The following is a 72,089-nucleotide window of genomic DNA, read 5'->3' as shown; positions in this document are numbered from 1 at the left end:
ATCCTGAGACCCTTTCTATAGCATGAGATGTGATATCTCAATGCTTCTAATACCAAACCTGAGACCCTTCCTATAACATAAGATGGGAATATCCAACTCCTTCCCTTTCCAATCCTGAGACCCTTCCGATAGCAGAGATCTGATATCTCAATGCTTATACCAAACCTGAGATCCTTCCTATAACATGAGATGTGATATCCAACTCCTTCCCATTCCAATCCTGAGACACTTCCTATAGCATGAGATGTGATATCTCACTGCTTATACCAAACCTGAGACCCTTCCTATAGCATGAGATGTGATATCCAACTCCTTCCCATTCCAATCCTGAGACCCTTCCTATAGCATGAGATGTGATATCTCAATGCTTCTAATATCAAACTTGAGACCCTCCCTATAGCATGAGATGTGATACCCAAGTCCTTCCCATTCCAATCCTGAGACACTTCCTATAGCATGAGATGTGATATCTCAATGCTTCTAATACCAAACCTGAGACTCTTCCTATAACATGAGATGGGATATCCAACTCCTTCCCATTCCAATCCTGAGACCCTTTCGATAGCAGAGATGTGATATCTCAATGTTTATACCAAACCTGAGGCCCTCCCTACGGCATGAGATGTCATATACAACTCCTTCCCATTCCAATCCTGAGACCCTTCCTATAGCATGAGATGTGATATCCAACTCCTTCCCATTCCAATCCTGAGACCCTTCCTATAGCATGAGATGTGATGTCTCAATGCTTCTAATACCAAACCTGAGATCCTTCCTATAACATGAGATGTGATATCCAACTCCTTCCATTCCAATCCTGAGACCCTTCCTATAGCATGAGATGTGATATCTCAATGCTTATAACAAAACCTGAGACCCTTCCTATAGCATGAGATGTGATATCCAACTCCTTCCCATTCCAATCCTGAGACCCTTCCTATAGCCTGAGATGTGATATCTCAATGCCTCTAATACCAAACCTGAGATCCTTCCTCTAACATGAAATGTGATATCCAACTCCTTCACTTTCCAAACCTGAGAGCCTATCTATAGCATGAGATGTGATATCCAAGTCCTTCCCATTCCAATCCTGAGACCCTTCCTATAGCATGAGATGTGATATCTCAATGCTTATAACAAAACCTGAGACCCTTCCTATAGCATGAGATGTGATATCCAACTCCTTCCCATTCCAATCCTGAGACCCTTCCTATAGCCTGAGATGTGATATCTCAATGCCTCTAATACCAAACCTGAGATCCTTCCTCTAACATGAAATGTGATATCCAACTCCTTCAATTTCCAAACCTGAGAGCCTATCTATAGCATGAGATGTGATATCCAAGTCCTTCCCATTCCAATCCTTAGACCCTTCCTACAGCATGCAATATGATATCTCAATGATTTTAATAAAAAACCTGAGACCCGTCCTATAACATGAGATGGGATATCCAACTCCTTCCCATTCCAATCCTGAGACACTTCCGATAGCAGAGATGTGATATCTCACTGCTTATACCAAACCTGAGACCCTTCCTATAGCATGAGATGTGATATCCAACTCCTTCCCATTCCATCCCTGAGACCCTTCCCAAATCATGAGATGTGATATCTCAATGCTTCTAATATCAAACTTGAGACCCTCCCTATAGCATGAGATGTGATATCCAAGTCCTTCCCATTCCAATCCTGAGACCCTTCCGATAGCATGAGATGTGATGTCTCAATGCTTCTAATACCAAACCTGAGATCCTTCCTATAACATGAGATGTGATATCCAACTCCTTCCCATTCCAATCCTGAGACCCTTTCTATAGCATGAGATGTGATATCTCAATGCTTATACCAAACCTGAGACCCTTCCTATAGCATGAGATGTGATATCCAAGTCCTTCCCATTCCAATCCTGAGACCCTTCCGATAGTAGAGATGTGATATCTCAATGCTTATACCAAACCTGAGATCCTTCCTATAACATGAGATGTGATATCCAACTCCTTCCCATTCCAATCCTGAGACACTTCCTATAACATGAGATGTGATATCTCACTGCTTATACCAAACCTGAGACCCTTCCTATAGCATGAGATGTGATATCCAACTCCTTCCCTTTCCAATCCTGAGACCCTTCCTATAGCATGAGATATGATATCTCAATGCTTCTAATATCAAACTTGAGATCCTCCCTATAGCATGAGATGTGATATCCAAGTCCTTCCCATTCCAATCCTGAGACCCTTCCGATAGCATGAGATGTGATGTCTCAATGCTTCTAATACCAAACCTGAGATCCTTCCTATAACATGAGATGTGATATCCAACTCCTTCCCATTCCAATCCTGAGACCCTTCCTATAGCATGAGATGTGATATCTCAATGCTTATACCAAACCTGAGACCCTTCCTATAGCATGAGATGTGATATCCAACTCCTTCCCATTCCAATCCTGAGACCCTTCCTAGAGCATGAGATGTGATATCTCAATGCCTCTAATACCAAACCTGAGATCCTTCCTCTAACATGAAATGTGATATCCAACTCCTTCCCATTCCAATCCTGAGACACTTCCTATAGCATGAGATATGATATCTAAATGCTTCTAATACCAAACTTGAGACTCTTACTATAACATGAGATGGGATATCCAACTCCTTCCCATTCCAATCCTTAGACCCTTCCTACAGCATGCAATATGATATCTCAATGATTCTAATAACAAACCTGAGACCCGTCCTATAACATGAGATGGGATATCCAACACCTTCCCATTCCAATCCTGAGACACTTCCGATAGCAGAGATGTGATATCTCAATGCTTATACCAAACCTGAGACCCTTCCTATAACATGAGATGTGATATCCAACTCCTTCCCGTTCCAAACCTGAGACCCTTCCTATAGCATATGTGATATCCAACACATTCCCATTCCAAACATGAGACCCTTCCTATAGCAGGAATGTAATATCCAACTCCTTCCCATTCCAATCCTGAGACCATTCCTATAGCATGAGATGTGCTATCTCAATGCTTCTAATACCAAACCTGAGATCCTTCCTATGACATGAGATTTGATATACAATTCCTCCCCATTCCAAACCTGAGAACCTTCCTACAGCATGCGATGGGATATCTCAATGCTTCTAATACCAAACCTGAGACCAGTCCTATAACATGAGATTGGATATCCAACTCCTTCCCCTTCCAAACCTGAGACCCTTCCTATAGCATGAGATGTGATATCCAACTTCTTCCCATTCCAATCCTGAGACCCTTCCTATAACATGAGATGTGATGTCTCAATGCTTCGAATACCAAACCTGAGATCTTTCCTATAACATGAGATGTGATATCCAACTCCTTCCCATTCCAATCCTGAGACCCTTCCTATAGCATGGGATGTGCTATCTCAATGCTTATACCAAACCTGAGACCCTTCCTAAAGCTTGAGATGTGATATCCAACTCCTTCCCATTCCAATCCTGAGACCCTTCCTATAACATGAAATGTGATATCCAACTCCTTCCCATTCCAACCTGAGACCCTTCCTATAACATGAAATGTGATATCCAACTCCTTCCCTTTCCAAACCTGAGACCCTCCCTTTAGCATGAGATGTGATATCCAACTCCTTCCCATTCCAATCCTGAGACCCTTCTGATAGCATAAGATATATCTCAATGCTTCTATACCAAACCTGAGATCCTTCCGATAGCATGAGATGTGATATCTCAATACTTCTAATACCAAACCTGAGATCCTTCCTATAACATGAGATGTGATATCCAAATCCTTATCTTCCAAACCTGAGACCCTCCCTTTAGCATGAGATGTGATATCCAACTCCTTCCCATTCCAATCCTGAGACTCTTCTGATAGCATAAGATATGATATCTCAATGCTTCTATACCAAACCTGAGATCCTTCTGATAGCATGAAATGTGATATCCAACTCTTTCCCCTTGCAAACCTGAGAGCTTTCCTATAGCATGAGATGTGATATCCAAGTACTTCCCATTCCAATCCTGAGACCCTTCCTATAACATGAGATGTGATATCCAACTCCTTCCCATTCCAACCTGAGACCCTTCCTATAGCATGAGATGGGATATCCAACTCCTTCCAAATCCAATCCCGATACCCTTCCGATAGCATGAGATGTGATATCCCAATGCTTCTACCAAACCTGAGACCCATACTATGGCATGAGATGTGATAACAAACTCCTTCCCATTCTAATCCTGAGACCCTTCCTATAGCTTGAGATGTGATATCCAACTCCATCCCATTCCAATCCTGAGACCCTTCCTATACCATGAGACTTGATATCTCAATGCTTCTAATACCAAACCTGAGACCCGTCCTATAACATGAGATGTGATATCCAAATCCTTCCCCTTCCAAACCTTAGACCCTTCCTTTATCATGAGATGTGATATCCAACTCCTTCCCATTCCAATCTTGAGACCCTTCCGATATCATGAAATGTGATACCTCAATGCTTCTAATATCAAACTTGAGACCCTCCCTATAGCAAGAGATGTGATATCCAAGTCCTTCCCATTCCAATCCTGAGACCCTTTCTATAGCATGAGATGTGATATCTCAATGCTTCTAATACCAAACCTGAGACCCTTCCTATAACATAAGATGGGAATATCCAACTCCTTCCCTTTCCAATCCTGAGACCCTTCCGATAGCAGAGATCTGATATCTCAATGCTTATACCAAACCTGAGATCCTTCCTATAACATGAGATGTGATATCCAACTCCTTCCCATTCCAATCCTGAGACACTTCCTATAGCATGAGATGTGATATCTCACTGCTTATACCAAACCTGAGACCCTTCCTATAGCATGAGATGTGATATCCAACTCCTTCCCATTCCAATCCTGAGACCCTTCCTATAGCATGAGATGTGATATCTCAATGCTTCTAATATCAAACTTGAGACCCTCCCTATAGCATGAGATGTGATACCCAAGTCCTTCCCATTCCAATCCTGAGACACTTCCTATAGCATGAGATGTGATATCTCAATGCTTCTAATACCAAACCTGAGACTCTTCCTATAACATGAGATGGGATATCCAACTCCTTCCCATTCCAATCCTGAGACCCTTTCGATAGCAGAGATGTGATATCTCAATGTTTATACCAAACCTGAGACCCTCCCTACGGCATGAGATGTCATATACAACTCCTTCCCATTCCAATCCTGAGACCCTTCCTATAGCATGAGATGTGATATCCAACTCCTTCCCATTCCAATCCTGAGACCCTTCCTATAGCATGAGATGTGATGTCTCAATGCTTCTAATACCAAACCTGAGATCCTTCCTATAACATGAGATGTGATATCCAACTCCTTCCATTCCAATCCTGAGACCCTTCCTATAGCATGAGATGTGATATCTCAATGCTTATAACAAAACCTGAGACCCTTCCTATAGCATGAGATGTGATATCCAACTCCTTCCCATTCCAATCCTGAGACCCTTCCTATAGCCTGAGATGTGATATCTCAATGCCTCTAATACCAAACCTGAGATCCTTCCTCTAACATGAAATGTGATATCCAACTCCTTCACTTTCCAAACCTGAGAGCCTATCTATAGCATGAGATGTGATATCCAAGTCCTTCCCATTCCAATCCTGAGACCCTTCCTATAGCATGAGATGTGATATCTCAATGCTTATAACAAAACCTGAGACCCTTCCTATAGCATGAGATGTGATATCCAACTCCTTCCCATTCCAATCCTGAGACCCTTCCTATAGCCTGAGATGTGATATCTCAATGCCTCTAATACCAAACCTGAGATCCTTCCTCTAACATGAAATGTGATATCCAACTCCTTCAATTTCCAAACCTGAGAGCCTATCTATAGCATGAGATGTGATATCCAAGTCCTTCCCATTCCAATCCTTAGACCCTTCCTACAGCATGCAATATGATATCTCAATGATTTTAATAAAAAACCTGAGACCCGTCCTATAACATGAGATGGGATATCCAACTCCTTCCCATTCCAATCCTGAGACACTTCCGATAGCAGAGATGTGATATCTCACTGCTTATACCAAACCTGAGACCCTTCCTATAGCATGAGATGTGATATCCAACTCCTTCCCATTCCATCCCTGAGACCCTTCCCAAATCATGAGATGTGATATCTCAATGCTTCTAATATCAAACTTGAGACCCTCCCTATAGCATGAGATGTGATATCCAAGTCCTTCCCATTCCAATCCTGAGACCCTTCCGATAGCATGAGATGTGATGTCTCAATGCTTCTAATACCAAACCTGAGATCCTTCCTATAACATGAGATGTGATATCCAACTCCTTCCCATTCCAATCCTGAGACCCTTTCTATAGCATGAGATGTGATATCTCAATGCTTATACCAAACCTGAGACCCTTCCTATAGCATGAGATGTGATATCCAAGTCCTTCCCATTCCAATCCTGAGACCCTTCCGATAGTAGAGATGTGATATCTCAATGCTTATACCAAACCTGAGATCCTTCCTATAACATGAGATGTGATATCCAACTCCTTCCCATTCCAATCCTGAGACACTTCCTATAGCATGAGATGTGATATCTCACTGCTTATACCAAACCTGAGACCCTTCCTATAGCATGAGATGTGATATCCAACTCCTTCCCTTTCCAATCCTGAGACCCTTCCTATAGCATGAGATATGATATCTCAATGCTTCTAATATCAAACTTGAGACCCTCCCTATAGCATGAGATGTGATATCCAAGTCCTTCCCATTCCAATCCTGAGACCCTTCCGATAGCATGAGATGTGATGTCTCAATGCTTCTAATACCAAACCTGAGATCCTTCCTATAACATGAGATGTGATATCCAACTCCTTCCCATTCCAATCCTGAGACCCTTCCTATAGCATGAGATGTGATATCTCAATGCTTATACCAAACCTGAGACCCTTCCTATAGCATGAGATGTGATATCCAACTCCTTCCCATTCCAATCCTGAGACCCTTCCTAGAGCATGAGATGTGATATCTCAATGCCTCTAATACCAAACCTGAGATCCTTCCTCTAACATGAAATGTGATATCCAACTCCTTCCCATTCCAATCCTGAGACACTTCCTATAGCATGAGATGTGATATCTAAATGCTTCTAATACCAAACTTGAGACTCTTACTATAATATGAGATGGGATATCCAACTCCTTCCCATTCCAATCCTTAGACCCTTCCTACAGCATGCAATATGATATCTCAATGATTCTAATAACAAACCTGAGACCCGTCCTATAACATGAGATGGGATATCCAACACCTTCCCATTCCAATCCTGAGACACTTCCGATAGCAGAGATGTGATATCTCAATGCTTATACCAAACCTGAGACCCTTCCTATAACATGAGATGTGATATCCAACTCCTTCCCGTTCCAAACCTGAGACCCTTCCTATAGCATATGTGATATCCAACACATTCCCATTCCAAACATGAGACCCTTCCTATAGCAGGAATGTAATATCCAACTCCTTCCCATTCCAATCCTGAGACCATTCCTATAGCATGAGATGTGATATCTCAATGCTTCTAATACCAAACCTGAGATCCTTCCTATGACATGAGATGTGATATACAATTCCTCCCCATTCCAAACCTGAGAACCTTCCTACAGCATGCGATGGGATATCTCAATGCTTCTAATACCAAACCTGAGACCAGTCCTATAACATGAGATTGGATATCCAACTCCTTCCCCTTCCAAACCTGAGACCCTTCCTATAGCATGAGATGTGATATCCAACTTCTTCCCATTCCAATCCTGAGACCCTTCCTATAACATGAGATGTGATGTCTCAATGCTTCGAATACCAAACCTGAGATCTTTCCTATAACATGAGATGTGATATCCAACTCCTTCCCATTCCAATCCTGAGACCCTTCCTATAGCATGGGATGTGCTATCTCAATGCTTATACCAAACCTGAGACCCTTCCTAAAGCTTGAGATGTGATATCCAACTCCTTCCCATTCCAATCCTGAGACCCTTCCTATAACATGAAATGTGATATCCAACTCCTTCCCATTCCAACCTGAGACCCTTCCTATAACATGAAATGTGATATCCAACTCCTTCCCTTTCCAAACCTGAGACCCTCCCTTTAGCATGAGATGTGATATCCAACTCCTTCCCATTCCAATCCTGAGACCCTTCTGATAGCATAAGATATATCTCAATGCTTCTATACCAAACCTGAGATCCTTCCGATAGCATGAGATGTGATATCTCAATACTTCTAATACCAAACCTGAGATCCTTCCTATAACATGAGATGTGATATCCAAATCCTTATCTTCCAAACCTGAGACCCTCCCTTTAGCATGAGATGTGATATCCAACTCCTTCCCATTCCAATCCTGAGACTCTTCTGATAGCATAAGATATGATATCTCAATGCTTCTATACCAAACCTGAGATCCTTCTGATAGCATGAAATGTGATATCCAACTCTTTCCCCTTGCAAACCTGAGAGCCTTCCTATAGCATGAGATGTGATATCCAAGTACTTCCCATTCCAATCCTGAGACCCTTCCTATAACATGAGATGTGATATCCAACTCCTTCCCATTCCAACCTGAGACCCTTCCTATAGCATGAGATGGGATATCCAACTCCTTCCAAATCCAATCCCGATACCCTTCCGATAGCATGAGATGTGATATCCCAATGCTTCTACCAAACCTGAGACCCATACTATGGCATGAGATGTGATAACAAACTCCTTCCCATTCTAATCCTGAGACCCTTCCTATAGCTTGAGATGTGATATCCAACTCCATCCCATTCCAATCCTGAGACCCTTCCTATACCATGAGACTTGATATCTCAATGCTTCTAATACCAAACCTGAGACCCGTCCTATAACATGAGATGTGATATCCAAATCCTTCCCCTTCCAAACCTTAGACCCTTCCTTTATCATGAGATGTGATATCCAACTCCTTCCCATTCCAATCTTGAGACCCTTCCGATATCATGAAATGTGATACCTCAATGCTTCTAATATCAAACTTGAGACCCTCCCTATAGCAAGAGATGTGATATCCAAGTCCTTCCCATTCCAATCCTGAGACCCTTTCTATAGCATGAGATGTGATATCTCAATGCTTCTAATACCAAACCTGAGACCCTTCCTATAACATAAGATGGGAATATCCAACTCCTTCCCTTTCCAATCCTGAGACCCTTCCGATAGCAGAGATCTGATATCTCAATGCTTATACCAAACCTGAGATCCTTCCTATAACATGAGATGTGATATCCAACTCCTTCCCATTCCAATCCTGAGACACTTCCTATAGCATGAGATGTGATATCTCACTGCTTATACCAAACCTGAGACCCTTCCTATAGCATGAGATGTGATATCCAACTCCTTCCCATTCCAATCCTGAGACCCTTCCTATAGCATGAGATGTGATATCTCAATGCTTCTAATACCAAACCTGAGACTCTTCCTATAACATGAGATGGGATATCCAACTCCTTCCCATTCCAATCCTGAGACCCTTTCGATAGCAGAGATGTGATATCTCAATGTTTATACCAAACCTGAGGCCCTCCCTACGGCATGAGATGTCATATACAACTCCTTCCCATTCCAATCCTGAGACCCTTCCTATAGCATGAGATGTGATATCCAACTCCTTCCCATTCCAATCCTGAGACCCTTCCTATAGCATGAGATGTGATGTCTCAATGCTTCTAATACCAAACCTGAGATCCTTCCTATAACATGAGATGTGATATCCAACTCCTTCCATTCCAATCCTGAGACCCTTCCTATAGCATGAGATGTGATATCTCAATGCTTATAACAAAACCTGAGACCCTTCCTATAGCATGAGATGTGATATCCAACTCCTTCCCATTCCAATCCTGAGACCCTTCCTATAGCCTGAGATGTGATATCTCAATGCCTCTAATACCAAACCTGAGATCCTTCCTCTAACATGAAATGTGATATCCAACTCCTTCACTTTCCAAACCTGAGAGCCTATCTATAGCATGAGATGTGATATCCAAGTCCTTCCCATTCCAATCCTGAGACCCTTCCTATAGCATGAGATGTGATATCTCAATGCTTATAACAAAACCTGAGACCCTTCCTATAGCATGAGATGTGATATCCAACTCCTTCCCATTCCAATCCTGAGACCCTTCCTATAGCCTGAGATGTGATATCTCAATGCCTCTAATACCAAACCTGAGATCCTTCCTCTAACATGAAATGTGATATCCAACTCCTTCAATTTCCAAACCTGAGAGCCTATCTATAGCATGAGATGTGATATCCAAGTCCTTCCCATTCCAATCCTTAGACCCTTCCTACAGCATGCAATATGATATCTCAATGATTTTAATAAAAAACCTGAGACCCGTCCTATAACATGAGATGGGATATCCAACTCCTTCCCATTCCAATCCTGAGACACTTCCGATAGCAGAGATGTGATATCTCACTGCTTATACCAAACCTGAGACCCTTCCTATAGCATGAGATGTGATATCCAACTCCTTCCCATTCCATCCCTGAGACCCTTCCCAAATCATGAGATGTGATATCTCAATGCTTCTAATATCAAACTTGAGACCCTCCCTATAGCATGAGATGTGATATCCAAGTCCTTCCCATTCCAATCCTGAGACCCTTCCGATAGCATGAGATGTGATGTCTCAATGCTTCTAATACCAAACCTGAGATCCTTCCTATAACATGAGATGTGATATCCAACTCCTTCCCATTCCAATCCTGAGACCCTTTCTATAGCATGAGATGTGATATCTCAATGCTTATACCAAACCTGAGACCCTTCCTATAGCATGAGATGTGATATCCAAGTCCTTCCCATTCCAATCCTGAGACCCTTCCGATAGTAGAGATGTGATATCTCAATGCTTATACCAAACCTGAGATCCTTCCTATAACATGAGATGTGATATCCAACTCCTTCCCATTCCAATCCTGAGACACTTCCTATAACATGAGATGTGATATCTCACTGCTTATACCAAACCTGAGACCCTTCCTATAGCATGAGATGTGATATCCAACTCCTTCCCTTTCCAATCCTGAGACCCTTCCTATAGCATGAGATATGATATCTCAATGCTTCTAATATCAAACTTGAGATCCTCCCTATAGCATGAGATGTGATATCCAAGTCCTTCCCATTCCAATCCTGAGACCCTTCCGATAGCATGAGATGTGATGTCTCAATGCTTCTAATACCAAACCTGAGATCCTTCCTATAACATGAGATGTGATATCCAACTCCTTCCCATTCCAATCCTGAGACCCTTCCTATAGCATGAGATGTGATATCTCAATGCTTATACCAAACCTGAGACCCTTCCTATAGCATGAGATGTGATATCCAACTCCTTCCCATTCCAATCCTGAGACCCTTCCTAGAGCATGAGATGTGATATCTCAATGCCTCTAATACCAAACCTGAGATCCTTCCTCTAACATGAAATGTGATATCCAACTCCTTCCCATTCCAATCCTGAGACACTTCCTATAGCATGAGATATGATATCTAAATGCTTCTAATACCAAACTTGAGACTCTTACTATAACATGAGATGGGATATCCAACTCCTTCCCATTCCAATCCTTAGACCCTTCCTACAGCATGCAATATGATATCTCAATGATTCTAATAACAAACCTGAGACCCGTCCTATAACATGAGATGGGATATCCAACACCTTCCCATTCCAATCCTGAGACACTTCCGATAGCAGAGATGTGATATCTCAATGCTTATACCAAACCTGAGACCCTTCCTATAACATGAGATGTGATATCCAACTCCTTCCCGTTCCAAACCTGAGACCCTTCCTATAGCATATGTGATATCCAACACATTCCCATTCCAAACATGAGACCCTTCCTATAGCAGGAATGTAATATCCAACTCCTTCCCATTCCAATCCTGAGACCATTCCTATAGCATGAGATGTGATATCTCAATGCTTCTAATACCAAACCTGAGATCCTTCCTATGACATGAGATGTGATATACAATTCCTCCCCATTCCAAACCTGAGAACCTTCCTACAGCATGCGATGGGATATCTCAATGCTTCTAATACCAAACCTGAGACCAGTCCTATAACATGAGATTGGATATCCAACTCCTTCCCCTTCCAAACCTGAGACCCTTCCTATAGCATGAGATGTGATATCCAACTTCTTCCCATTCCAATCCTGAGACCCTTACTATAACATGAGATGTGATGTCTCAATGCTTCGAATACCAAACCTGAGATCTTTCCTATAACATGAGATGTGATATCCAACTCCTTCCCATTCCAATCCTGAGACCCTTCCTATAGCATGGGATGTGCTATCTCAATGCTTATACCAAACCTGAGACCCTTCCTAAAGCTTGAGATGTGATATCCAACTCCTTCCCATTCCAATCCTGAGACCCTTCCTATAACATGAAATGTGATATCCAACTCCTTCCCATTCCAACCTGAGACCCTTCCTATAACATGAAATGTGATATCCAACTCCTTCCCTTTCCAAACCTGAGACCCTCCCTTTAGCATGAGATGTGATATCCAACTCCTTCCCATTCCAATCCTGAGACCCTTCTGATAGCATAAGATATATCTCAATGCTTCTATACCAAACCTGAGATCCTTCCGATAGCATGAGATGTGATATCTCAATACTTCTAATACCAAACCTGAGATCCTTCCTATAACATGAGATGTGATATCCAAATCCTTATCTTCCAAACCTGAGACCCTCCCTTTAGCATGAGATGTGATATCCAACTCCTTCCCATTCCAATCCTGAGACTCTTCTGATAGCATAAGATATGATATCTCAATGCTTCTATACCAAACCTGAGATCCTTCTGATAGCATGAAATGTGATATCCAACTCTTTCCCCTTGCAAACCTGAGAGCCTTCCTATAGCATGAGATGTGATATCCAAGTACTTCCCATTCCAATCCTGAGACCCTTCCTATAACATGAGATGTGATATCCAACTCCTTCCCATTCCAACCTGAGACCCTTCCTATAGCATGAGATGGGATATCCAACTCCTTCCAAATCCAATCCCGATACCCTTCCGATAGCATGAGATGTGATATCCCAATGCTTCTACCAAACCTGAGACCCATACTATGGCATGAGATGTGATAACAAACTCCTTCCCATTCTAATCCTGAGACCCTTCCTATAGCTTGAGATGTGATATCCAACTCCATCCCATTCCAATCCTGAGACCCTTCCTATACCATGAGACTTGATATCTCAATGCTTCTAATACCAAACCTGAGACCCGTCCTATAACATGAGATGTGATATCCAAATCCTTCCCCTTCCAAACCTTAGACCCTTCCTTTATCATGAGATGTGATATCCAACTCCTTCCCATTCCAATCTTGAGACCCTTCCGATATCATGAAATGTGATACCTCAATGCTTCTAATATCAAACTTGAGACCCTCCCTATAGCAAGAGATGTGATATCCAAGTCCTTCCCATTCCAATCCTGAGACCCTTTCTATAGCATGAGATGTGATATCTCAATGCTTCTAATACCAAACCTGAGACCCTTCCTATAACATAAGATGGGAATATCCAACTCCTTCCCTTTCCAATCCTGAGACCCTTCCGATAGCAGAGATCTGATATCTCAATGCTTATACCAAACCTGAGATCCTTCCTATAACATGAGATGTGATATCCAACTCCTTCCCATTCCAATCCTGAGACACTTCCTATAGCATGAGATGTGATATCTCACTGCTTATACCAAACCTGAGACCCTTCCTATAGCATGAGATGTGATATCCAACTCCTTCCCATTCCAATCCTGAGACCCTTCCTATAGCATGAGATGTGATATCTCAATGCTTCTAATATCAAACTTGAGACCCTCCCTATAGCATGAGATGTGATACCCAAGTCCTTCCCATTCCAATCCTGAGACACTTCCTATAGCATGAGATGTGATATCTCAATGCTTCTAATACCAAACCTGAGACTCTTCCTATAACATGAGATGGGATATCCAACTCCTTCCCATTCCAATCCTGAGACCCTTTCGATAGCAGAGATGTGATATCTCAATGTTTATACCAAACCTGAGACCCTCCCTACGGCATGAGATGTCATATACAACTCCTTCCCATTCCAATCCTGAGACCCTTCCTATAGCATGAGATGTGATATCCAACTCCTTCCCATTCCAATCCTGAGACCCTTCCTATAGCATGAGATGTGATGTCTCAATGCTTCTAATACCAAACCTGAGATCCTTCCTATAACATGAGATGTGATATCCAACTCCTTCCATTCCAATCCTGAGACCCTTCCTATAGCATGAGATGTGATATCTCAATGCTTATAACAAAACCTGAGACCCTTCCTATAGCATGAGATGTGATATCCAACTCCTTCCCATTCCAATCCTGAGACCCTTCCTATAGCCTGAGATGTGATATCTCAATGCCTCTAATACCAAACCTGAGATCCTTCCTCTAACATGAAATGTGATATCCAACTCCTTCACTTTCCAAACCTGAGAGCCTATCTATAGCATGAGATGTGATATCCAAGTCCTTCCCATTCCAATCCTGAGACCCTTCCTATAGCATGAGATGTGATATCTCAATGCTTATAACAAAACCTGAGACCCTTCCTATAGCATGAGATGTGATATCCAACTCCTTCCCATTCCAATCCTGAGACCCTTCCTATAGCCTGAGATGTGATATCTCAATGCCTCTAATACCAAACCTGAGATCCTTCCTCTAACATGAAATGTGATATCCAACTCCTTCAATTTCCAAACCTGAGAGCCTATCTATAGCATGAGATGTGATATCCAAGTCCTTCCCATTCCAATCCTTAGACCCTTCCTACAGCATGCAATATGATATCTCAATGATTTTAATAAAAAACCTGAGACCCGTCCTATAACATGAGATGGGATATCCAACTCCTTCCCATTCCAATCCTGAGACACTTCCGATAGCAGAGATGTGATATCTCACTGCTTATACCAAACCTGAGACCCTTCCTATAGCATGAGATGTGATATCCAACTCCTTCCCATTCCATCCCTGAGACCCTTCCCAAATCATGAGATGTGATATCTCAATGCTTCTAATATCAAACTTGAGACCCTCCCTATAGCATGAGATGTGATATCCAAGTCCTTCCCATTCCAATCCTGAGACCCTTCCGATAGCATGAGATGTGATGTCTCAATGCTTCTAATACCAAACCTGAGATCCTTCCTATAACATGAGATGTGATATCCAACTCCTTCCCATTCCAATCCTGAGACCCTTTCTATAGCATGAGATGTGATATCTCAATGCTTATACCAAACCTGAGACCCTTCCTATAGCATGAGATGTGATATCCAAGTCCTTCCCATTCCAATCCTGAGACCCTTCCGATAGTAGAGATGTGATATCTCAATGCTTATACCAAACCTGAGATCCTTCCTATAACATGAGATGTGATATCCAACTCCTTCCCATTCCAATCCTGAGACACTTCCTATAGCATGAGATGTGATATCTCACTGCTTATACCAAACCTGAGACCCTTCCTATAGCATGAGATGTGATATCCAACTCCTTCCCTTTCCAATCCTGAGACCCTTCCTATAGCATGAGATATGATATCTCAATGCTTCTAATATCAAACTTGAGACCCTCCCTATAGCATGAGATGTGATATCCAAGTCCTTCCCATTCCAATCCTGAGACCCTTCCGATAGCATGAGATGTGATGTCTCAATGCTTCTAATACCAAACCTGAGATCCTTCCTATAACATGAGATGTGATATCCAACTCCTTCCCATTCCAATCCTGAGACCCTTCCTATAGCATGAGATGTGATATCTCAATGCTTATACCAAACCTGAGACCCTTCCTATAGCATGAGATGTGATATCCAACTCCTTCCCATTCCAATCCTGAGACCCTTCCTAGAGCATGAGATGTGATATCTCAATGCCTCTAATACCAAACCTGAGATCCTTCCTCTAACATGAAATGTGATATCCAACTCCTTCCCATTCCAATCCTGAGACACTTCCTATAGCATGAGATGTGATATCTAAATGCTTCTAATACCAAACTTGAGACTCTTACTATAATATGAGATGGGATATCCAACTCCTTCCCATTCCAATCCTTAGACCCTTCCTACAGCATGCAATATGATATCTCAATGATTCTAATAACAAACCTGAGACCCGTCCTATAACATGAGATGGGATATCCAACACCTTCCCATTCCAATCCTGAGACACTTCCGATAGCAGAGATGTGATATCTCAATGCTTATACCAAACCTGAGACCCTTCCTATAACATGAGATGTGATATCCAACTCCTTCCCGTTCCAAACCTGAGACCCTTCCTATAGCATATGTGATATCCAACACATTCCCATTCCAAACATGAGACCCTTCCTATAGCAGGAATGTAATATCCAACTCCTTCCCATTCCAATCCTGAGACCATTCCTATAGCATGAGATGTGATATCTCAATGCTTCTAATACCAAACCTGAGATCCTTCCTATGACATGAGATGTGATATACAATTCCTCCCCATTCCAAACCTGAGAACCTTCCTACAGCATGCGATGGGATATCTCAATGCTTCTAATACCAAACCTGAGACCAGTCCTATAACATGAGATTGGATATCCAACTCCTTCCCCTTCCAAACCTGAGACCCTTCCTATAGCATGAGATGTGATATCCAACTTCTTCCCATTCCAATCCTGAGACCCTTCCTATAACATGAGATGTGATGTCTCAATGCTTCGAATACCAAACCTGAGATCTTTCCTATAACATGAGATGTGATATCCAACTCCTTCCCATTCCAATCCTGAGACCCTTCCTATAGCATGGGATGTGCTATCTCAATGCTTATACCAAACCTGAGACCCTTCCTAAAGCTTGAGATGTGATATCCAACTCCTTCCCATTCCAATCCTGAGACCCTTCCTATAACATGAAATGTGATATCCAACTCCTTCCCATTCCAACCTGAGACCCTTCCTATAACATGAAATGTGATATCCAACTCCTTCCCTTTCCAAACCTGAGACCCTCCCTTTAGCATGAGATGTGATATCCAACTCCTTCCCATTCCAATCCTGAGACCCTTCTGATAGCATAAGATATATCTCAATGCTTCTATACCAAACCTGAGATCCTTCCGATAGCATGAGATGTGATATCTCAATACTTCTAATACCAAACCTGAGATCCTTCCTATAACATGAGATGTGATATCCAAATCCTTATCTTCCAAACCTGAGACCCTCCCTTTAGCATGAGATGTGATATCCAACTCCTTCCCATTCCAATCCTGAGACTCTTCTGATAGCATAAGATATGATATCTCAATGCTTCTATACCAAACCTGAGATCCTTCTGATAGCATGAAATGTGATATCCAACTCTTTCCCCTTGCAAACCTGAGAGCCTTCCTATAGCATGAGATGTGATATCCAAGTACTTCCCATTCCAATCCTGAGACCCTTCCTATAACATGAGATGTGATATCCAACTCCTTCCCATTCCAACCTGAGACCCTTCCTATAGCATGAGATGGGATATCCAACTCCTTCCAAATCCAATCCCGATACCCTTCCGATAGCATGAGATGTGATATCCCAATGCTTCTACCAAACCTGAGACCCATACTATGGCATGAGATGTGATAACAAACTCCTTCCCATTCTAATCCTGAGACCCTTCCTATAGCTTGAGATGTGATATCCAACTCCATCCCATTCCAATCCTGAGACCCTTCCTATACCATGAGACTTGATATCTCAATGCTTCTAATACCAAACCTGAGACCCGTCCTATAACATGAGATGTGATATCCAAATCCTTCCCCTTCCAAACCTTAGACCCTTCCTTTATCATGAGATGTGATATCCAACTCCTTCCCATTCCAATCTTGAGACCCTTCCGATATCATGAAATGTGATACCTCAATGCTTCTAATATCAAACTTGAGACCCTCCCTATAGCAAGAGATGTGATATCCAAGTCCTTCCCATTCCAATCCTGAGACCCTTTCTATAGCATGAGATGTGATATCTCAATGCTTCTAATACCAAACCTGAGACCCTTCCTATAACATAAGATGGGAATATCCAACTCCTTCCCTTTCCAATCCTGAGACCCTTCCGATAGCAGAGATCTGATATCTCAATGCTTATACCAAACCTGAGATCCTTCCTATAACATGAGATGTGATATCCAACTCCTTCCCATTCCAATCCTGAGACACTTCCTATAGCATGAGATGTGATATCTCACTGCTTATACCAAACCTGAGACCCTTCCTATAGCATGAGATGTGATATCCAACTCCTTCCCATTCCAATCCTGAGACCCTTCCTATAGCATGAGATGTGATATCTCAATGCTTCTAATACCAAACCTGAGACTCTTCCTATAACATGAGATGGGATATCCAACTCCTTCCCATTCCAATCCTGAGACCCTTTCGATAGCAGAGATGTGATATCTCAATGTTTATACCAAACCTGAGGCCCTCCCTACGGCATGAGATGTCATATACAACTCCTTCCCATTCCAATCCTGAGACCCTTCCTATAGCATGAGATGTGATGTCTCAATGCTTCTAATACCAAACCTGAGATCCTTCCTATAACATGAGATGTGATATCCAACTCCTTCCATTCCAATCCTGAGACCCTTCCTATAGCATGAGATGTGATATCTCAATGCTTATAACAAAACCTGAGACCCTTCCTATAGCATGAGATGTGATATCCAACTCCTTCCCATTCCAATCCTGAGACCCTTCCTATAGCCTGAGATGTGATATCTCAATGCCTCTAATACCAAACCTGAGATCCTTCCTCTAACATGAAATGTGATATCCAACTCCTTCACTTTCCAAACCTGAGAGCCTATCTATAGCATGAGATGTGATATCCAAGTCCTTCCCATTCCAATCCTGAGACCCTTCCTATAGCATGAGATGTGATATCTCAATGCTTATAACAAAACCTGAGACCCTTCCTATAGCATGAGATGTGATATCCAACTCCTTCCCATTCCAATCCTGAGACCCTTCCTATAGCCTGAGATGTGATATCTCAATGCCTCTAATACCAAACCTGAGATCCTTCCTCTAACATGAAATGTGATATCCAACTCCTTCAATTTCCAAACCTGAGAGCCTATCTATAGCATGAGATGTGATATCCAAGTCCTTCCCATTCCAATCCTTAGACCCTTCCTACAGCATGCAATATGATATCTCAATGATTTTAATAAAAAACCTGAGACCCGTCCTATAACATGAGATGGGATATCCAACTCCTTCCCATTCCAATCCTGAGACACTTCCGATAGCAGAGATGTGATATCTCACTGCTTATACCAAACCTGAGACCCTTCCTATAGCATGAGATGTGATATCCAACTCCTTCCCATTCCATCCCTGAGACCCTTCCCAAATCATGAGATGTGATATCTCAATGCTTCTAATATCAAACTTGAGACCCTCCCTATAGCATGAGATGTGATATCCAAGTCCTTCCCATTCCAATCCTGAGACCCTTCCGATAGCATGAGATGTGATGTCTCAATGCTTCTAATACCAAACCTGAGATCCTTCCTATAACATGAGATGTGATATCCAACTCCTTCCCATTCCAATCCTGAGACCCTTTCTATAGCATGAGATGTGATATCTCAATGCTTATACCAAACCTGAGACCCTTCCTATAGCATGAGATGTGATATCCAAGTCCTTCCCATTCCAATCCTGAGACCCTTCCGATAGTAGAGATGTGATATCTCAATGCTTATACCAAACCTGAGATCCTTCCTATAACATGAGATGTGATATCCAACTCCTTCCCATTCCAATCCTGAGACACTTCCTATAGCATGAGATGTGATATCTCACTGCTTATACCAAACCTGAGACCCTTCCTATAGCATGAGATGTGATATCCAACTCCTTCCCTTTCCAATCCTGAGACCCTTCCTATAGCATGAGATATGATATCTCAATGCTTCTAATATCAAACTTGAGACCCTCCCTATAGCATGAGATGTGATATCCAAGTCCTTCCCATTCCAATCCTGAGACCCTTCCGATAGCATGAGATGTGATGTCTCAATGCTTCTAATACCAAACCTGAGATCCTTCCTATAACATGAGATGTGATATCCAACTCCTTCCCATTCCAATCCTGAGACCCTTCCTATAGCATGAGATGTGATATCTCAATGCTTATACCAAACCTGAGACCCTTCCTATAGCATGAGATGTGATATCCAACTCCTTCCCATTCCAATCCTGAGACCCTTCCTAGAGCATGAGATGTGATATCTCAATGCCTCTAATACCAAACCTGAGATCCTTCCTCTAACATGAAATGTGATATCCAACTCCTTCCCATTCCAATCCTGAGACACTTCCTATAGCATGAGATGTGATATCTAAATGCTTCTAATACCAAACTTGAGACTCTTACTATAACATGAGATGGGATATCCAACTCCTTCCCATTCCAATCCTTAGACCCTTCCTACAGCATGCAATATGATATCTCAATGATTCTAATAACAAACCTGAGACCCGTCCTATAACATGAGATGGGATATCCAACACCTTCCCATTCCAATCCTGAGACACTTCCGATAGCAGAGATGTGATATCTCAATGCTTATACCAAACCTGAGACCCTTCCTATGACATGAGATGTGATATCCAACTCCTTCCCGTTCCAAACCTGAGACCCTTCCTATAGCATATGTGATATCCAACACATTCCCATTCCAAACATGAGACCCTTCCTATAGCAGGAATGTAATATCCAACTCCTTCCCATTCCAATCCTGAGACCATTCCTATAGCATGAGATGTGATATCTCAATGCTTCTAATACCAAACCTGAGATCCTTCCTATGACATGAGATGTGATATACAATTCCTCCCCATTCCAAACCTGAGAACCTTCCTACAGCATGCGATGGGATATCTCAATGCTTCTAATACCAAACCTGAGACCAGTCCTATAACATGAGATTGGATATCCAACTCCTTCCCCTTCCAAACCTGAGACCCTTCCTATAGCATGAGATGTGATATCCAACTTCTTCCCATTCCAATCCTGAGACCCTTCCTATAACATGAGATGTGATGTCTCAATGCTTCGAATACCAAACCTGAGATCTTTCCTATAACATGAGATGTGATATCCAACTCCTTCCCATTCCAATCCTGAGACCCTTCCTATAGCATGGGATGTGCTATCTCAATGCTTATACCAAACCTGAGACCCTTCCTAAAGCTTGAGATGTGATATCCAACTCCTTCCCATTCCAATCCTGAGACCCTTCCTATAACATGAAATGTGATATCCAACTCCTTCCCATTCCAACCTGAGACCCTTCCTATAACATGAAATGTGATATCCAACTCCTTCCCTTTCCAAACCTGAGACCCTCCCTTTAGCATGAGATGTGATATCCAACTCCTTCCCATTCCAATCCTGAGACCCTTCTGATAGCATAAGATATATCTCAATGCTTCTATACCAAACCTGAGATCCTTCCGATAGCATGAGATGTGATATCTCAATACTTCTAATACCAAACCTGAGATCCTTCCTATAACATGAGATGTGATATCCAAATCCTTATCTTCCAAACCTGAGACCCTCCCTTTAGCATGAGATGTGATATCCAACTCCTTCCCATTCCAATCCTGAGACTCTTCTGATAGCATAAGATATGATATCTCAATGCTTCTATACCAAACCTGAGATCCTTCTGATAGCATGAAATGTGATATCCAACTCTTTCCCCTTGCAAACCTGAGAGCCTTCCTATAGCATGAGATGTGATATCCAAGTACTTCCCATTCCAATCCTGAGACCCTTCCTATAACATGAGATGTGATATCCAACTCCTTCCCATTCCAACCTGAGACCCTTCCTATAGCATGAGATGGGATATCCAACTCCTTCCAAATCCAATCCCGATACCCTTCCGATAGCATGAGATGTGATATCCCAATGCTTCTACCAAACCTGAGACCCATACTATGGCATGAGATGTGATAACAAACTCCTTCCCATTCTAATCCTGAGACCCTTCCTATAGCTTGAGATGTGATATCCAACTCCATCCCATTCCAATCCTGAGACCCTTCCTATACCATGAGACTTGATATCTCAATGCTTCTAATACCAAACCTGAGACCCGTCCTATAACATGAGATGTGATATCCAAATCCTTCCCCTTCCAAACCTTAGACCCTTCCTTTATCATGAGATGTGATATCCAACTCCTTCCCATTCCAATCTTGAGACCCTTCCGATATCATGAAATGTGATACCTCAATGCTTCTAATATCAAACTTGAGACCCTCCCTATAGCAAGAGATGTGATATCCAAGTCCTTCCCATTCCAATCCTGAGACCCTTTCTATAGCATGAGATGTGATATCTCAATGCTTCTAATACCAAACCTGAGACCCTTCCTATAACATAAGATGGGAATATCCAACTCCTTCCCTTTCCAATCCTGAGACCCTTCCGATAGCAGAGATCTGATATCTCAATGCTTATACCAAACCTGAGATCCTTCCTATAACATGAGATGTGATATCCAACTCCTTCCCATTCCAATCCTGAGACACTTCCTATAGCATGAGATGTGATATCTCACTGCTTATACCAAACCTGAGACCCTTCCTATAGCATGAGATGTGATATCCAACTCCTTCCCATTCCAATCCTGAGACCCTTCCTATAGCATGAGATGTGATATCTCAATGCTTCTAATATCAAACTTGAGACCCTCCCTATAGCATGAGATGTGATACCCAAGTCCTTCCCATTCCAATCCTGAGACACTTCCTATAGCATGAGATGTGATATCTCAATGCTTCTAATACCAAACCTGAGACTCTTCCTATAACATGAGATGGGATATCCAACACCTTCCCATTCCAATCCTGAGACACTTCCGATAGCAGAGATGTGATATCTCAATGCTTATACCAAACCTGAGACCCTTCCTATAACATGAGATGTGATATCCAACTCCTTCCCGTTCCAAACCTGAGACCCTTCCTATAGCATATGTGATATCCAACACATTCCCATTCCAAACATGAGACCCTTCCTATAGCAGGAATGTAATATCCAACTCCTTCCCATTCCAATCCTGAGACCATTCCTATAGCATGAGATGTGATATCTCAATGCTTCTAATACCAAACCTGAGATCCTTCCTATGACATGAGATGTGATATACAATTCCTCCCCATTCCAAACCTGAGAACCTTCCTACAGCATGCGATGGGATATCTCAATGCTTCTAATACCAAACCTGAGACCAGTCCTATAACATGAGATTGGATATCCAACTCCTTCCCCTTCCAAACCTGAGACCCTTCCTATAGCATGAGATGTGATATCCAACTTCTTCCCATTCCAATCCTGAGACCCTTCCTATAACATGAGATGTGATGTCTCAATGCTTCGAATACCAAACCTGAGATCTTTCCTATAACATGAGATGTGATATCCAACTCCTTCCCATTCCAATCCTGAGACCCTTCCTATAGCATGGGATGTGCTATCTCAATGCTTATACCAAACCTGAGACCCTTCCTAAAGCTTGAGATGTGATATCCAACTCCTTCCCATTCCAATCCTGAGACCCTTCCTATAACATGAAATGTGATATCCAACTCCTTCCCATTCCAACCTGAGACCCTTCCTATAACATGAAATGTGATATCCAACTCCTTCCCTTTCCAAACCTGAGACCCTCCCTTTAGCATGAGATGTGATATCCAACTCCTTCCCATTCCAATCCTGAGACCCTTCTGATAGCATAAGATATATCTCAATGCTTCTATACCAAACCTGAGATCCTTCCGATAGCATGAGATGTGATATCTCAATACTTCTAATACCAAACCTGAGATCCTTCCTATAACATGAGATGTGATATCCAAATCCTTATCTTCCAAACCTGAGACCCTCCCTTTAGCATGAGATGTGATATCCAACTCCTTCCCATTCCAATCCTGAGACTCTTCTGATAGCATAAGATATGATATCTCAATGCTTCTATACCAAACCTGAGATCCTTCTGATAGCATGAAATGTGATATCCAACTCTTTCCCCTTGCAAACCTGAGAGCCTTCCTATAGCATGAGATGTGATATCCAAGTACTTCCCATTCCAATCCTGAGACCCTTCCTATAACATGAGATGTGATATCCAACTCCTTCCCATTCCAACCTGAGACACTTCCTATAGCATGAGATGTGATATCTCACTGCTTATACCAAACCTGAGACCCTTCCTATAGCATGAGATGTGATATCCAACTCCTTCCCATTCCAATCCTGAGACCCTTCCTATAGCATGAGATGTGATATCTCAATGCTTCTAATATCAAACTTGAGACCCTCCCTATAGCATGAGATGTGATACCCAAGTCCTTCCCATTCCAATCCTGAGACACTTCCTATAGCATGAGATGTGATATCTCAATGCTTCTAATACCAAACCTGAGACTCTTCCTATAACATGAGATGGGATATCCAACTCCTTCCCATTCCAATCCTGAGACCCTTTCGATAGCAGAGATGTGATATCTCAATGTTTATACCAAACCTGAGGCCCTCCCTACGGCATGAGATGTCATATACAACTCCTTCCCATTCCAATCCTGAGACCCTTCCTATAGCATGAGATGTGATATCCAACTCCTTCCCATTCCAATCCTGAGACCCTTCCTATAGCATGAGATGTGATGTCTCAATGCTTCTAATACCAAACCTGAGATCCTTCCTATAACATGAGATGTGATATCCAACTCCTTCCATTCCAATCCTGAGACCCTTCCTATAGCATGAGATGTGATATCTCAATGCTTATAACAAAACCTGAGACCCTTCCTATAGCATGAGATGTGATATCCAACTCCTTCCCATTCCAATCCTGAGACCCTTCCTATAGCCTGAGATGTGATATCTCAATGCCTCTAATACCAAACCTGAGATCCTTCCTCTAACATGAAATGTGATATCCAACTCCTTCACTTTCCAAACCTGAGAGCCTATCTATAGCATGAGATGTGATATCCAAGTCCTTCCCATTCCAATCCTGAGACCCTTCCTATAGCATGAGATGTGATATCTCAATGCTTATAACAAAACCTGAGACCCTTCCTATAGCATGAGATGTGATATCCAACTCCTTCCCATTCCAATCCTGAGACCCTTTCTATAGCATGAGATGTGATATCTCAATGCTTCTAATACCAAACCTGAGACCCTTCCTATAACATAAGATGGGAATATCCAACTCCTTCCCTTTCCAATCCTGAGACCCTTCCGATAGCAGAGATCTGATATCTCAATGCTTATACCAAACCTGAGATCCTTCCTATAACATGAGATGTGATATCCAACTCCTTCCCATTCCAATCCTGAGACACTTCCTATAGCATGAGATGTGATATCTCACTGCTTATACCAAACCTGAGACCCTTCCTATAGCATGAGATGTGATATCCAACTCCTTCCCATTCCAATCCTGAGACCCTTCCTATAGCATGAGATGTGATATCTCAATGCTTCTAATATCAAACTTGAGACCCTCCCTATAGCATGAGATGTGATACCCAAGTCCTTCCCATTCCAATCCTGAGACACTTCCTATAGCATGAGATGTGATATCTCACTGCTTATACCAAACCTGAGACCCTTCCTATAGCATGAGATGGGATATCCAACTCCTTCCCATTCCAATCCTGAGACCCTTTCGATAGCAGAGATGTGATATCTCAATGTTTATACCAAACCTGAGGCCCTCCCTACGGCATGAGATGTCATATACAACTCCTTCCCATTCCAATCCTGAGACCCTTCCTATAGCATGAGATGTGATATCCAACTCCTTCCCATTCCAATCCTGAGACCCTTCCTATAGCATGAGATGTGATGTCTCAATGCTTCTAATACCAAACCTGAGATCCTTCCTATAACATGAGATGTGATATCCAACTCCTTCCATTCCAATCCTGAGACCCTTCCTATAGCATGAGATGTGATATCTCAATGCTTATAACAAAACCTGAGACCCTTCCTATAGCATGAGATGTGATATCCAACTCCTTCCCATTCCAATCCTGAGACCCTTCCTATAGCCTGAGATGTGATATCTCAATGCCTCTAATACCAAACCTGAGATCCTTCCTCTAACATGAAATGTGATATCCAACTCCTTCACTTTCCAAACCTGAGAGCCTATCTATAGCATGAGATGTGATATCCAAGTCCTTCCCATTCCAATCCTGAGACCCTTCCTATAGCATGAGATGTGATATCTCAATGCTTATAACAAAACCTGAGACCCTTCCTATAGCATGAGATGTGATATCCAACTCCTTCCCATTCCAATCCTGAGACCCTTTCTATAGCATGAGATGTGATATCTCAATGCTTCTAATACCAAACCTGAGACCCTTCCTATAACATAAGATGGGAATATCCAACTCCTTCCCTTTCCAATCCTGAGACCCTTCCGATAGCAGAGATCTGATATCTCAATGCTTATACCAAACCTGAGATCCTTCCTATAACATGAGATGTGATATCCAACTCCTTCCCATTCCAATCCTGAGACACTTCCTATAGCATGAGATGTGATATCTCACTGCTTATACCAAACCTGAGACCCTTCCTATAGCATGAGATGTGATATCCAACTCCTTCCCATTCCAATCCTGAGACCCTTCCTATAGCATGAGATGTGATATCTCAATGCTTCTAATATCAAACTTGAGACCCTCCCTATAGCATGAGATGTGATACCCAAGTCCTTCCCATTCCAATCCTGAGACACTTCCTATAGCATGAGATGTGATATCTCAATGTTTATACCAAACCTGAGGCCCTCCCTACGGCATGAGATGTCATATACAACTCCTTCCCATTCCAATCCTGAGACCCTTCCTATAGCATGAGATGTGATATCCAACTCCTTCCCATTCCAATCCTGAGACCCTTTCGATAGCAGAGATGTGATATCTCAATGTTTATACCAAACCTGAGGCCCTCCCTACGGCATGAGATGTCATATACAACTCCTTCCCATTCCAATCCTGAGACCCTTCCTATAGCATGAGATGTGATATCCAACTCCTTCCCATTCCAATCCTGAGACCCTTCCTATAGCATGAGATGTGATGTCTCAATGCTTCTAATACCAAACCTGAGATCCTTCCTATAACATGAGATGTGATATCCAACTCCTTCCATTCCAATCCTGAGACCCTTCCTATAGCATGAGATGTGATATCTCAATGCTTATAACAAAACCTGAGACCCTTCCTATAGCATGAGATGTGATATCCAACTCCTTCCCATTCCAATCCTGAGACCCTTCCTATAGCCTGAGATGTGATATCTCAATGCCTCTAATACCAAACCTGAGATCCTTCCTCTAACATGAAATGTGATATCCAACTCCTTCACTTTCCAAACCTGAGAGCCTATCTATAGCATGAGATGTGATATCCAAGTCCTTCCCATTCCAATCCTGAGACCCTTCCTATAGCATGAGATGTGATATCTCAATGCTTATAACAAAACCTGAGACCCTTCCTATAGCATGAGATGTGATATCCAACTCCTTCCCATTCCAATCCTGAGACCCTTCCTATAGCCTGAGATGTGATATCTCAATGCCTCTAATACCAAACCTGAGATCCTTCCTCTAACATGAAATGTGATATCCAACTCCTTCAATTTCCAAACCTGAGAGCCTATCTATAGCATGAGATGTGATATCCAAGTCCTTCCCATTCCAATCCTTAGACCCTTCCTACAGCATGCAATATGATATCTCAATGATTTTAATAAAAAACCTGAGACCCGTCCTATAACATGAGATGGGATATCCAACTCCTTCCCATTCCAATCCTGAGACACTTCCGATAGCAGAGATGTGATATCTCAATATTTATACCAAACCTGAGACCCTTCCTATAACATGAGATGTGATATCCAACTCCTTCCCGTTCCAAACCTGAGACCCTTCCTTTAACATGAGATGTGATATCCAGCTCCTTCCCATTCCAATCCTGAGACACTTCCGATAGCATGAGATGTGATATCTCATTGCTTCAAATATCAAAACTGAGACCCTCCCTATAGCATATGTGATATCTAAGTCCTTCCCATTCCAATCCTGAGACATTCCTATAGCATGAGATGTGATATCTCAATGCTTATCCTTGATTCCTGTAGTAAATTGATTTCCTTTGCAGGCCGACTCCTGTCACGAATGCCTTGTCTGCATGCATTCTCTCCTGGCCATTCTCTCAGCGTGGCTATTTGCCTACCCCCTTCCTCTCTCAGTGGATGGACTTCTCCATCCTAGCCTCCTACCACTCAACTCCGCCTACTTGGAGAATTCAACATGAACCTGTATGCTTCCTGACCTGGACTTTTACGAGATCTGCAACTCTTCATGTCGCTGGCCCTACACACTGCAGGGAATACTCAGGATTTTCTGATCTCAGACCTCCCCCTCTGTAACCCTCTCAACAATCCTCTCCCGTGGTGATCAAGTTCTCATCTCCAAAGAAGGCTAACTGCCAGCTGTTCCTCCTCAGAGGAGTTCTCCCTTTCTGTCCCTGCTCCCTGCACCGTTTCGCGTTGCAAACACTCGCTTCCCTGCTCTCTGGTTTAGACGCTTTTCCTTCTCAGAGGCCTTCTTCCTTTCTGCCCTTTTCGCGTTGCAAGTACTCTCTTCCCAGCTCTCTGGTTTAGACGCGTGTTCCCTGCCTTCTCTCCTCTTCCCGCTGCCTTCAAATCAAAAAATGAGCTCCAAAAGATACACAGTGCTCAGAATGCTCTATAACACCCATTATTCAACATATAGCCGTAACCCGCTAGACGTATTGAAACGTGCTGTAAACTAGCAAAAAAAGCTAGAAAATGTACTTTCCTCGCGTTTTTGTAAATGCTAATTCTGATGGGTTCCCATGTATGTACTGTCCGTGCGTTTGTTGTCGAATCCTGAAGTTTTTAACCACTGTTCTCCCATACACGGGGGGGGGGGTCAACGTCTACTGCTGTTCACAGGCTGAATGTATACGGCTGAAATCTTCAAGGCATTATCAGCTTTCCTGACTGTTTTGGAACGTGCATTTGCCATCTGTTAATGCAGTCGCCCTGTGTTCATCGTCCCTTCTACTTTACAGGCTGCACTCCCCTGGTGATCACATTCGCCTCTCCAGAGCAGGCTGACTACCAGCTTCTCCTCCTCATAGGCGTTCATCCTTTCTGTCCCTGCTCCCTGCACCGTTTCGCGTTGCATGTACTCGCTTCCCAGCTCTCTGGTTTAGATGCGTGTTCCCTGCCTTCTCTCCTCTTCCGACAGCCTTCCAATGAGCTCCACAAGATACAGTGTTCAGAATGCTTTATAACACCCATTATTCAACATATAGGTGTAACCCGCTAGACGTATTGAAACGTGCTAAAAACGAGCAGAAACAGCTAGAAAATGTACTTTCCTCGCGGTTTGGTAAATGCGAATTCTGGTGGATTCCCATTTTGTACTCTGTTCGTGCGTTTGTTCAGTCGAATCCTGGTCTTTTGAACCACTCTTCTCCCATACAAGGGAGGGTCAAAATGTGTTGTTCACAGGCTGAATTTATACTGCTGAAATGCTCGCTTCCCTGCTCTCTGGTTTAGACGCGTGTACCCTGCATTTACCAAAACGCGAGGGAAGTACATTTTCTAGCTGTTTTTGCTAGTTTTTAGCACGTTTCAATACGTCTAGCGGGTTACAGCTATATGTTGAATAATGGGTGTTATAAAGCATTCTGAACACTGTATCTTGTGGAGCCAATCGGAAGGCTGTAGCAAGAGGAGAGAAGGCAGGGAACACGCATCTCAACCAGAGAGCTGGGAAGCGAGTACATGCAACGCGAAACGGTGCAGGGAGCAGGGACAGAAAGGATGAAAACCTATGAGGAAGAGCAGCTGGTAGTTAGCCTGCATAGGAGAGAAGAATGTGATCACTAGGGGAGTGCAGCCTGTAAACTAGAAGGAACGATGAACAAAGGGCGACTGCATTAACAGATGGCAAATACACGTTCCAAAACAGTCAGGAAAGCTGATAATGCCTTGAAGATTTCAGCCGTATACATTTAGCCTGTGAACAGCAGTAGATGTTGACCCCCCCCTCCCTAGTATGGGAGAACAGTGGTTAAAAACTTCAGGATTCGACACAAACGCACGGACACAGTACATACAACATGGGAACCCACCAGAATTCGCATTTACAAAAACGCGAGGGAAGTACATTTTCTAGCTATTTTTGCTAGTTTTTAGCACGTTTCAATACGTCTAGCGGGTTACAGCTATATGTTGAATAATGGGTTTATAAAGCATTCTGAACACTATCTTGTGGAGCTCATTGGAAGGCTGTGGGAAGAGGAGAGAAGGCAGGGAACACGCATCGAAACCAGAGAGCTGGGAAGCGAGTACATGCAACGCGAAACGGTGCAGGGAGCAGGGACAGAAAGGTGGAACGCCTCTGAGGAGGAGCAGCTGGTAGTTAGCCTGCTCTGGAGAGGAGAATGTGATCACCACGGGAGTGCAGCCTTGAAACAAGAAGGGACGATGAAAACATGCTGACTGGAATAACAGATGGCAAATACACTTTCCAGAACAGTCGGTTTACCCGATAATGCATTGACGATTTCAGCAGTATACATTCAGCCTGTGAACAGTAGATTTTGATCCCCCCCTTGTATGGGTGACGAGTGGTTAAAAACATCAGGATTCGACTGAACAAATGCACGAACAGAGTACAAAATGGGATTCCACCAGAATTCGTATTTACCAAAACGCGAGGAAAGAACATGTTCTAGCTATTTTTGCTAGTTTTTAGCACTTTTCAATACGTCTAGCGAGTTACAGCTATATCTTGAATAATGGGTGTTATAAAGCATTCTGAGCACCGTGTATCTTTTGAAGCTCATTTGTTGATTTGAAGGCAGCGGGAAGAGGAGAGAAGGCAGGGAACACACGTCTAAACCAGAGAGCTGGGAAGCGAGTTGTTCTCTGCAACGCGAAACGATGCAGAGAACAAGCACAGAAAGGAAGAAGGAAAAGCGTCTAAACCAGAGAGCAGGGAAGCGAGTGTTTGCAACGCGAAACGGTGCAGAGAGCAGGGACAGAAAGGGAGAACTCCACTGAGGAGGAACAGCTGGTAGTTAGCCTTCTTTGGAGATGAGAACTTGATCACCACGGGAGAGGATTGTTGAGAGGGTTACATAGGGGGATGTCTGAGATCAGAAAATCCTGAGTATTCCCTGCAGTGTGTAGGGCCAGAGACATGAAGAGTTGCAGATCTCGTAAAAGTCCAGGTCAGGAAGCATACAGGTTCATTTTGAATTCTCCAAGTAGGCGGAGTTGAGTGGTAGGAGGCTAGGATGGAGAAGTCCATCCACTGAGAGAGGAAGGCGGTAGGCAAATAGCCACGGTGAGAGAATGGCCAGGAAAGAGAGAATGCATGCAGACAAGGCATTCGTGAGAGGAGTCGGCCTGCAAAGGAAAGCAATTTACTACAGGAATCAAGGATACTCCCCCTCAAGAACGGTTGGATCTGGGCATGGAGAGGAACTTGTCATCAGGGAGGAAAGTGTCAGAGCTCGAGACAGCGCTGGCCGTCATCCATGTCTCGGTTAGACCAAGGACATCAAGGTCGGGTTCTTCCAGGAAATGGCAGATGTCAGATGAGTGTTAACTGAGTGAGAGTTGAGAGTGGGGAGGGGTACAAATCAGTAATCCTTGCGGAGGTGTAGAAGGAGCCTGACCTAGGGCACATGAGGAAGGAGAGAGGAAAGGAAGCAGAAGAAGGGAGAAGACACAGCAGGAGTGCATTATCAATCCGGGAGCTAGGAGTGGTGAGGTTAGACGGGGAGGTCTGAGTCTCAGGATTTGAATGGGAAGTTCGATATCACATGTCATGCTATAGGAAGAGTCTCATGATTGGAATGGGAAGGAGTTGGATATGATATCTCTTGTTATAGGGAGGGTCTCAGGTTTGGTATTAGAAGCACTGAGATATCAAATCACATCCTATCGGAAGGGTCTCAGGTTTGGTATTGGAAGAAATGAGATTTCAAATCTCAGGCTGTGGGAATGGTCTCGGGTATGGTATTGGAAGGGGTGAAAAATCACATTTCATGCTACAGGAAGGGTCACAAGTTTGGAATGGGAAGGAGTTGGATTTCACATATACTACGGGAAGGGCCTCAGGTTTGGTATTAGAAGCATAGAGATATCACATCTCATGTTATAGGAAGGGTCTCGATTGGAACGGGAAGGAGTTGGATATCACATCTCATGTTATAGGGAGGGTCTCAGTTTTGATATTAGAAGCATTGAGATATCACATGCTATTGGAAGGGTCTCAGTATTGGAATGGGAAGGAGTTGGATATCACATCACATGTTATAGGGAGGGTCTCAGTTTTGATATTAGAAGCATTGAGATATCACATATGCTATTGGGAGGGTCTCAGTATTGGAATTGGAAGGAGTTGGATATCACATCTCATGCTATCGGAAGGGTCTCAGGATTGGAATGGGAAGTAGTTGGATATCACATATGCTAAAGGAAAGGTCTCAGGTTTGGAATGGGAAGGAGTTGGATATCACGTCTCATGTTATAGGAAGGGTCTCAGGATAGGAATGGGGAGGACTTAGATTTCACATCTCATACTATAGGGAGGGTCTCAGTTTTGATATTAGAAGCATTGAGCTATCACATCTCATGCTATCGGAAGGGTCTCAGGATTGGAATGGGATGGAGTTGGATATCACATCTCAAGCTATCTCAGGATTGTAATGGGAAGGAGTTTGATATCACATATCAAGCTATAGGAAGGGTCTGAGGTTTGGAAGGGGAAGGATTTGGATCTCACATCTCAAGCTATCTCAGGATTGGAATGGGAAGGAGTTTGATATTTCATCTCAAGCTATAGGAAGGGTCTCAGGTTTGGAAAGGGAAGGATTTGGATTTCACATCTCATGTTATAGGATGGTTCTAATGTTTGGTTTTAGAAGCATTGAGATATCACATCTCATGCTATGGGAAGGGTCTCAGGTTTGGAATGGGAAGGAGTTGGATATCACATCTCATGCTAAAGGAAAGGTCTCAGGTCTGGAAGGGGAAGGATTTGGATCTCACATCTCATGTTTTAGGACGGGTCTCAGGTTTGGTATTAGAAGCATTGAAATATCACATCTCATGGTATAGGAAGGGTCCCAGGATTGGAATGGGAAGGAGTTGGATATCACATTGAATGGGAAGGAGTTTGATATCACATCTCAAGCTATAGGAAGGGCCTCAGGTTTGGAAAGGGAATGATTTGGATTTCACATCTCATGTTATAGGATGGTTCTCATGTTTGGTTTTAGAAGCATTGAAATATCACATCTCATGCTATCGGAAGGGTCTCAGGTTTGGAATGGGAAGGAGTTTGATATCACATCTCATGTTAGAGGTAGGATCTCAGGTTTGGTATTAGAGGCATTGAGATATGACATCTCATGCCATCATAAGGGTCTCGGGATTGGAATGGGAAGGAGTTGGATATCACATCTCATGCTAAAGGGAGGGTCTAAGGTTTGGAAGGGGAAGGATTTGGACATCACATCTCATGTTATTGGAAGGATCTGAGGTTTGGTATTAGAAGCATTGAGATATCACATCTCATGCTATCGGAAGGGTCTCAGGTTTGTTATAAGCATTGAGATATCACATCTCTGCTATCGGAAGGGTCTCAGGATTGGAATGGGAAGGATTTGGATATCACATCTCATGTTATAGGAAGGGTCTCAGGTTTGGTATTAGAAGCATTGAGATATCACATCTCATGCTATAGGAAGGGTCTCAGGAATGGAATGGGAAGGACTTGGATATCACATCTCATGATAAAGGAAGGGTCTAAGGTTTGGAAGGGGAAGGAGTTGGATATCACATTTCATGTTAGAGGTAGGATCTCAGGTTTGGTATTAGAGGCATTGAGATATCACATCTCATGCTATCAGAAGGGTATCAGGATTGGAATGGGAAGGAGTTGGATATCACATCTCATGCTAAAGGGAGGGTCTCAGGTTTGGAATGGGAAGGATTTGGATATCACATCTCATGTTATAGGAAGGACCTTAGGTTTGGTATTAGAAGCATTGAGATATCACATCTCATGCTATAGGAAGGGTCTCGGGATTGGAATGGGAAGGAGTTGGATATCACATCTCATGTTATAGGAAGGATCTCAGGTTTGGTATTAGAAGCATTGAGATATCACATCTCATGCTATAGGAAGGGTCTCAGGATTGGAATGGGAAGGAGTTGGATATCACATCTCATGCTATGGGAAGGGTCTCAGGTTTGGTATAAGCATTGAAATATCACATCTCTGCTATCGGAAGGGACTCAGGATTGGAATGGGAGGAGCTGGATATCACACCTCATGCTAAAGGAAGGGTCTCAGGTTTGGAAGGGGAAGGATTTGGATATCACATCTCATGTTATAGGACGGGTCTCAGGTTTGGTATTAGAAGCATTGTGATATCACATCTCATGCTATAGGATGTGTCTCAGGATTGGAATGGGAAGGAGTTGGATATCACATCTCATGCTATAGGAAGGGTTTCAGGTTTGGTAGAAGCATTGAGATATCACATCTCATGCTATAGGAAGAGTCTCAGGTTTGGGAAGGGAAGGATTTGGATTTCACATCTCATGTTATAGGATGGTTCTCATGTTTGGTTTTTGAAGCATTGAGATATCACAGCTCATGCTATCGGAAGGGTCTCAGGTTTGGAATGGGAAGGAGTTGGATATCACATCTCATGTTATAGGAAGGGTCTCAGGTTTGGAATGGGAAGGAGTTGGATATGACATCTCTTGTTATAAGGAGGGTCTCAGGATTTGAATGGTATGGATTTGGATATCACATCTCTTGCTATAGGAAGGGTCTCAGGTTTTTTATTAGAAACCTTGAGATATCAAATCTCATGCTATAGGAAGGGTTTTAGGATTGGAATGGGAAGTATTTGGATATCACATCTCATGCTAAAGGAAGGGTCTCAGGTTTGGAAGGGGAAGGATTTGGATATCACATCTCATCCAATAGGAAGGGTCTCAGGTTTGGAATGGGAAGGAATTGGATATCACATCTCATGTTATAGGAAGGGTCTCAAGTTATTTATTAGAAACATTGAGATATCACATCTCATGTTATAGGACGGTTCCCAGGTTTGGTATTAGAAGCATTGAGATATCACATCTCATGGTATAGGAAGGGTCTCAGGGTTGGAATGGGAAGGAGTTGGATATCACATCTCATCCAATAGGAAGGGTCTCAGGTTTGGAATGGGAAGGAATTGGATATCACATCTCATGTTATAGGAAGGATCTCAGGTTTGGTATTAGAAGCATTGAGATATCACATCTCATGCTATAGGAAGGGTCTCAGGATTGGAATGTGAAGGATTTGGATATCACATCTCATGCTAAAGGAAGGGTCTCAGGTTTGGTAGAAGCATTGAGAAATCACATCTCATGCTATAGGAAGGGTCTCAGGATTTGAATGGCAAGGAGTTGGATATCACATCTCATGCTATAGGAAGGGTCTCAGGTTGGAATGGGAAGGAGTTGGATATCACATCTCATGTTATATACAGGAAGGGTCTCAGGATTGGAATGGGAAGGATTTGGATATCACATCTCTTGCTATAGGAAGGGTCTCAGGTTTTTTATTAGAAACCTTGAGATATCAAATCTCATGCTATAGGAAGGGTTTTAGGATTGGAATGGGAAGTATTTGGATATCACATCTCATGCTAAAGGAAGGGTCTCAGGTTTGGAAGGGGAAGGATTTGGATATCACATCTCATCCAATAGGAAGGGTCTCAGGTTTGGAATGGGAAGGAATTGGATATCACATCTCATGTTATAGGAAGGGTCTCAAGTTTTTTTATTAGAAACATTGAGATATCACATCTCATGTTATAGGACGGTTCCCAGGTTTGGTATTAGAAGCATTGAGATATCACATCTCATGGTATAGGAAGGGTCTCAGGGTTGGAATGGGAAGGAGTTGGATATCACATCTCATCCAATAGGAAGGGTCTCAGGTTTGGAATGGGAAGGAATTGGATATCACATCTCATGTTATAGGAAGGATCTCAGGTTTGGTATTAGAAGCATTGAGATATCACATCTCATGCTATAGGAAGGGTCTCAGGATTGGAATGTGAAGGATTTGGATATCACATCTCATGCTAAAGGAAGGGTCTCAGGTTTGGTAGAAGCATTGAGAAATCACATCTCATGCTATAGGAAGGGTCTCAGGATTTGAATGGCAAGGAGTTGGATATCACATCTCATGCCATAGGAAGGGTCTCAGGTTTGGTATAAGCATTGAGATATCACATCTCTGCTATCGGAAGGTTCTCAGGATTGGATTGGGAAGGAGTTGGATATCCCTTCTCATGCTATAGGAAGTGTCTCAGGTTGGAATGGGAAGGAGTTGAATATCACATCTCATGTTATAGGAAGGGTCTCAGGATTGGAATGGGAAGGATTTGGATATCACATCTCTTGCTATAGGAAGGGTCTCAGGATTGGAATGGGAAGGATTTGAATATCACATCTCATGTCATAGGAAGGATCTCAGGATTGGTATTAGAAGCATTGATATATCACATCTCATGCTATAGGAATGGTCTCAGGATTGGAATGGGTAGGAGTTGGATATTACATTCTTGCTATAGGAAGGGTCTCATGTTTGGAATGGGAAGGAGTTGGATATCACATATGCTATCTGAAGTGTCTCAGGTTTGGAACGGGAAGGAGTTGGATATCACATCTCATGTTATAGGAAGGGTCTCAGGTTTGGTATAAGCATTGAGATATCACATCTCTGCTATCAGGAGTGGCTCAGGATTGGAATGGGAAGGAGTTGGATATCCCATCTCATGTTAAAGGACGGGTCTCTGGTTTGGTATTAGAATCATTGAGATATCACATCGCATGCTGTAGGAAGGGTCTAAGGATTGGAATGGGATGGACTTGGATATCACATCTCATGCTATAGGTAGGCTCTCAGGTTTGGTATAAGCATTGAGATATCACATCTCATGCTATAGGAAGGGTCTCAGGATTGGAATGGGAAGGATTTGGATATCACATCTCATGCTATAGGAAGGGTCTCAGGTTTGGTATAAGCATGGAGATATCACTTCTCATGCTATAGGAAGGGTCTCAGGATTGGAATGGGAAGGTGTTGGATATCACATCTCATGCTATAGGAAGGGTCTCAGATTTGGTATAAGCATTGAGATATCACATCTCATGCTATAGGAAGGGTCTCAGGATTGGAATGGGAAGGAGTTGTATATGACATCTCAGGCCTTAGGAAGGGTCTCAGGTTTGGTATAAGCATTGAGATATCACATCTCTGCTATCGGAAGGGTCTCAGGATTGGAATGGGAAGGAGTTGGATATCCCATCTCATGTTATAGGAAGGGTCTCAGGTTTGGTATTAGAAGCATTGAGATATCACATCTCATGCTATAGGGAGGGTCTCAAGTTTGATATTAGAAGCATTGAGATAACAAATCTCATGATATCGGAAGGGTCTCAGGATTGGAATGGGAAGGAGTTGGATATCACATCTCATGATAAAAGAAGGGTCTAAGGTTTGGAAGGGGAAGGATTTGGATACCACATCTCATGTTATAGGACGGGTCTCAGGTTTGGTATTAGAAGCATTGAGATATCAAGTCTCATGGTATAAGAAGGGTCTCAGAATTGGAATGGGAAGTAGTTGGATATCACATCTCAAGCTATAGGAAGCGTCTCAGGATTGGAAAGGGAAGGAGTTTGATATCACATCTCATGCCATAGTATGGGTCTCAGGTTTGGTAGAAGCATTGGGATATCACATCTCATGCTATCGGAAGGGTATCAGTATTGGATTTGGAAGGAGTTGGATATCCCATCTCATGCTATAGGAAGGGTCTCAGGTTAGAATGGGAAGGAGTTGGATATCACATTTCATGTTATAGGAAGGGTCTCAGGATTGGAATGGGAAGGACTTGGATATCATATCTCATGCTATAGGAAGGCTCTCAGGTTTGGAAGGGGAAGGAGTTGGATATCACATTTCATGTTAGAGGAAGGATCTCAGGTTTGGTATTAGGGGCCTTGAGATATCACATCTCATGCTATAGGAAGGGTCTCAGGATTGGAATGGGAAGGAGTTGGATATCACATCTCAAGCTATAGGAAGGGTCTCAGGTTTGGTATAAGCATTGAGATATCACATCTCATGCTATAGGAAGGGTCTCAGGATTGGAATGGGAAGAAGTTGGATATCACATCTCATGCTATAGGAAGGGTCTCAGGTTTGGTATAAGCATTGAGATATCACATCTCATGCTATAGGAAGGGTCTCAGGGTTGGAATGGGAAGGAGTTGTATATGACATCTCATGCCATAGGAAGGGTCTCAGGTTTGGTATAAGCATTGAGTTATCACATCTCATGCTATAGGCAGGGTCTCAGGATTGGAATGGGAAGGAGTTGGATATCACATCTCATGCTATGGGAAGGGTCTCAGGTTTGGTATAAGCATTGAAATATCACATCTCTGCTATCGGAAGGGTCTCAGGATTGGAATGGGAGGAGCTGGATATCACACCTCATGCTAAAGGAAGGGTCTCAGGTTTGGAAGGGGAAGGATTTGGATATCACATCTCATGTTATAGGACGGGTCTCAGGTTTGGTATTAGAAGCATTGTGATATCACATCTCATGCTATAGGAAGGGTCTCAGGATTGGAATGGGAAGAAGTTGGATATCACATCTCATGCTATAGGAAGGGTCTCAGGTTTGGTATAAGCATTGAGATATCACATCTCATGCTATAGGAAGGGTCTCAGGGTTGGAATGGGAAGGAGTTGTATATGACATCTCATGCCATAGGAAGGGTCTCAGGTTTGGTATAAGCATTGAGTTATCACATCTCATGCTATAGGAAGGGTTTCAGGTTTGGTAGAAGCATTGAGATATCACATCTCATGCTATAGGAAGAGTCTCAGGTTTGGGAAGGGAAGGATTTGGATTTCACATCTCATGTTATAGGATGGTTCTCATGTTTGGTTTTTGAAGCATTGAGATATCACAGCTCATGCTATCGGAAGGGTCTCAGGTTTGGAATGGGAAGGAGTTGGATATCACATCTCATGTTATAGGAAGGGTCTCAGGTTTGGAATGGGAAGGAGTTGGATATGACATCTCTTGTTATAGGGAGGGTCTCAGGATTTGAATGGTAAGGAGTTGGATATCACATCTCATGCTATAGGAAGGGTCTCAGGTTGGAATGGGAAGGAGTTGGATATCACATCTCATGTTATATACAGGAAGGGTCTCAGGATTGGAATGGGAAGGATTTGGATATCACATCTCTTGCTATAGGAAGGGTCTCAGGTTTTTTATTAGAAACATTGAGATATCAAATCTCATGCTATAGGAAGGGTTTTAGGATTGGAATGGGAAGTATTTGGATATCACATCTCATGCTAAAGGAAGGGTCTCAGGTTTGGAAGGGGAAGGATTTGGATATCACATCTCATCCAATAGGAAGGGTCTCAGGTTTGGAATGGGAAGGAATTGGATATCACATCTCATGTTATAGGAAGGGTCTCAGGTTTTTTATTAGAAACATTGAGATATCACATCTCATGTTATAGGACGGTTCCCAGGTTTGGTGTTAGAAGCATTGAGATATCACATCTCATGGTATAGGAAGGGTCTCAGGGTTGGAATGGGAAGGAGTTGGATATCACATCTCATCCAATAGGAAGGGTCTCAGGTTTGGAATGGGAAGGAATTGGATATCACATCTCATGTTATAGGAAGGATCTCAGGTTTGGTATTAGAAGCATTGAGATATCACATCTCATGCTATAGGAAGGGTCTCAGGATTGGAATGTGAAGGATTTGGATATCACATCTCATGCTAAAGGAAGGGTCTCAGGTTTGGTAGAAGCATTGAGAAATCACATCTCATGCTATAGGAAGGGTCTCAGGATTTGAATGGCAAGGAGTTGGATATCACATCTCATGCCATAGGAAGGGTCTCAGGTTTGGTATAAGCATTGAGATATCACATCTCTACTATCGGAAGGTTCTCAGGATTGGATTGGGAAGGAGTTGGATATCCCTTCTCATGCTATAGGAAGTGTCTCAAGTTGGAATGGGAAGGAGTTGAATATCACATCTCATGTTATAGGAAGGGTCTCAGGATTGGAATGGGAAGGATTTGGATATCACATCTCTTGCTATAGGAAGGGTCTCAGGATTGGAATGGGAAGGATTTGAATATCACATCTCATGTCATAGGAAGGATCTCAGGATTGGTATTAGAAGCATTGATATATCACATCTCATGCTATAGGAATGGTCTCAGGATTGGAATGGGTAGGAGTTGGATATTACATTCTTGCTATAGGAAGGGTCTCATGTTTGGAATGGGAAGGAGTTGGATATCACATATGCTATCTGAAGTGTCTCAGGTTTGGAACGGGAAGGAGTTGGATATCACATCTCATGTTATAGGAAGGGTCTCAGGTTTGGTATAAGCATTGAGATATCACATCTCTGCTATCAGGAGTGGCTCAGGATTGGAATGGGAAGGAGTTGGATATCCCATCTCATGTTAAAGGACGGGTCTCTGGTTTGGTATTAGAATCATTGAGATATCACATCGCATGCTGTAGGAAGGGTCTAAGGATTGGAATGGGATGGACTTGGATATCACATCTCATGCTATAGGTAGGCTCTCAGGTTTGGTATAAGCATTGAGATATCACATCTCATGCTATAGGAAGGGTCTCAGGATTGGAATGGGAAGGATTTGGATATCACATCTCATGCTATAGGAAGGGTCTCAGGTTTGGTATAAGCATGGAGATATCACTTCTCATGCTATAGGAAGGGTCTCAGGATTGGAATGGGAAGGTGTTGGATATCACATCTCATGCTATAGGAAGGGTCTCAGATTTGGTATAAGCATTGAGATATCACATCTCATGCTATAGGAAGGGTCTCAGGATTGGAATGGGAAGGAGTTGTATATGACATCTCAGGCCTTAGGAAGGGTCTCAGGTTTGGTATAAGCATTGAGATATCACATCTCTGCTATCGGAAGGGTCTCAGGATTGGAATGGGAAGGAGTTGGATATCCCATCTCATGTTATAGGAAGGGTCTCAGGTTTGGTATTAGAAGCATTGAGATATCACATCTCATGCTATAGGGAGGGTCTCAAGTTTGATATTAGAAGCATTGAGATAACAAATCTCATGATATCGGAAGGGTCTCAGGATTGGAATGGGAAGGAGTTGGATATCACATCTCATGATAAAAGAAGGGTCTAAGGTTTGGAAGGGGAAGGATTTGGATACCACATCTCATGTTATAGGACGGGTCTCAGGTTTGGTATTAGAAGCATTGAGATATCAAGTCTCATGGTATAAGAAGGGTCTCAGAATTGGAATGGGAAGTAGTTGGATATCACATCTCAAGCTATAGGAAGCGTCTCAGGATTGGAAAGGGAAGGAGTTTGATATCACATCTCATGCCATAGTATGGGTCTCAGGTTTGGTAGAAGCATTGGGATATCACATCTCATGCTATCGGAAGGGTATCAGTATTGGATTTGGAAGGAGTTGGATATCCCATCTCATGCTATAGGAAGGGTCTCAGGTTAGAATGGGAAGGAGTTGGATATCACATTTCATGTTATAGGAAGGGTCTCAGGATTGGAATGGGAAGGACTTGGATATCATATCTCATGCTATAGGAAGGCTCTCAGGTTTGGAAGGGGAAGGAGTTGGATATCACATTTCATGTTAGAGGAAGGATCTCAGGTTTGGTATTAGGGGCCTTGAGATATCACATCTCATGCTATAGGAAGGGTCTCAGGATTGGAATGGGAAGGAGTTGGATATCACATCTCAAGCTATAGGAAGGGTCTCAGGTTTGGTATAAGCATTGAGATATCACATCTCATGCTATAGGAAGGGTCTCAGGATTGGAATGGGAAGAAGTTGGATATCACATCTCATGCTATAGGAAGGGTCTCAGGTTTGGTATAAGCATTGAGATATCACATCTCATGCTATAGGAAGGGTCTCAGGGTTGGAATGGGAAGGAGTTGTATATGACATCTCATGCCATAGGAAGGGTCTCAGGTTTGGTATAAGCATTGAGATAACAAATCTCATGATATCGGAAGGGTCTCAGGATTGGAATGGGAAGGAGTTGGATATCACATCTCATGATAAAGGAAGGGTCTAAGGTTTGGAAGGGGAAGGATTTGGATACCACATCTCATGTTATAGGACGGGTCTCAGGTTTGGTATTAGAAGCATTGAGATATCAAGTCTCATGGTATAAGAAGGGTCTCAGAATTGGAATGGGAAGTAGTTGGATATCACATCTCAAGCTATAGGAAGCGTCTCAGGATTGGAATGGGAAGGAGTTTGATATCACATCTCATGCCATAGTATGGGTCTCAGGTTTGGTAGAAGCATTGGGATATCACATCTCATGTTATCGGAAGGGTATCAGTATTGGATTTGGAAGGAGTTGGATATCCCATCTCATGCTATAGGTAGGCTCTCAGGTTTGGTATAAGCATTGAGATATCACATCTCATGCTATAGGAAGGGTCTCAGGATTGGAATGGGAAGGATTTGGATATCACATCTCATGCTATAGGAAGGGTCTCAGGTTTGGTATAAGCATGGAGATATCACTTCTCATGCTATAGGAAGGGTCTCAGGATTGGAATGGGAAGGTGTTGGATATCACATCTCATGCTATAGGAAGGGTCTCAGATTTGGTATAAGCATTGAGATATCACATCTCATGCTATAGGAAGGGTCTCAGGATTGGAATGGGAAGGAGTTGTATATGACATCTCAGGCCTTAGGAAGGGTCTCAGGTTTGGTATAAGCATTGAGATATCACATCTCTGCTATCGGAAGGGTCTCAGGATTGGAATGGGAAGGAGTTGGATATCCCATCTCATGTTATAGGAAGGGTCTCAGGTTTGGTATTAGAAGCATTGAGATATCACATCTCATGCTATAGGAAGGGTCTCAAGATTGGAATGGGAAGGACTTGGATGTCACATCTCATGCTATAGGGAGGGTCTCAAGTTTGATATTAGAAGCATTGAGATAACAAATCTCATGATATCGGAAGGGTCTCAGGATTGGAATGGGAAGGAGTTGGATATCACATCTCATGATAAAGGAAGGGTCTAAGGTTTGGAAGGGGAAGGATTTGGATACCACATCTCATGTTATAGGACGGGTCTCAGGTTTGGTATTAGAAGCATTGAGATATCAAGTCTCATGGTATAAGAAGGGTCTCAGAATTGGAATGGGAAGTAGTTGGATATCACATCTCAAGCTATAGGAAGCGTCTCAGGATTGGAATGGGAAGGAGTTTGATATCACATCTCATGCCATAGTATGGGTCTCAGGTTTGGTAGAAGCATTGGGATATCACATCTCATGTTATCGGAAGGGTATCAGTATTGGATTTGGAAGGAGTTGGATATCCCATCTCATGCTATAGGAAGGGTCTCAGGTTAGAATGGGAAGGAGTTGGATATCACATTTCATGTTATAGGAAGGGTCTCAGGATTGGAATGGGAAGGACTTGGATATCATATCTCATGCTATAGGAAGGCTCTCAGGTTTGGAAGGGGAAGGAGTTGGATATCACATTTCATGTTAGAGGAAGGATCTCAGGTTTGGTATTAGGGGCCTTGAGATATCACATCTCATGCTATAGGAAGGGTCTCAGGATTGGAATGGGAAGGAGTTGGATATCACATCTCAAGCTATAGGAAGGGTCTCAGGTTTGGTATAAGCATTGAGATATCACATCTCATGCTATAGCAAGGGTCTCAGGATTGGAATGGGAAGAAGTTGGATATCACATCTCATGCTATAGGAAGGGTCTCAGGTTTGGTATAAGCATTGAGATATCACATCTCATGCTATAGGAAGGGTCTCAGGGTTGGAATGGGAAGGAGTTGTATATGACATCTCATGCCATAGGAAGGGTCTCAGGTTTGGTATAAGCATTGAGTTATCACATCACATGCTATAGGAAGGGTCTCAGGATTGGAATGGGAAGGACTTGGATATCACATCTCATGCTATAGGCAGGGTCTCAGGATTGGAATGGGAAGGAGTTGGATATCACATCTCATGCTATGGGAAGGGTCTCAGGTTTGGTATAAGCATTGAAATATCACATCTCTGCTATCGGAAGGGTCTCAGGATTGGAATGGGAAGGTGTTGGATATCACATCTCATGTTATAGGACGGGTCTCAGATTTGGTATAAGCATTGAGATATCACATCTCATGCTATAGGAAGGGTCTCAGGATTGGAATGGGAAGGAGTTGTATATGACATCTCAGGCCTTAGGAAGGGTCTCAGGTTTGGTATAAGCATTGAGATATCACATCTCTGCTATCGGAAGGGTCTCAGGATTGGAATGGGAAGGAGTTGGATATCCCATCTCATGTTATAGGAAGGGTCTCAGGATTGGAATGGGAAGGTGTTGGATATCACATCTCATGCTATAGGAAGGGTCTCAGATTTGGTATAAGCATTGAGATATCACATCTCATGCTATAGGAAGGGTCTCAGGATTGGGAAGGGAAGGATTTGGATTTCATATCTCATGTTATAGGATGGTTCTCATGTTTGGTTTTTGAAGCATTGAGATATCACAGCTCATGCTATCGGAAGGGTCTCAGGTTTGGAATGGGAAGGAGTTGGATATCACATCTCATGTTATAGGAAGGGTCTCAGGTTTGGAATGGGAAGGAGTTGGATATGACATCTCTTGTTATAGGGAGGGTCTCAGGATTTGAATGGTAAGGAGTTGGATATCACATCTCATGCTATAGGAAGGGTCTCAGGTTGGAATGGGAAGGAGTTGGATATCACATCTCATGTTATATACAGGAAGGGTCTCAGGATTGGAATGGGAAGGATTTGGATATCACATCTCTTGCTATAGGAAGGGTCTCAGGTTTTTTTATTAGAAACATTGAGATATCAAATCTCATGCTATAGGAAGGGTTTTAGGATTGGAATGGGAAGTATTTGGATATCACATCTCATGCTAAAGGAAGGGTCTCAGGTTTGGAAGGGGAAGGATTTGGATATCACATCTCATCCAATAGGAAGGGTCTCAGGTTTGGAATGGGAAGGAATTGGATATCACATCTCATGTTATAGGAAGGGTCTCAGGTTTTTTATTAGAAACATTGAGATATCACATCTCATGTTATAGGACGGTTCCCAGGTTTGGTATTAGAAGCATTGAGATATCACATCTCATGGTATAGGAAGGGTCTCAGGGTTGGAATGGGAAGGAGTTGGATATCACATCTCATCCAATAGGAAGGGTCTCAGGTTTGGAATGGGAAGGAATTGGATATCACATCTCATGTTATAGGAAGGATCTCAGGTTTGGTATTAGAAGCATTGAGATATCACATCTCATGCTATAGGAAGGGTCTCAGGATTGGAATGTGAAGGATTTGGATATCACATCTCATGCTAAAGGAAGGGTCTCAGGTTTGGTAGAAGCATTGAGAAATCACATCTCATGCTATAGGAAGGGTCTCAGGATTTGAATGGCAAGGAGTTGGATATCACATCTCATGCCATAGGAAGGGTCTCAGGTTTGGTATAAGCATTGAGATATCACATCTCTACTATCGGAAGGTTCTCAGGATTGGATTGGGAAGGAGTTGGATATCCCTTCTCATGCTATAGGAAGTGTCTCAAGTTGGAATGGGAAGGAGTTGAATATCACATCTCATGTTATAGGAAGGGTCTCAGGATTGGAATGGGAAGGATTTGGATATCACATCTCTTGCTATAGGAAGGGTCTCAGGATTGGAATGGGAAGGATTTGAATATCACATCTCATGTCATAGGAAGGATCTCAGGATTGGTATTAGAAGCATTGATATATCACATCTCATGCTATAGGAATGGTCTCAGGATTGGAATGGGTAGGAGTTGGATATTACATTCTTGCTATAGGAAGGGTCTCATGTTTGGAATGGGAAGGAGTTGGATATCACATATGCTATCTGAAGTGTCTCAGGTTTGGAACGGGAAGGAGTTGGATATCACATCTCATGTTATAGGAAGGGTCTCAGGTTTGGTATAAGCATTGAGATATCACATCTCTGCTATCAGGAGTGGCTCAGGATTGGAATGGGAAGGAGTTGGATATCCCATCTCATGTTAAAGGACGGGTCTCTGGTTTGGTATTAGAATCATTGAGATATCACATCGCATGCTGTAGGAAGGGTCTAAGGATTGGAATGGGATGGACTTGGATATCACATCTCATGCTATAGGTAGGCTCTCAGGTTTGGTATAAGCATTGAGATATCACATCTCATGCTATAGGAAGGGTCTCAGGATTGGAATGGGAAGGATTTGGATATCACATCTCATGCTATAGGAAGGGTCTCAGGTTTGGTATAAGCATGGAGATATCACTTCTCATGCTATAGGAAGGGTCTCAGGATTGGAATGGGAAGGTGTTGGATATCACATCTCATGCTATAGGAAGGGTCTCAGATTTGGTATAAGCATTGAGATATCACATCTCATGCTATAGGAAGGGTCTCAGGATTGGAATGGGAAGGAGTTGTATATGACATCTCAGGCCTTAGGAAGGGTCTCAGGTTTGGTATAAGCATTGAGATATCACATCTCTGCTATCGGAAGGGTCTCAGGATTGGAATGGGAAGGAGTTGGATATCCCATCTCATGTTATAGGAAGGGTCTCAGGTTTGGTATTAGAAGCATTGAGATATCACATCTCATGCTATAGGAAGGGTCTCAAGATTGGAATGGGAAGGACTTGGATGTCACATCTCATGCTATAGGGAGGGTCTCAAGTTTGATATTAGAAGCATTGAGATAACAAATCTCATGATATCGGAAGGGTCTCAGGATTGGAATGGGAAGGAGTTGGATATCACATCTCATGATAAAGGAAGGGTCTAAGGTTTGGAAGGGGAAGGATTTGGATACCACATCTCATGTTATAGGACGGGTCTCAGGTTTGGTATTAGAAGCATTGAGATATCAAGTCTCATGGTATAAGAAGGGTCTCAGAATTGGAATGGGAAGTAGTTGGATATCACATCTCAAGCTATAGGAAGCGTCTCAGGATTGGAATGGGAAGGAGTTTGATATCACATCTCATGCCATAGTATGGGTCTCAGGTTTGGTAGAAGCATTGGGATATCACATCTCATGTTATCGGAAGGGTATCAGTATTGGATTTGGAAGGAGTTGGATATCCCATCTCATGCTATAGGAAGGGTCTCAGGTTAGAATGGGAAGGAGTTGGATATCACATTTCATGTTATAGGAAGGGTCTCAGGATTGGAATGGGAAGGACTTGGATATCATATCTCATGCTATAGGAAGGCTCTCAGGTTTGGAAGGGGAAGGAGTTGGATATCACATTTCATGTTAGAGGAAGGATCTCAGGTTTGGTATTAGGGGCCTTGAGATATCACATCTCATGCTATAGGAAGGGTCTCAGGATTGGAATGGGAAGGAGTTGGATATCACATCTCAAGCTATAGGAAGGGTCTCAGGTTTGGTATAAGCATTGAGATATCACATCTCATGCTATAGGAAGGGTCTCAGGATTGGAATGGGAAGAAGTTGGATATCACATCTCATGCTATAGGAAGGGTCTCAGGTTTGGTATAAGCATTGAGATATCACATCTCATGCTATAGGAAGGGTCTCAGGGTTGGAATGGGAAGGAGTTGTATATGACATCTCATGCCATAGGAAGGGTCTCAGGTTTGGTATAAGCATTGAGTTATCATATCACATGCTATAGGAAGGGTCTCAGGATTGGAATGGGAAGGACTTGGATATCACATCTCATGCTATAGGCAGGGTCTCAGGATTGGAATGGGAAGGAGTTGGATATCACATCTCATGCTATGGGAAGGGTCTCAGGTTTGGTATAAGCATTGAAATATCACATCTCTGCTATCGGAAGGGTCTCAGGATTGGAATGGGAGGAGCTGGATATCACACCTCATGCTAAAGGAAGGGTCTCAGGTTTGGAAGGGGAAGGATTTGGATATCACATCTCATGTTATAGGACGGGTCTCAGGTTTGGTATTAGAAGCATTGTGATATCACATCTCATGCTATAGGAAGGGTCTCAGGATTGGAATGGGAAGAAGTTGGATATCACATCTCATGCTATAGGAAGGGTCTCAGGTTTGGTATAAGCATTGAGATATCACATCTCATGCTATAGGAAGGGTCTCAGGGTTGGAATGGGAAGGAGTTGTATATGACATCTCATGCCATAAGAAGGGTCTCAGGTTTGGTATAAGCATTGAGTTATCACATCTCATGCTATAGGAAGGGTTTCAGGTTTGGTAGAAGCATTGAGATATCACATCTCATGCTATAGGAAGAGTCTCAGGTTTGGGAAGGGAAGGATTTGGATTTCACATCTCATGTTATAGGATGGTTCTCATGTTTGGTTTTTGAAGCATTGAGATATCACAGCTCATGCTATCGGAAGGGTCTCAGGTTTGGAATGGGAAGGAGTTGGATATCACATCTCATGTTATAGGAAGGGTCTCAGGTTTGGAATGGGAAGGAGTTGGATATGACATCTCTTGTTATAGGGAGGGTCTCAGGATTTGAATGGTAAGGAGTTGGATATCACATCTCATGCTATAGGAAGGGTCTCAGGTTGGAATGGGAAGGAGTTGGATATCACATCTCATGTTATATACAGGAAGGGTCTCAGGATTGGAATGGGAAGGATTTGGATATCACATCTCAAGCTATAGGAAGGGTCTCAGGTTTGGTATAAGCATTGAGATATCACATCTCATGCTATAGGAAGGGTCTCAGGATTGGAATGGGAAGAAGTTGGATATCACATCTCATGCTATAGGAAGGGTCTCAGGTTTGGTATAAGCATTGAGATATCACATCTCATGCTATAGGAAGGGTCTCAGGGTTGGAATGGGAAGGAGTTGTATATGACATCTCATGCCATAGGAAGGGTCTCAGGTTTGGTATAAGCATTGAGTTATCACATCTCATGCTATAGGCAGGGTCTCAGGATTGGAATGGGAAGGAGTTGGATATCACATCTCATGCTATGGGAAGGGTCTCAGGTTTGGTATAAGCATTGAAATATCACATCTCTGCTATCGGAAGGGTCTCAGGATTGGAATGGGAGGAGCTGGATATCACACCTCATGCTAAAGGAAGGGTCTCAGGTTTGGAAGGGGAAGGATTTGGATATCACATCTCATGTTATAGGACGGGTCTCAGGTTTGGTATTAGAAGCATTGTGATATCACATCTCATGCTATAGGAAGGGTCTCAGGATTGGAATGGGAAGAAGTTGGATATCACATCTCATGCTATAGGAAGGGTCTCAGGTTTGGTATAAGCATTGAGATATCACATCTCATGCTATAGGAAGGGTCTCAGGGTTGGAATGGGAAGGAGTTGTATATGACATCTCATGCCATAGGAAGGGTCTCAGGTTTGGTATAAGCATTGAGTTATCACATCTCATGCTATAGGAAGGGTTTCAGGTTTGGTAGAAGCATTGAGATATCACATCTCATGCTATAGGAAGAGTCTCAGGTTTGGGAAGGGAAGGATTTGGATTTCACATCTCATGTTATAGGATGGTTCTCATGTTTGGTTTTTGAAGCATTGAGATATCACAGCTCATGCTATCGGAAGGGTCTCAGGTTTGGAATGGGAAGGAGTTGGATATCACATCTCATGTTATAGGAAGGGTCTCAGGTTTGGAATGGGAAGGAGTTGGATATGACATCTCTTGTTATAGGGAGGGTCTCAGGATTTGAATGGTAAGGAGTTGGATATCACATCTCATGCTATAGGAAGGGTCTCAGGTTGGAATGGGAAGGAGTTGGATATCACATCTCATGTTATATACAGGAAGGGTCTCAGGATTGGAATGGGAAGGATTTGGATATCACATCTCTTGCTATAGGAAGGGTCTCAGGTTTTTTATTAGAAACATTGAGATATCAAATCTCATGCTATAGGAAGGGTTTTAGGATTGGAATGGGAAGTATTTGGATATCACATCTCATGCTAAAGGAAGGGTCTCAGGTTTGGAAGGGGAAGGATTTGGATATCACATCTCATCCAATAGGAAGGGTCTCAGGTTTGGAATGGGAAGGAATTGGATATCACATCTCATGTTATAGGAAGGGTCTCAGGTTTTTTATTAGAAACATTGAGATATCACATCTCATGTTATAGGACGGTTCCCAGGTTTGGTGTTAGAAGCATTGAGATATCACATCTCATGGTATAGGAAGGGTCTCAGGGTTGGAATGGGAAGGAGTTGGATATCACATCTCATCCAATAGGAAGGGTCTCAGGTTTGGAATGGGAAGGAATTGGATATCACATCTCATGTTATAGGAAGGATCTCAGGTTTGGTATTAGAAGCATTGAGATATCACATCTCATGCTATAGGAAGGGTCTCAGGATTGGAATGTGAAGGATTTGGATATCACATCTCATGCTAAAGGAAGGGTCTCAGGTTTGGTAGAAGCATTGAGAAATCACATCTCATGCTATAGGAAGGGTCTCAGGATTTGAATGGCAAGGAGTTGGATATCACATCTCATGCCATAGGAAGGGTCTCAGGTTTGGTATAAGCATTGAGATATCACATCTCTACTATCGGAAGGTTCTCAGGATTGGATTGGGAAGGAGTTGGATATCCCTTCTCATGCTATAGGAAGTGTCTCAAGTTGGAATGGGAAGGAGTTGAATATCACATCTCATGTTATAGGAAGGGTCTCAGGATTGGAATGGGAAGGATTTGGATATCACATCTCTTGCTATAGGAAGGGTCTCAGGATTGGAATGGGAAGGATTTGAATATCACATCTCATGTCATAGGAAGGATCTCAGGATTGGTATTAGAAGCATTGATATATCACATCTCATGCTATAGGAATGGTCTCAGGATTGGAATGGGTAGGAGTTGGATATTACATTCTTGCTATAGGAAGGGTCTCATGTTTGGAATGGGAAGGAGTTGGATATCACATATGCTATCTGAAGTGTCTCAGGTTTGGAACGGGAAGGAGTTGGATATCACATCTCATGTTATAGGAAGGGTCTCAGGTTTGGTATAAGCATTGAGATATCACATCTCTGCTATCAGGAGTGGCTCAGGATTGGAATGGGAAGGAGTTGGATATCCCATCTCATGTTAAAGGACGGGTCTCTGGTTTGGTATTAGAATCATTGAGATATCACATCGCATGCTGTAGGAAGGGTCTAAGGATTGGAATGGGATGGACTTGGATATCACATCTCATGCTATAGGTAGGCTCTCAGGTTTGGTATAAGCATTGAGATATCACATCTCATGCTATAGGAAGGGTCTCAGGATTGGAATGGGAAGGATTTGGATATCACATCTCATGCTATAGGAAGGGTCTCAGGTTTGGTATAAGCATGGAGATATCACTTCTCATGCTATAGGAAGGGTCTCAGGATTGGAATGGGAAGGTGTTGGATATCACATCTCATGCTATAGGAAGGGTCTCAGATTTGGTATAAGCATTGAGATATCACATCTCATGCTATAGGAAGGGTCTCAGGATTGGAATGGGAAGGAGTTGTATATGACATCTCAGGCCTTAGGAAGGGTCTCAGGTTTGGTATAAGCATTGAGATATCACATCTCTGCTATCGGAAGGGTCTCAGGATTGGAATGGGAAGGAGTTGGATATCCCATCTCATGTTATAGGAAGGGTCTCAGGTTTGGTATTAGAAGCATTGAGATATCACATCTCATGCTATAGGAAGGGTCTCAAGATTGGAATGGGAAGGACTTGGATGTCACATCTCATGCTATAGGGAGGGTCTCAAGTTTGATATTAGAAGCATTGAGATAACAAATCTCATGATATCGGAAGGGTCTCAGGATTGGAATGGGAAGGAGTTGGATATCACATCTCATGATAAAGGAAGGGTCTAAGGTTTGGAAGGGGAAGGATTTGGATACCACATCTCATGTTATAGGACGGGTCTCAGGTTTGGTATTAGAAGCATTGAGATATCAAGTCTCATGGTATAAGAAGGGTCTCAGAATTGGAATGGGAAGTAGTTGGATATCACATCTCAAGCTATAGGAAGCGTCTCAGGATTGGAATGGGAAGGAGTTTGATATCACATCTCATGCCATAGTATGGGTCTCAGGTTTGGTAGAAGCATTGGGATATCACATCTCATGTTATCGGAAGGGTATCAGTATTGGATTTGGAAGGAGTTGGATATCCCATCTCATGCTATAGGAAGGGTCTCAGGTTAGAATGGGAAGGAGTTGGATATCACATTTCATGTTATAGGAAGGGTCTCAGGATTGGAATGGGAAGGACTTGGATATCATATCTCATGCTATAGGAAGGCTCTCAGGTTTGGAAGGGGAAGGAGTTGGATATCACATTTCATGTTAGAGGAAGGATCTCAGGTTTGGTATTAGGGGCCTTGAGATATCACATCTCATGCTATAGGAAGGGTCTCAGGATTGGAATGGGAAGGAGTTGGATATCACATCTCAAGCTATAGGAAGGGTCTCAGGTTTGGTATAAGCATTGAGATATCACATCTCATGCTATAGCAAGGGTCTCAGGATTGGAATGGGAAGAAGTTGGATATCACATCTCATGCTATAGGAAGGGTCTCAGGTTTGGTATAAGCATTGAGATATCACATCTCATGCTATAGGAAGGGTCTCAGGGTTGGAATGGGAAGGAGTTGTATATGACATCTCATGCCATAGGAAGGGTCTCAGGTTTGGTATAAGCATTGAGTTATCACATCACATGCTATAGGAAGGGTCTCAGGATTGGAATGGGAAGGACTTGGATATCACATCTCATGCTATAGGCAGGGTCTCAGGATTGGAATGGGAAGGAGTTGGATATCACATCTCATGCTATGGGAAGGGTCTCAGGTTTGGTATAAGCATTGAAATATCACATCTCTGCTATCGGAAGGGTCTCAGGATTGGAATGGGAAGGTGTTGGATATCACATCTCATGTTATAGGACGGGTCTCAGATTTGGTATAAGCATTGAGATATCACATCTCATGCTATAGGAAGGGTCTCAGGATTGGAATGGGAAGGAGTTGTATATGACATCTCAGGCCTTAGGAAGGGTCTCAGGTTTGGTATAAGCATTGAGATATCACATCTCTGCTATCGGAAGGGTCTCAGGATTGGAATGGGAAGGAGTTGGATATCCCATCTCATGTTATAGGAAGGGTCTCAGGATTGGAATGGGAAGGTGTTGGATATCACATCTCATGCTATAGGAAGGGTCTCAGATTTGGTATAAGCATTGAGATATCACATCTCATGCTATAGGAAGGGTCTCAGGATTGGGAAGGGAAGGATTTGGATTTCATATCTCATGTTATAGGATGGTTCTCATGTTTGGTTTTTGAAGCATTGAGATATCACAGCTCATGCTATCGGAAGGGTCTCAGGTTTGGAATGGGAAGGAGTTGGATATCACATCTCATGTTATAGGAAGGGTCTCAGGTTTGGAATGGGAAGGAGTTGGATATGACATCTCTTGTTATAGGGAGGGTCTCAGGATTTGAATGGTAAGGAGTTGGATATCACATCTCATGCTATAGGAAGGGTCTCAGGTTGGAATGGGAAGGAGTTGGATATCACATCTCATGTTATATACAGGAAGGGTCTCAGGATTGGAATGGGAAGGATTTGGATATCACATCTCTTGCTATAGGAAGGGTCTCAGGTTTTTTTATTAGAAACATTGAGATATCAAATCTCATGCTATAGGAAGGGTTTTAGGATTGGAATGGGAAGTATTTGGATATCACATCTCATGCTAAAGGAAGGGTCTCAGGTTTGGAAGGGGAAGGATTTGGATATCACATCTCATCCAATAGGAAGGGTCTCAGGTTTGGAATGGGAAGGAATTGGATATCACATCTCATGTTATAGGAAGGGTCTCAGGTTTTTTATTAGAAACATTGAGATATCACATCTCATGTTATAGGACGGTTCCCAGGTTTGGTATTAGAAGCATTGAGATATCACATCTCATGGTATAGGAAGGGTCTCAGGGTTGGAATGGGAAGGAGTTGGATATCACATCTCATCCAATAGGAAGGGTCTCAGGTTTGGAATGGGAAGGAATTGGATATCACATCTCATGTTATAGGAAGGATCTCAGGTTTGGTATTAGAAGCATTGAGATATCACATCTCATGCTATAGGAAGGGTCTCAGGATTGGAATGTGAAGGATTTGGATATCACATCTCATGCTAAAGGAAGGGTCTCAGGTTTGGTAGAAGCATTGAGAAATCACATCTCATGCTATAGGAAGGGTCTCAGGATTTGAATGGCAAGGAGTTGGATATCACATCTCATGCCATAGGAAGGGTCTCAGGTTTGGTATAAGCATTGAGATATCACATCTCTACTATCGGAAGGTTCTCAGGATTGGATTGGGAAGGAGTTGGATATCCCTTCTCATGCTATAGGAAGTGTCTCAAGTTGGAATGGGAAGGAGTTGAATATCACATCTCATGTTATAGGAAGGGTCTCAGGATTGGAATGGGAAGGATTTGGATATCACATCTCTTGCTATAGGAAGGGTCTCAGGATTGGAATGGGAAGGATTTGAATATCACATCTCATGTCATAGGAAGGATCTCAGGATTGGTATTAGAAGCATTGATATATCACATCTCATGCTATAGGAATGGTCTCAGGATTGGAATGGGTAGGAGTTGGATATTACATTCTTGCTATAGGAAGGGTCTCATGTTTGGAATGGGAAGGAGTTGGATATCACATATGCTATCTGAAGTGTCTCAGGTTTGGAACGGGAAGGAGTTGGATATCACATCTCATGTTATAGGAAGGGTCTCAGGTTTGGTATAAGCATTGAGATATCACATCTCTGCTATCAGGAGTGGCTCAGGATTGGAATGGGAAGGAGTTGGATATCCCATCTCATGTTAAAGGACGGGTCTCTGGTTTGGTATTAGAATCATTGAGATATCACATCGCATGCTGTAGGAAGGGTCTAAGGATTGGAATGGGATGGACTTGGATATCACATCTCATGCTATAGGTAGGCTCTCAGGTTTGGTATAAGCATTGAGATATCACATCTCATGCTATAGGAAGGGTCTCAGGATTGGAATGGGAAGGATTTGGATATCACATCTCATGCTATAGGAAGGGTCTCAGGTTTGGTATAAGCATGGAGATATCACTTCTCATGCTATAGGAAGGGTCTCAGGATTGGAATGGGAAGGTGTTGGATATCACATCTCATGCTATAGGAAGGGTCTCAGATTTGGTATAAGCATTGAGATATCACATCTCATGCTATAGGAAGGGTCTCAGGATTGGAATGGGAAGGAGTTGTATATGACATCTCAGGCCTTAGGAAGGGTCTCAGGTTTGGTATAAGCATTGAGATATCACATCTCTGCTATCGGAAGGGTCTCAGGATTGGAATGGGAAGGAGTTGGATATCCCATCTCATGTTATAGGAAGGGTCTCAGGTTTGGTATTAGAAGCATTGAGATATCACATCTCATGCTATAGGAAGGGTCTCAAGATTGGAATGGGAAGGACTTGGATGTCACATCTCATGCTATAGGGAGGGTCTCAAGTTTGATATTAGAAGCATTGAGATAACAAATCTCATGATATCGGAAGGGTCTCAGGATTGGAATGGGAAGGAGTTGGATATCACATCTCATGATAAAGGAAGGGTCTAAGGTTTGGAAGGGGAAGGATTTGGATACCACATCTCATGTTATAGGACGGGTCTCAGGTTTGGTATTAGAAGCATTGAGATATCAAGTCTCATGGTATAAGAAGGGTCTCAGAATTGGAATGGGAAGTAGTTGGATATCACATCTCAAGCTATAGGAAGCGTCTCAGGATTGGAATGGGAAGGAGTTTGATATCACATCTCATGCCATAGTATGGGTCTCAGGTTTGGTAGAAGCATTGGGATATCACATCTCATGTTATCGGAAGGGTATCAGTATTGGATTTGGAAGGAGTTGGATATCCCATCTCATGCTATAGGAAGGGTCTCAGGTTAGAATGGGAAGGAGTTGGATATCACATTTCATGTTATAGGAAGGGTCTCAGGATTGGAATGGGAAGGACTTGGATATCATATCTCATGCTATAGGAAGGCTCTCAGGTTTGGAAGGGGAAGGAGTTGGATATCACATTTCATGTTAGAGGAAGGATCTCAGGTTTGGTATTAGGGGCCTTGAGATATCACATCTCATGCTATAGGAAGGGTCTCAGGATTGGAATGGGAAGGAGTTGGATATCACATCTCAAGCTATAGGAAGGGTCTCAGGTTTGGTATAAGCATTGAGATATCACATCTCATGCTATAGGAAGGGTCTCAGGATTGGAATGGGAAGAAGTTGGATATCACATCTCATGCTATAGGAAGGGTCTCAGGTTTGGTATAAGCATTGAGATATCACATCTCATGCTATAGGAAGGGTCTCAGGGTTGGAATGGGAAGGAGTTGTATATGACATCTCATGCCATAGGAAGGGTCTCAGGTTTGGTATAAGCATTGAGTTATCATATCACATGCTATAGGAAGGGTCTCAGGATTGGAATGGGAAGGACTTGGATATCACATCTCATGCTATAGGCAGGGTCTCAGGATTGGAATGGGAAGGAGTTGGATATCACATCTCATGCTATGGGAAGGGTCTCAGGTTTGGTATAAGCATTGAAATATCACATCTCTGCTATCGGAAGGGTCTCAGGATTGGAATGGGAGGAGCTGGATATCACACCTCATGCTAAAGGAAGGGTCTCAGGTTTGGAAGGGGAAGGATTTGGATATCACATCTCATGTTATAGGACGGGTCTCAGGTTTGGTATTAGAAGCATTGTGATATCACATCTCATGCTATAGGAAGGGTCTCAGGATTGGAATGGGAAGAAGTTGGATATCACATCTCATGCTATAGGAAGGGTCTCAGGTTTGGTATAAGCATTGAGATATCACATCTCATGCTATAGGAAGGGTCTCAGGGTTGGAATGGGAAGGAGTTGTATATGACATCTCATGCCATAAGAAGGGTCTCAGGTTTGGTATAAGCATTGAGTTATCACATCTCATGCTATAGGAAGGGTTTCAGGTTTGGTAGAAGCATTGAGATATCACATCTCATGCTATAGGAAGAGTCTCAGGTTTGGGAAGGGAAGGATTTGGATTTCACATCTCATGTTATAGGATGGTTCTCATGTTTGGTTTTTGAAGCATTGAGATATCACAGCTCATGCTATCGGAAGGGTCTCAGGTTTGGAATGGGAAGGAGTTGGATATCACATCTCATGTTATAGGAAGGGTCTCAGGTTTGGAATGGGAAGGAGTTGGATATGACATCTCTTGTTATAGGGAGGGTCTCAGGATTTGAATGGTAAGGAGTTGGATATCACATCTCATGCTATAGGAAGGGTCTCAGGTTGGAATGGGAAGGAGTTGGATATCACATCTCATGTTATATACAGGAAGGGTCTCAGGATTGGAATGGGAAGGATTTGGATATCACATCTCTTGCTATAGGAAGGGTCTCAGGTTTTTTATTAGAAACATTGAGATATCAAATCTCATGCTATAGGAAGGGTTTTAGGATTGGAATGGGAAGTATTTGGATATCACATCTCATGCTAAAGGAAGGGTCTCAGGTTTGGAAGGGGAAGGATTTGGATATCACATCTCATCCAATAGGAAGGGTCTCAGGTTTGGAATGGGAAGGAATTGGATATCACATCTCATGTTATAGGAAGGGTCTCAGGTTTTTTATTAGAAACATTGAGATATCACATCTCATGTTATAGGACGGTTCCCAGGTTTGGTATTAGAAGCATTGAGATATCACATCTCATGGTATAGGAAGGGTCTCAGGGTTGGAATGGGAAGGAGTTGGATATCACATCTCATCCAATAGGAAGGGTCTCAGGTTTGGAATGGGAAGGAATTGGATATCACATCTCATGTTATAGGAAGGATCTCAGGTTTGGTATTAGAAGCATTGAGATATCACATCTCATGCTATAGGAAGGGTCTCAGGATTGGAATGTGAAGGATTTGGATATCACATCTCATGCTAAAGGAAGGGTCTCAGGTTTGGTAGAAGCATTGAGAAATCACATCTCATGCTATAGGAAGGGTCTCAGGATTTGAATGGCAAGGAGTTGGATATCACATCTCATGCCATAGGAAGGGTCTCAGGTTTGGTATAAGCATTGAGATATCACATCTCTACTATCGGAAGGTTCTCAGGATTGGATTGGGAAGGAGTTGGATATCCCTTCTCATGCTATAGGAAGTGTCTCAAGTTGGAATGGGAAGGAGTTGAATATCACATCTCATGTTATAGGAAGGGTCTCAGGATTGGAATGGGAAGGATTTGGATATCACATCTCTTGCTATAGGAAGGGTCTCAGGATTGGAATGGGAAGGATATGGATATCACATCTCATGTCATAGGAAGGATCTCAGGTTTGGTATTAGAAGCATTGATATATCACATCTCATGCTATAGGAATGGTCTCAGGATTGGAATGGGTAGGAGGTGGATATTACATTCTTGCTATAGGAAGGGTCTCATGTTTGGAATGGGAAGGAGTTGGATATCACATATGCTATAGGAAGTGTCTCAGGTTTGGAACGGGAAGGAGTTGGATATCACATCTCATGTTATAGGAAGGGTCTCAGGTTTGGTATAAGCATTGAGATATCACATCTCTGCTATCAGGAGTGGCTCAGGATTGGAATGGGAAGGAGTTGGATATCCCATCTCATGTTAAAGGACGGGTCTCTGGTTTGGTATTAGAATCATTGAGATATCACATCGCATGCTGTAGGAAGGGTCTAAGGATTGGAATGGGATGGACTTGGATATCACATCTCATGCTATAGGTAGGCTCTCAGGTTTGGTATAAGCATTGAGATATCACATCTCATGCTATAGGAAGGGTCTCAGGATTGGAATGGGAAGGATTTGGATATCACATCTCATGCTATAGGAAGGGTCTCAGGTTTGGTATAAGCATGGAGATATCACTTCTCATGCTATAGGAAGGGTCTCAGGATTGGAATGGGAAGGTGTTGGATATCACATCTCATGCTATAGGAAGGGTCTCAGATTTGGTATAAGCATTGAGATATCACATCTCATGCTATAGGAAGGGTCTCAGGATTGGAATGGGAAGGAGTTGTATATGACATCTCAGGCCTTAGGAAGGGTCTCAGGTTTGGTATAAGCATTGAGATATCACATCTCTGCTATCGGAAGGGTCTCAGGATTGGAATGGGAAGGAGTTGGATATCCCATCTCATGTTATAGGGAGGGTCTCAAGTTTGATATTAGAAGCATTGAGATAACAAATCTCATGATATCGGAAGGGTCTCAGGATTGGAATGGGAAGGAGTTGGATATCACATCTCATGATAAAGGAAGGGTCTAAGGTTTGGAAGGGGAAGGATTTGGATATCACATCTCATGTTATAGGACGGGTCTCAGGTTTGGTATTAGAAGCATTGAGATATCAAGTCTCATGGTATAAGAAGGGTCTCAGAATTGGAATGGGAAGGAGTTGGATATCACATCTCAAGTTATAGGAAGCGTCTCAGGATTGGAATGGGAAGGAGTTTGATATCACATCTCATGCCATAGTATGGGTCTCAGGTTTGGTAGAAGCATTGGGATATCACATCTCATGCTATCGGAAGGGTATCAGTATTGGATTTGGAAGGAGTTGGATATCCCATCTCATGCTATAGGAAGGGTCTCAGGTTAGAATGGGAAGGAGTTGGATATCACATTTCATGTTATAGGAAGGGTCTCAGGATTGGAATGGGAAGGACTTGGATATCATATCTCATGCTATAGGAAGGCTCTCAGGTTTGGAAGGGGAAGGAGTTGGATATCACATTTCATGTTAGAGGAAGGATCTCAGGTTTGGTATTAGGGGCCTTGAGATATCACATCTCATGCTATAGGAAGGGTCTCAGGATTGAATGGGAAGGAGTTGGATATCACATCTCAAGCTATAGGAAGAGTCTCAGGTTTGGTATAAGCATTGAGATATCACATCTCATGCTATAGGAAGGGTCTCAGGATTGGAATGGGAAGAAGTTGGATATCACATCTCATGCTATAGGAAGGGTCTCAGGTTTGGTATAAGCATTGAGATATCACATCTCATGCTATAGGAAGGGTCTCAGGGTTGGAATGGGAAGGAGTTGTATATGACATCTCATGCCATAGGAAGGGTCTCAGGTTTGGTATAAGCATTGAGATATCACATCACATGCTATAGGAAGGGTCTCAGGATTGGAATGGGAAGGACTTGGATATCACATCTCATGCTATAGGCAGGGTCTCAGGTTTGGAAAGGGATGGAGATGGATATCACATTTCATGTTAGAGGTAGGATCTCAGGTTTGGTATTAGAGGCATTGCGATATCACATCTCATGCTATCAGAAGGGTCTCAGGATTGGAATGGGAAGGAGTTGGATATCACATTTCATGCTAAAGGGAGGGTCTCAGGTTTGGAAGGGGAAGGATTTGGAAATCACATCTCATATTATAGGAAGGATCTCAGGTTTGGTATTAGAAGCATTGAGATATCACATCTCATGCTATCGGAAGGATCTCAGGTTTGGTATAAGAGGCATTGAGATATCACATCTCATGCTATAGGAAGGGTCTCAGGATTGGAATGGGAAGGAGTTGGATATCACATCTCATGTTATAGGAAGGATCTCAGGTTTGGTATTAGAAGCATTGAGACATCACATCTCATGCTATAGGAAGGGTCTCAGGATTGGAATGGGAAGGAGTTGGATATCACATCTCATGCTATAGGAAGGGTCTCAGGTTTGGTATAAGCATTGAGATATCACATCTCATGCTATAGGAAGGGTCTCAGGATTGGAATGGGAAGGATTTGGATATCACATCTCATGCTATAGGAAGGGTCTCAGGTTTGGTATAAGCATGGAGATATCACTTCTCATGCTATAGGAAGGGTCTCAGGATTGGAATGGGAAGGTGTTGGATATCACATCTCATGCTATAGGAAGGGTCTCAGATTTGGTATAAGCATTGAGATATCACATCTCATGCTATAGGAAGGGTCTCAGGATTGGAATGGGAAGGAGTTGTATATGACATCTCAGGCCTTAGGAAGGGTCTCAGGTTTGGTATAAGCATTGAGATATCACATCTCTGCTATCGGAAGGGTCTCAGGATTGGAATGGGAAGGAGTTGGATATCCCATCTCATGTTATAGGGAGGGTCTCAAGTTTGATATTAGAAGCATTGAGATAACAAATCTCATGATATCGGAAGGGTCTCAGGATTGGAATGGGAAGGAGTTGGATATCACATCTCATGATAAAGGAAGGGTCTAAGGTTTGGAAGGGGAAGGATTTGGATATCACATCTCATGTTATAGGACGGGTCTCAGGTTTGGTATTAGAAGCATTGAGATATCAAGTCTCATGGTATAAGAAGGGTCTCAGAATTGGAATGGGAAGGAGTTGGATATCACATCTCAAGTTATAGGAAGCGTCTCAGGATTGGAATGGGAAGGAGTTTGATATCACATCTCATGCCATAGTATGGGTCTCAGGTTTGGTAGAAGCATTGGGATATCACATCTCATGCTATCGGAAGGGTATCAGTATTGGATTTGGAAGGAGTTGGATATCCCATCTCATGCTATAGGAAGGGTCTCAGGTTAGAATGGGAAGGAGTTGGATATCACATTTCATGTTATAGGAAGGGTCTCAGGATTGGAATGGGAAGGACTTGGATATCATATCTCATGCTATAGGAAGGCTCTCAGGTTTGGAAGGGGAAGGAGTTGGATATCACATTTCATGTTAGAGGAAGGATCTCAGGTTTGGTATTAGGGGCCTTGAGATATCACATCTCATGCTATAGGAAGGGTCTCAGGATTGAATGGGAAGGAGTTGGATATCACATCTCAAGCTATAGGAAGAGTCTCAGGTTTGGTATAAGCATTGAGATATCACATCTCATGCTATAGGAAGGGTCTCAGGATTGGAATGGGAAGAAGTTGGATATCACATCTCATGCTATAGGAAGGGTCTCAGGTTTGGTATAAGCATTGAGATATCACATCTCATGCTATAGGAAGGGTCTCAGGGTTGGAATGGGAAGGAGTTGTATATGACATCTCATGCCATAGGAAGGGTCTCAGGTTTGGTATAAGCATTGAGATATCACATCACATGCTATAGGAAGGGTCTCAGGATTGGAATGGGAAGGACTTGGATATCACATCTCATGCTATAGGCAGGGTCTCAGGTTTGGAAAGGGATGGAGATGGATATCACATTTCATGTTAGAGGTAGGATCTCAGGTTTGGTATTAGAGGCATTGCGATATCACATCTCATGCTATCAGAAGGGTCTCAGGATTGGAATGGGAAGGAGTTGGATATCACATTTCATGCTAAAGGGAGGGTCTCAGGTTTGGAAGGGGAAGGATTTGGAAATCACATCTCATATTATAGGAAGGATCTCAGGTTTGGTATTAGAAGCATTGAGATATCACATCTCATGCTATCGGAAGGATCTCAGGTTTGGTATAAGAGGCATTGAGATATCACATCTCATGCTATAGGAAGGGTCTCAGGATTGGAATGGGAAGGAGTTGGATATCACATCTCATGTTATAGGAAGGATCTCAGGTTTGGTATTAGAAGCATTGAGACATCACATCTCATGCTATAGGAAGGGTCTCAGGATTGGAATGGGAAGGAGTTGGATATCACATCTCATGCTATAGGAAGGGTCTCAGGTTTGGTATAAGCATTGAGATATCACATCTCATGCTATAGGAAGGGTCTCAGGATTGGAATGGGAAGGAGTTGGATATCACATCTCATGCTATAGGAAGGGTCTCAGGTTTGGTATAAGCATTGAGATATCACATCTTATGCTATAGGAAGGGTCTCAGGTTTGGTATAAGCATTGAGATATCACATCTCATGCTATAGGAAGGGTCTCAGGATTGGAATGGGAAGAAGTTGGATATCACATCTCATGCTATAGGAAGGGTCTCAGGTTTGGTATAAGCATTGAGATATCACATCTCATGCTATAGGAAGGGTCTCAGGGTTGGAATGGGAAGGAGTTGTATATGACATCTCATGCCATAGGAAGGGTCTCAGGTTTGGTATAAGCATTGAGATATCACATCACATGCTATAAGAAGGGTCTCAGGATTGGAATGGGAAGGACTTGGATATCACATCTCATGCTATAGGCAGGGTCTCGGTTTGGAAAGGGAAGGAGATGGATATCACATTTCATGTTAGAGGTAGGATCTCAGGTTTGGTATTAGAGGCATTGAGATATCACATCTCATGCTATCAGAAGGGTCTCAGGATTGGAATGGGAAGGAGTTGGATATCACATCTCATGCTATAGGAAGGGTCTCAGGTTTGGTATAAGCATTGAGATATCACATCTCATGCTATAGGAAGGGTCTCAGGGTTGGAATGGGAAGGAGTTGTATATGACATCTCATGCCATAGGAAGGGTCTCAGGTTTGGTATAAGCATTGAGTTATCACATCTCATGCTATAGGAAGGGTTTCAGGTTTGGTAGAAGCATTGAGATATCACATCTCATGCTATAGGAAGAGTCTCAGGTTTGGGAAGGGAAGGATTTGGATTTCACATCTCATGTTATAGGATGGTTCTCATGTTTGGTTTTTGAAGCATTGAGATATCACAGCTCATGCTATCGGAAGGGTCTCAGGTTTGGAATGGGAAGGAGTTGGATATCACATCTCATGTTATAGGAAGGGTCTCAGGTTTGGAATGGGAAGGAGTTGGATATGACATCTCTTGTTATAGGGAGGGTCTCAGGATTTGAATGGTAAGGAGTTGGATATCACATCTCATGCTATAGGAAGGGTCTCAGGTTGGAATGGGAAGGAGTTGGATATCACATCTCATGTTATATACAGGAAGGGTCTCAGGATTGGAATGGGAAGGATTTGGATATCACATCTCTTGCTATAGGAAGGGTCTCAGGTTTTTTATTAGAAACATTGAGATATCAAATCTCATGCTATAGGAAGGGTTTTAGGATTGGAATGGGAAGTATTTGGATATCACATCTCATGCTAAAGGAAGGGTCTCAGGTTTGGAAGGGGAAGGATTTGGATATCACATCTCATCCAATAGGAAGGGTCTCAGGTTTGGAATGGGAAGGAATTGGATATCACATCTCATGTTATAGGAAGGGTCTCAGGTTTTTTATTAGAAACATTGAGATATCACATCTCATGTTATAGGACGGTTCCCAGGTTTGGTATTAGAAGCATTGAGATATCACATCTCATGGTATAGGAAGGGTCTCAGGGTTGGAATGGGAAGGAGTTGGATATCACATCTCATCCAATAGGAAGGGTCTCAGGTTTGGAATGGGAAGGAATTGGATATCACATCTCATGTTATAGGAAGGATCTCAGGTTTGGTATTAGAAGCATTGAGATATCACATCTCATGCTATAGGAAGGGTCTCAGGATTGGAATGTGAAGGATTTGGATATCACATCTCATGCTAAAGGAAGGGTCTCAGGTTTGGTAGAAGCATTGAGAAATCACATCTCATGCTATAGGAAGGGTCTCAGGATTTGAATGGCAAGGAGTTGGATATCACATCTCATGCCATAGGAAGGGTCTCAGGTTTGGTATAAGCATTGAGATATCACATCTCTGCTATCGGAAGGTTCTCAGGATTGGATTGGGAAGGAGTTGGATATCCCTTCTCATGCTATAGGAAGTGTCTCAGGTTGGAATGGGAAGGAGTTGAATATCACATCTCATGTTATAGGAAGGGTCTCAGGATTGGAATGGGAAGGATTTGGATATCACATCTCTTGCTATAGGAAGGGTCTCAGGATTGGAATGGGAAGGATTTGAATATCACATCTCATGTCATAGGAAGGATCTCAGGATTGGTATTAGAAGCATTGATATATCACATCTCATGCTATAGGAATGGTCTCAGGATTGGAATGGGTAGGAGTTGGATATTACATATGCTATCTGAAGTGTCTCAGGTTTGGAACGGGAAGGAGTTGGATATCACATATGCTATCTGAAGTGTCTCAGGTTTGGAACGGGAAGGAGTTGGATATCACATCTCATGTTATAGGAAGGGTCTCAGGTTTGGTATAAGCCTTGAGATATCACATCTCTGCTATCAGGAGTGGCTCAGGATTGGAATGGGAAGGAGTTGGATATCCCATCTCATGTTAAAGGACGGGTCTCTGGTTTGGTATTAGAATCATTGAGATATCACATCGCATGCTGTAGGAAGGGTCTAAGGATTGGAATGGGATGGACTTGGATATCACATCTCATGCTATAGGTAGGCTCTCAGGTTTGGTATAAGCATTGAGATATCACATCTCATGCTATAGGAAGGGTCTCAGGGTTGGAATGGGAAGGAGTTGTATATGACATCTCATGCCATAGGAAGGGTCTCAGGTTTGGTATAAGCATTGAGATATCACATCACATGCTATAGGAAGGGTCTCAGGATTGGAATGGGAAGGACTTGGATATCACATCTCATGCTATAGGCAGGGTCTCAGGTTTGGAAAGGGATGGAGATGGATATCACATTTCATGTTAGAGGTAGGATCTCAGGTTTGGTATTAGAGGCATTGCGATATCACATCTCATGCTATCAGAAGGGTCTCAGGATTGGAATGGGAAGGAGTTGGATATCACATTTCATGCTAAAGGGAGGGTCTCAGGTTTGGAAGGGGAAGGATTTGGAAATCACATCTCATATTATAGGAAGGATCTCAGGTTTGGTATTAGAAGCATTGAGATATCACATCTCATGCTATCGGAAGGATCTCAGGTTTGGTATAAGAGGCATTGAGATATCACATCTCATGCTATAGGAAGGGTCTCAGGATTGGAATGGGAAGGAGTTGGATATCACATCTCATGTTATAGGAAGGATCTCAGGTTTGGTATTAGAAGCATTGAGACATCACATCTCATGCTATAGGAAGGGTCTCAGGGTTGGAATGGGAAGGAGTTGTATATGACATCTCATGCCATAGGAAGGGTCTCAGGTTTGGTATAAGCATTGAGATATCACATCACATGCTATAGGAAGGGTCTCAGGATTGGAATGGGAAGGACTTGGATATCACATCTCATGCTATAGGCAGGGTCTCAGGTTTGGAAAGGGATGGAGATGGATATCACATTTCATGTTAGAGGTAGGATCTCAGGTTTGGTATTAGAGGCATTGCGATATCACATCTCATGCTATCAGAAGGGTCTCAGGATTGGAATGGGAAGGAGTTGGATATCACATTTCATGCTAAAGGGAGGGTCTCAGGTTTGGAAGGGGAAGGATTTGGAAATCACATCTCATATTATAGGAAGGATCTCAGGTTTGGTATTAGAAGCATTGAGATATCACATCTCATGCTATCGGAAGGATCTCAGGTTTGGTATAAGAGGCATTGAGATATCACATCTCATGCTATAGGAAGGGTCTCAGGATTGGAATGGGAAGGAGTTGGATATCACATCTCATGTTATAGGAAGGATCTCAGGTTTGGTATTAGAAGCATTGAGACATCACATCTCATGCTATAGGAAGGGTCTCAGGATTGGAATGGGAAGGAGTTGGATATCACATCTCATGCTATAGGAAGGGTCTCAGGTTTGGTATAAGCATTGAGATATCACATCTCATGCTATAGGAAGGGTCTCAGGATTGGAATGGGAAGGAGTTGGATATCACATCTCATGCTATAGGAAGGGTCTCAGGTTTGGTATAAGCATTGAGATATCACATCTTATGCTATAGGAAGGGTCTCAGGTTTGGTATAAGCATTGAGATATCACATCTCATGCTATAGGAAGGGTCTCAGGATTGGAATGGGAAGAAGTTGGATATCACATCTCATGCTATAGGAAGGGTCTCAGGTTTGGTATAAGCATTGAGATATCACATCTCATGCTATAGGAAGGGTCTCAGGGTTGGAATGGGAAGGAGTTGGATATCACATCTTATGCTATAGGAAGGGTCTCAGGTTTGGTATAAGCATTGAGATATCACATCTCATGCTATAGGAAGGGTCTCAGGATTGGAATGGGAAGAAGTTGGATATCACATCTCATGCTATAGGAAGGGTCTCAGGTTTGGTATAAGCATTGAGATATCACATCTCATGCCATAGGAAGGGTCTCAGGTTTGGTATAAGCATTGAGATATCACATCACATGCTATAAGAAGGGTCTCAGGATTGGAATGGGAAGGACTTGGATATCACATCTCATGCTATAGGCAGGGTCTCGGTTTGGAAAGGGAAGGAGATGGATATCACATTTCATGTTAGAGGTAGGATCTCAGGTTTGGTATTAGAGGCATTGAGATATCACATCTCATGCTATCAGAAGGGTCTCAGGATTGGAATGGGAAGGAGTTGGATATCACATCTCATGCTATAGGAAGGGTCTCAGGTTTGGTATAAGCATTGAGATATCACATCTCATGCTATAGGAAGGGTCTCAGGGTTGGAATGGGAAGGAGTTGTATATGACATTTCATGCCATAGGAAGGGTCTCAGGTTTGGTATAAGCATTGAGTTATCACATCTCATGCTATAGGAAGGGTTTCAGGTTTGGTAGAAGCATTGAGATATCACATCTCATGCTATAGGAAGAGTCTCAGGTTTGGGAAGGGAAGGATTTGGATTTCACATCTCATGTTATAGGATGGTTCTCATGTTTGGTTTTTGAAGCATTGAGATATCACAGCTCATGCTATCGGAAGGGTCTCAGGTTTGGAATGGGAAGGAGTTGGATATCACATCTCATGTTATAGGAAGGGTCTCAGGTTTGGAATGGGAAGGAGTTGGATATGACATCTCTTGTTATAGGGAGGGTCTCAGGATTTGAATGGTAAGGAGTTGGATATCACATCTCATGCTATAGGAAGGGTCTCAGGTTGGAATGGGAAGGAGTTGGATATCACATCTCATGTTATATACAGGAAGGGTCTCAGGATTGGAATGGGAAGGATTTGGATATCACATCTCTTGCTATAGGAAGGGTCTCAGGTTTTTTATTAGAAACATTGAGATATCAAATCTCATGCTATAGGAAGGGTTTTAGGATTGGAATGGGAAGTATTTGGATATCACATCTCATGCTAAAGGAAGGGTCTCAGGTTTGGAAGGGGAAGGATTTGGATATCACATCTCATCCAATAGGAAGGGTCTCAGGTTTGGAATGGGAAGGAATTGGATATCACATCTCATGTTATAGGAAGGGTCTCAGGTTTTTTATTAGAAACATTGAGATATCACATCTCATGTTATAGGACGGTTCCCAGGTTTGGTATTAGAAGCATTGAGATATCACATCTCATGGTATAGGAAGGGTCTCAGGGTTGGAATGGGAAGGAGTTGGATATCACATCTCATCCAATAGGAAGGGTCTCAGGTTTGGAATGGGAAGGAATTGGATATCACATCTCATGTTATAGGAAGGATCTCAGGTTTGGTATTAGAAGCATTGAGATATCACATCTCATGCTATAGGAAGGGTCTCAGGATTGGAATGTGAAGGATTTGGATATCACATCTCATGCTAAAGGAAGGGTCTCAGGTTTGGTAGAAGCATTGAGAAATCACATCTCATGCTATAGGAAGGGTCTCAGGATTTGAATGGCAAGGAGTTGGATATCACATCTCATGCCATAGGAAGGGTCTCAGGTTTGGTATAAGCATTGAGATATCACATCTCTGCTATCGGAAGGTTCTCAGGATTGGATTGGGAAGGAGTTGGATATCCCTTCTCATGCTATAGGAAGTGTCTCAAGTTGGAATGGGAAGGAGTTGAATATCACATCTCATGTTATAGGAAGGGTCTCAGGATTGGAATGGGAAGGATTTGGATATCACATCTCTTGCTATAGGAAGGGTCTCAGGATTGGAATGGGAAGGATATGGATATCACATCTCATGTCATAGGAAGGATCTCAGGTTTGGTATTAGAAGCATTGATATATCACATCTCATGCTATAGGAATGGTCTCAGGATTGGAATGGGTAGGAGGTGGATATTACATTCTTGCTATAGGAAGGGTCTCATGTTTGGAATGGGAAGGAGTTGGATATCACATATGCTATAGGAAGTGTCTCAGGTTTGGAACGGGAAGGAGTTGGATATCACATCTCATGTTATAGGAAGGGTCTCAGGTTTGGTATAAGCATTGAGATATCACATCTCTGCTATCAGGAGTGGCTCAGGATTGGAATGGGAAGGAGTTGGATATCCCATCTCATGTTAAAGGACGGGTCTCTGGTTTGGTATTAGAATCATTGAGATATCACATCGCATGCTGTAGGAAGGGTCTAAGGATTGGAATGGGATGGACTTGGATATCACATCTCATGCTATAGGTAGGCTCTCAGGTTTGGTATAAGCATTGAGATATCACATCACATGCTATAGGAAGGGTCTCAGGATTGGAATGGGAAGGATTTGGATATCACATCTCATGCTATAGGAAGGGTCTCAGGTTTGGTATAAGCATGGAGATATCACTTCTCATGCTATAGGAAGGGTCTCAGGATTGGAATGGGAAGGTGTTGGATATCACATCTCATGCTATAGGAAGGGTCTCAGATTTGGTATAAGCATTGAGATATCACATCTCATGCTATAGGAAGGGTCTCAGGATTGGAATGGGAAGGAGTTGTATATGACATCTCAGGCCTTAGGAAGGGTCTCAGGTTTGGTATAAGCATTGAGATATCACATCTCTGCTATCGGAAGGGTCTCAGGATTGGAATGGGAAGGAGTTGGATATCCCATCTCATGTTATAGGAAGGGTCTCAGGTTTGGTATTAGAAGCATTGAGATATCACATCTCATGCTATAGGAAGGGTCTCAGGATTGGAATGGGAAGGACTTGGATGTCACATCTCATGCTATAGGTGGGGTCTCAAGTTTGATATTAGAAGCATTGAGATAACAAATCTCATGATATCGGAAGGGTCTCAGGATTGGAATGGGAAGGAGTTGGATATCACATCTCATGATAAAGGAAGGGTCTAAGGTTTGGAAGGGGAAGGATTTGGATATCACATCTCATGTTATAGGACGGGTCTCAGGTTTGGTATTAGAAGCATTGAGATATCAAGTCTCATGGTATAAGAAGGGTCTCAGAATTGGAATGGGAAGGAGTTGGATATCACATCTCAAGTTATAGGAAGCGTCTCAGGATTGGAATGGGAAGGAGTTTGATATCACATCTCATGCCATAGTATGGGTCTCAGGTTTGGTAGAAGCATTGGGATATCACATCTCATGCTATCGGAAGGGTATCAGTATTGGATTTGGAAGGAGTTGGATATCCCATCTCATGCTATAGGAAGGGTCTCAGGTTAGAATGGGAAGGAGTTGGATATCACATTTCATGTTATAGGAAGGGTCTCAGGATTGGAATGGGAAGGACTTGGATATCATATCTCATGCTATAGGAAGGCTCTCAGGTTTTGAAGGGGAAGGAGTTGGATATCACATTTCATGTTAGAGGAAGGATCTCAGGTTTGGTATTAGGGGCCTTGAGATATCACATCTCATGCTATAGGAAGGGTCTCAGGATTGAATGGGAAGGAGTTGGATATCACATCTCAAGCTATAGGAAGGGTCTCAGGTTTGGTATAAGCATTGAGATATCACATCTCATGCTATAGGAAGGGTCTCAGGATTGGAATGGGAAGAAGTTGGATATCACATCTCATGCTATAGGAAGGGTCTCAGGTTTGGTATAAGCATTGAGATATCACATCTCATGCTATAGGAAGGGTCTCAGGGTTGGAATGGGAAGGAGTTGTATATGACATCTCATGCCATAGGAAGGGTCTCAGGTTTGGTATAAGCATTGAGATATCACATCACATGCTATAGGAAGGGTCTCAGGATTGGAATGGGAAGGACTTGGATATCACATCTCATGCTATAGGCAGGGTCTCAGGTTTGGAAAGGGATGGAGATGGATATCACATTTCATGTTAGAGGTAGGATCTCAGGTTTGGTATTAGAGGCATTGAGATATCACATCTCATGCTATCAGAAGGGTCTCAGGATTGGAATGGGAAGGAGTTGGATATCACATTTCATGCTAAAGGGAGGGTCTCAGGTTTGGAAGGGGAAGGATTTGGAAATCACATCTCATATTATAGGAAGGATCTCAGGTTTGGTATTAGAAGCATTGAGATATCACATCTCATGCTATCGGAAGGATCTCAGGTTTGGTATAAGAGGCATTGAGATATCACATCTCATGCTATAGGAAGGGTCTCAGGATTGGAATGGGAAGGAGTTGGATATCACATCTCATGTTATAGGAAGGATCTCAGGTTTGGTATTAGAAGCATTGAGACATCACATCTCATGCTATAGGAAGGGTCTCAGGATTGGAATGGGAAGGAGTTGGATATCACATCTCATGCTATAGGAAGGGTCTCAGGTTTGGTATAAGCATTGAGATATCACATCTCATGCTATAGGAAGGGTCTCAGGATTGGAA

The sequence above is a fragment of the Ambystoma mexicanum genome, chromosome 2p (assembly GCF_040938575.1).
Source record: "Ambystoma mexicanum isolate Mex_15411 chromosome 2p, UKY_AmexF1_1, whole genome shotgun sequence".
NCBI lineage: Eukaryota > Metazoa > Chordata > Amphibia > Caudata > Ambystomatidae > Ambystoma > Ambystoma mexicanum.
The sequence above is the reverse complement of the archived record's forward strand: the minus strand, read 5'-3'. Positions refer to the sequence as shown.